This window comes from Bufo gargarizans, chromosome 2 (assembly GCF_014858855.1).
Source record: "Bufo gargarizans isolate SCDJY-AF-19 chromosome 2, ASM1485885v1, whole genome shotgun sequence".
NCBI lineage: Eukaryota > Metazoa > Chordata > Amphibia > Anura > Bufonidae > Bufo > Bufo gargarizans.
In genome coordinates this window covers 114,855,946-114,928,034 of record NC_058081.1, presented here as the reverse complement: position 1 = coordinate 114,928,034, position 72,089 = coordinate 114,855,946, and positions in this window count along the sequence as shown.

Here is a 72,089-nt window from a genome sequence, read left to right as displayed (position 1 = left end):
GACATCTTGAATTTTATTCAAGTGGATTTTTATTGTGTCAGTATCATTCAGATGTCACAAACTTGATCTTTTGCTCAGTGCAATGAGTGCAACTTAATGAGAAATTGGTGTATAGTTATGACTGACACCATTTCTAAAAGCTCAGCACCCAGCTACAGCGGAATACCATAGCGATGTGCATTTATCAATCATTTTCTTATCCTCACAGTTTGGGTCAGAGAGGAATTTTAAAGTGGTTTTCTAGAACCATCTATAGATTAGCTTGGGATGGGCTACCAGTGAGTCATCAGCAGGGGTCCAAATTCTGGAGAATGAAAGAACCGTTGTATTTGCTGGAGGACAGAGACACACCTTGAAGCTCTTGGGCCTCTAAGCTAAATGTGTCCAGGTTTCCTTACCTAGTATTGTACTTACCATTTTTAATATTAGTGTGTTCTCGGGCTCCTGGACCTATTGTCCACTGCTATCTCAGCACCCCTAATATCTACACTTCTATCTACAATATGCTGGAATGAAGCTTAGCTCTTTAGGGAATGGCCACACGGTCAGGTTTCCTAAAGCAAATTTGGAAGTCAAAACCAGGAGTGAATAAAAAAAAAGAGAAGTCGTATCTGCCCTTAATAATTTCTCTCCTTTTATGATCCACCTGTGATTTTGGCTTCCAAAACTGTATCAGGAAACGTGACCGTGTGATGGTACCCTAAAACTTGGTCACACTAAGGGTACAGGAATGGGCAGGTTTCCTATTGCACTTTTGGAACCCAAAAAAAGGAGTGAATTAAAAAAAGAGAAGTCGTATCTGTACTTTCTCTCCTTTTATGATCCACTCTACACATGAGCTAATCAATTCTAAATTAATCGGACTCTTTACAATTTTCACATAAATTCTGTTGTCAAATGAATCAGAAGTTTTGGCAATTTACTTTGGAAAAATTGTGCAAAACGGCGCCTGTTGTCTTACTGTGCAAATTGGAAGGATTCAGGGCAGGGAGGATAAAGATGGAGGATCACATGACCCCAACAGGAGGGAAGCTTATCCTGACTGGCTCTTGGGGCTGACATACAGCCTGCGAGCCAATCAGGGGACAAGATTTTGTCAGGTCCTTGAGAATCTAGGCTAGCAATTTTGAGCTTAGCCTGCCATGTGAGAGGACATGCATTGGATGTGTGTGGCAGACAGCAATTACAGATACAAACCAGCAATCTTAGGGTGTTGTAGGGATAAGTTAGGGAAGTGTTTAGGTAGATTTATCAATAGGTAGAAAAGTCAAGGTTTTAACAGATAGGAAAATCATAGGTCAGGCAGTGTTCTGTGTTTGTGTGTGTTTTATACTGAGGGCAGCTGCTGGCAAGTGGAAAGTATCTGTGCATTGAACTCACTAAAATCCGGTACAAATGTAATTTTTTTTCTGTACATGAACAGCCAGCCTTTAAAAAAATCTCAAGCTTCTACAGTTCATAAATTATTTATAGAAATATTCCCATGCAACCCCAGCACAACAGCATACATTTCACATACATAAAAAACTGTTAGAATTTTGCTACCATTTGAAATTGCACAGTTCAAAGAATGTTGCCTTAACCACCTCAGCCCCCCTAGCTAAACAACCTTAATGACCAGACCAGTTTTTACAATTCTGCGCTACACTACTTTCACGGTTTATTGCTCGGTCATACAACTTACCACCCAAATGAATTTTACCTCATTTTCTTCTCACTAATAGAGCTTTGATTTGGTGATATTTCATTGCTGCTGACATTTTAACTTTTTTTGTTATTAATCGAAAGTTACCGAATTTTTTGCAAAAAAATGACATTTTTTACTTTCAGTTGTAATTTTTTTTAACTATATTTCTATATTCATTTTTCTCAAAATGTATTGTTCTGCATGTCTTTGATAAAAAAAATGTTTTGGTAAAAAAAAAATGGTTTGGGTAAAAGTTATAGCGTTTACAAACTATGGTACAAAAATGTGAATTTCCGCATTTTGAAGCAGCTCTGACTTTCTGAGCACCTGTCATGTTTCCTGAGGTTCTACAATGCCCAGACAGTAGAAAAAAACCACAAATGACACAATTTCGGAAAGTAGACACCATAAGGTATTCGCTGATGGGCATAGTGAGTTCATAGAACTTTTTATTTTTTGTCACAAGTTAGCGGAAAATTATGATTTTTTTTTTCCTTACAAAGTCTCATATTCCACTAACTTGTGACAAAAAATAAAAACTTCCATGAACTCACTATACCCATCACGAAATACCTTGGGGTGTCTTCTTTCCAAAATGGGGTCACTTGTGGGGTAGTTATACTGCCCTGGCATTTTAGGGGCCCTAATGCGTGAGAAGAAGTCTGGAATCCAAATGTGTAAAAAATGCCCTGTGAAATCCTAAAGGTGCTCTTTAGAATTTGGGCCCCTTTGCCCACCTAGGCTGCAAAAAAGTGTCACACATGTGGTATCACCGTACTCAGGAGAAGTAGAGCAATGTGTTTTGGGGTGTATTTTTACATATACCCATGCTGGGTGAGAAAAAGTCAACTTTTCCCATTTTTTTATACAAAGTTGTCATTATAGAGAGATATTTCTCTCACCTAGCATGGGTATATGTAAAAATACACCCCAAAACATATTGCCCAACTGCTCCTGAGTACAGCGATACCACATGTGTGACACTTTTTTGCAGCCTAGGTGTGCAAAGGAGCCCAAATTCCTTTTAGGAGGGCATTTTTAGACATTTGGATTCCAGACTTCTTCTCACGCTTTAGGGCCCCTAAAATGCCAGGGCAGTATAAATACCCCACATGTGACCCCATTTTGGAAAGAAGACACCCAAAGGTATTCCATGAGGGGCATGGCGAGTTCATAGAAGTTTTTTTTTTTTGGCACAAGTTAGCGGAAATTTATTTTTATTTTAATTTTAATTTTTCTCACAAAGTCTCCCTTTCCGCTAACTTGTGACAAAAAGTTCAATCTTTCATGGACTCAATATTCCCCTCAGCGAATACCTTGGGGTGTCTTCTTTCCGAAATGGGGTCACATGTCGGGTATTTATACTGCCCTGGCATTTTAGGGTCCCTAAAGCGTGAGAAGAAGTCTGGAATATAAATGTCTAAAAAATTTTACGCATTTGGATTCCGTGAGGGGTATGGTGAGTTCATTTGAGATTTTATTTTTTGTCACAAGTTAGTGGAATATGAGACTTTGTAAGAAAAAAATAAAAATAAAATCAATTTCTGCTAACTTGTGCCAAAAAAATGAAGCCTTACAGGGGGGTGATCAATGACAGGGGGGTGATCAGGGAGTCTATATGGGGTGATCACCACCCTGTCATTGATCACCCCCCTGTAAGGCTCCATTCAGATGTCTGTATGTGTTTTGCGGATCCGCGGTGTCCGTGTTTTGCGGATCCGATCCATGGATCCGTTGATCCGCAAAACACATACGGACCTCTGAATGGAGCCAGCCTTACAGGGGGGTGATCAATGACAGGGAGGTGATCAGGGAGTCTATATGGGGTGATCACCCCCCTGTAAGGCTCCATTCAGACGTCCGTATGTGTTTTGCGGATCCGATCCATGGATCCGTGGGTCCGCAAAACACATACGGACCTCTGAATGGAGACAGCCTTACAGGAGGGTGATCAATGACAGGGGGGTGATAAGGGAGTCTATATGGGCTATATGTCATTGATCACCCCCTGTAAGGCTCCATTCAGACGTCCATATGTGTTTTGCGGATCTGCGGATCCGTGGATCCGCAAAACACGGACACCGCGGATCCGCAAAACACATATGGATGTCTGAATGGAGCCTTACAGGGGGGTGATCAATGACAGGGGGGTGATCAGGGAGTCTATATGGGGTGATCAGGGGGTTAATAAGGGGTTAATAAGTGACAGGGGGGGTGTAGTGTAGTGGTGTTTGGTGCTACTTTACAGAGCTGCCTGTGTCCTCTGGTGGTCGATCCAAGCAAAAGGGACCACCAGAGGACCAGGTAGCAGGTATATTAGACGCTGTTATCAAAACAGTGTCTAATATAACTTTTAGGGGTTAAAAAAATTGAATCTACAGCCTGCCAGCGAACGATCGCCGCTGGCAGGCTGTAGATCCACTCGCTTACCTGCAGTTCCTGTGAACGTGCGCGCCTGTGTGCTCGCGTTCACAGGAAATCTCGCGTCTCGCGAGATGACGCGCCGACGCGTCAAGGAGGAATGAATCGACCGCCTCCGGAACGCAATACTGCGTTAGGCGGTCCGGAGGCGGTTAATTTAAGGCTACCACGTCCATCTGTGCCCATAACTATGATGTGGTCTATCTCTATGCCAAATACACTTACAGTGGTCTCTCATGAGGCAAGTACGCTATAAATATAGCAGGGTAAATGTAAGATTGCACCGCCAGTGATCTAGCATTTATCAGCTATTCAGTGGATGGGCAAAGCATGTTTGTAGTTGGAATACTACTGAACATAAACTTCTAGAGTAGCCATCATTCCATTTTCCCCCTACAAATTAATAGTACAAGCAGTGATAACACACTTTGTAATATATCTCATCACATAAAAAAGCCTCTTTTTCCACTTTTTAAACTTCTCTCCTCCTCTTAACTCTTGCACTGACCCCCCCCCCCCTCTCAATTCACTGCTAAAATCTGTTTTCAGTGAACAAGAGCTGAGGATGAATGATAAACTCACTGAGAAAATGGAGGAGTTGTTGCAGACAGAGGGAAGCACAGATACACACAGAATTGCTGCTGATGCTGATTCTAGTAAGCGCTCTACTGTCTCACCCCAGTGCTGAATTCATAGCTACACTGCTGTACTTCAACCTGCTGGTGCTTATGAGTGTGTGAAACTTAGACAGAGGAACAGGATCTTTTTACTTATAGAGTATTACTTCTTCTAAAAGACAAAAATGGTCCTAAAGTCCCTAGCAGAGCCGCAGTTTAAAAAAAAAAAATACATATAATATTCCAAAACTTGCTACACCCAACCATGCAACAAACTATACCTTTAGCATTTCTGTACCAATAGAGAAAGCTCCAAGGTTTTTATACAATTCCCCTGCTATATATTCTCTTAAGCAGGGGAAACATTACTATTTATAAACTGTAAATATATTTTCTTATAGACCATGTACATTATCTGTATGGAGATTCTATTCAAATGCTAAGAGCCAGCTAAGTTGTGCGAATTAGTGACAGGTCATTGGTGCAAACTGAAAAGTAAGTTCCTTTGAAAAGGACTGAGTTATAAAATGTATGTGTGCCTCCTAACTGTGCAAATTATGCTTGCTATTTATTTTCTGTTTATTTGGCTGCCTCTGAAAATGTGCTAAGTGGAGGATTGTGACAGTTTCGCTTGCAAAACTTTTCCTTGTTAGAGAAAAAAGTTTTCTTTAGTCGAGGATAATAAACTATTTCCATGGAAACACTTGGAAAGAACAAAAGAGGATCAACTCAGAATGACAGGGAAAGTAACAACCTTAAATAGCGTAGAAAACAAGCTGCCATAGGAAAGTCCATTCATCTGTGCTTTCAAGAATTATCAGAATGAAACAAGGGCCCTTCCAGAAGAGCAGGGGGCTCTACATCACCAAGTAGATATTCTTCAAGTTAGACTCCGTTCTTAAACCGTTATCTTAATTATTTATTATTTGTACAGAACTTGGCTGTCTCTTGACAACTGTGTAAATTTCAGCAATGCCGGGCGAGAGACATGAATAATCTATTTTGTAGCTTGTTAGCTGTGGAAGTAATCACCTTTAGTTGATTTTGTTCTGTCATTTCCAAAAGTAGAATAATATCATCCCTTATCCCTTTTTCTCATGAGGCCAGCATTTAGAAATAGAAGGCATGAAATCAATTTCTTTTGTCCAGCGCAGTACAGATTGCTGAAAGCTTTCTAAAGCAAATAGGAGGTCGTATGCTAAGGCGAAATGCAAACACTATACGGATGGCAAGTGGTCATCGCGCCAAAAAGTGAAATAACTGTATAAAAGAAGGATTATTTTGAGATTATACTGTACATGGTCAATACAAATTTCCTGATGTTGGGTAATTATGGGAAAGGCAGTGCGGTGCAATGGAAGAGATAGGTAAAGTGGAAATATAGTTGTGCTCGCAGGTTTGATGCCTTTAAAAGACCATAAATCGATTTATTTGACAGATGGGTCACATGCTAAAATTTGTGACTTTTTGTATGAAATCTTATAAAAGATGTTGTACATACCTCAGAGGGCATTTCCATTAAGCTTGACAGATGCTAAGGAATACGTGCTATAGAGGCAAAACATGAGCAGCTGCAGAGGGTCCTAGACTGGATTGGTCTAATATTTCCTAGGGGGTTGTAATAATGCTTAAAAGGGTTTTCCAAGATCTTTTGATCAGTTGTTTTGAGAAGGCACCAGCAAGCTCTGCGGCCTTCACATAGCTTACCAATCACAGTACCATACATTGTGTAGCAGCTATGCTTGGTATCGTGCCCTGAGCATAGGTCATCAGTAAAAAAAATCTTGGAAAACCCCTTTAATTCTCATCTCCACAGACACTGCAACGCCGCCAAGCATTAAAATGGTTATTCCATGATATTTGCTCTCCATCTGAGTTGAGCACCTATCAACACCACATCTCCTCTGATACCAAAGGATTGGTGGTCTACATGCAACATCGGTTCGTGCATTCTGTACTGTATATTGTGTTTATCTTTATAGCACTATCCTATACTATTACTTTATCTACCATTTTATTGCAAGGTTAGTGCCATCATTCATTATATTATAGCCTATGATTGAATACACACACATGTCTGGTCAAACAAACACATTGCAACTATATTTCTTATTATTGTGCTATGTCTCTCATATGAATGTGAATCTTAGAACAATTGTGACCTTTGGTATGCACTTATCATTTACCCATTCTCACCCATTATCTCACTGGGTTAACTATTTATACCAAATAGTGTCACTACATCCCTATATCTTGTCCTTTGCATTTAGCTCTATTTAAGGATACAGTACAGACCAAAAGTTTGGACACACCTTCTCATTCAAAGAGTTTTCTTTATTTTCATGACTATGAAAATTGTAGATTCACACTGAAGGCATCAAAACTATGAATTAACACATGTGGAATTATATACATAACAAAAAAGTGTGAAACAACTGAAAATATGTCATATTCTAGGTTCTTCAAAGTAGCCACCTTTTGCTTTGATTACTGCTTTGCACACTCTTGGCATTCTCTTGATGAGCTTCAAGAGGTAGTCACCTGAAATGGTTTTCCCTTCACAGGTGTGCCCTGTCAGGTTTAATAAGTGGGATTTATTGCCTTATAAATGGGGTTGGGACCATCAGTTGTGTTGTGGAGAAGTCAGGTGGATACACAGCTGATAGTCCTACTGAATAGACTGTTAGAATTTGTATTATGGCAAGAAAAAAGCAGCTAAGTAATGAAAAACTAGTGGCCATCATTACTTTAAGAAATGAAGGTCAGTCAGTCCGAAAAATAGGGAAAACTTTGAAAGTGTCCCCAAGCGCAGTCACAAAAACCATCAAGCGCTACAAAGAAACTGGCACACATGAGGACCGTCCCAGGAAAGGAAGAACAAGAGTCACCTCTGCTGCAGAGGATAAGTTCATCCGAGTCACCAGCCTCAGAAATCGCAGGTTAACAGCAGCTCAGATTAGAGACCAGGTCAATGCCACACAGAGTTCTAGCAGCAGACACATCTCTAGAACAACTGTTAATACGAGACTGTGTGAATCAGGCCTTCATGGTAGAATATCTGCTAGGAAACCACTGCTAAAGGACAGGCAACAAGCAGAAGAGACTTGTTTGGGCTAAAGAACACAAGGAATGGACATTAGACCAGTGGAAATCTGTGCTTTGGTCTCATGAGTCCAAATTTGAGATCTTTGGTTCCAACCACCGTGTCTTTGTGCGATGCAGAAAAGGTAAACGGATGGACTCTACATGCCTGGTTCCCACCGTGAAGCATGGAGGAGGAGGTGTGATGGTGTGGGGGTGCTTTGCTGGTGACACTGTTGGGGATTTATTCAAAATTGAAGGCATACTGAACCAGCATGGCTACCACAGCATCTTGCAGCGGCATGCTATTCGATCCGGTTTGCGTTTAGTTGGACCATCATTTATTTTTCAACAGGACAATGACCCCATACACACCTCCAGGCTGTGTAAGGGCTATTTGACCATGAAGGAGAGTGAAGGGGTGCTGCGCCAGATGACCTGGCTTCCACAGTCACCGGACCTGAACCCAATCGAGATGGTTTGGGGTGAGCTGGACCGCAGAGTGAAGGCAAAAGGGCCAACAAGTGCTAAGCATCTCTGGGAACTCCTTCAAGACTGTTGGAAGACCATTTCAGGTGACTACCTCTTGAAGCTCATCAAGAGAATGCCAAGAGTGTGCAAAGCAGTAATCAAAGCAAAAGGTGGCTACTTTGAAGAACCTAGAATATGACATATTTTCAGTTGTTTCACACTTTTTTGTTATGTATATAATTCCATATGTGTTAATTCATAGTTTTGATGCCTTCAGTGTGAATCTACAATTTTCATAGTCATGAAAATAAAGAAAACTCTTTGAATGAGAAGGTGTGTCCAAACTTTTGGTCTGTACTGTATGTATATAGGCAACCATACACATTGGGCAAAGTTTCATTTTACTTGACTACTAGGCTATCTTTGGAAAAGTTATCAACCATACTTTATTTTGTCACTCTGCACTCTGGCATGAGACCCTGATGAACCCTGTATCTCTTATCTACCAGGTGAAACACATTGGGCATAGACATTTAGACATTTATGACTATCTAGGGCATGGGCCACATAACCAGATGTACCCAATTTAGTGGTCATATCATTAGAGTATACTATAACTCTCCACAATTTTAGCCTTTCCTGATTCTACTGTTTTTCACCTGACTGACAATTAGTCAGGGTATACTGACCTTATCTCTAACTAGTGGGGGTGATTCCCTAGGATGGATGTCCGGCTCCAGTAGGGCAGGTTGGAGCGGATCTCTGCCCCACACAGAAGAGTATCCATCCACTTATAACTCTGCACGTTATATACTAGACCCTGGGGCCTACTACACATCCTTGTCCTTATAATGTACAATTACACTCCCTATACTCCTCCAGGTCAGTTTTGCTGTAATTTGAGCCAAATTTATCAAAAGTTGCACACTATTTGATTGAGTGCACCTTTAAGTCTAACATTTATGTCTTGAGATGTTAGTAAGAATGAGACATTTTTTGTGACTTTTCAAAAAAATTGCATCCGATAAATCAGGCTTAAATATGGCTTAAATCAGCTTGGCAGGTTAATTATGCTCACCTCCAGACCCACTTCTCAGAACTGAAGTGAGAGATGTAAAAATGCAAAATGTCACAACCTTTTTGCACAAATAAGCATCAATATGCAAATGTGTGCTATTTTTTTTTTTATCTTAAATTTGGTATTACAGAGCTTCATATCACCCTCATTGACCTCAAAATTGGGTGCTGTTTACATACACCAAACCATAAAGTACTATGTACTGGAAAAATTTGTTGATCCATAAAGACCTGATTCTTCTGTAATATAGACCACCAGACCATATGCTGGATATAGCACTGTCCACTATGGACTAAACACTTTATATGCCACTAATCACTTGAAACCAGATACTACCACTGGCTTTGGAATAATAAATGCTTTCATCTTATTGGTATTTAATTATTTTATTAATCCTTTTCAGCAACACTGTCCCTAGCGTATGAGGGCTTCCATGTCTCTCCCTATTCACAGCTCACAGGACAATGGCGGAGACTGCGTGAGATGAGGGTTTTGTAGGACTGTGACATCACAGAGGATAGCTATCTGTGAATTAGCTAACTGCATGGCATTATGGGTGATCTTGTGTTCCCGGGTTTGTCTCCTTACACTTCGTTTTGATTTGTAACACGTGCAGCTGCCATTTAAAGAAAACCTTATCATTACCACAAAGCGTGAGGATATTCGGATTTGTTGCAAATCAAAGTTTTCCTAAACTTCAGACCAAATTCCGCTTCAAATGCGTCACTTCACACACCACTAGTAACTATCATCACTGCAATGCCGCTGCCCCTTTAAACAGCTGATTGGCTGGGTTGCTGGGAGTCACATTTAATAATTACCTATCTTGATGATAGGCCATCAATATTAAATTCCTAGAAATCCCCTTTAAGATTGAATAATGTAGACCACCAGGTTTGACATTAGAGTAGTCAGCATAGGTTGCAACCTCCTAAATACAAATCAGCTGATATTGGGGCTTTGCATTATTAGAACATGTCATATATGTAACATGGAATCAATTGAAATAGGCTCTCTTCCCCATAGAGGAGAGCCTAGTAGTAGTAGAGGACCTGTCTTGATGACATGCTCAGGTCTATATAGCAGTACTACAATTACTATTGATCTGCAGTGATACCCTCATGTTTCTTAGAGAGTTAACCCTTGTGCTCAGCAGAGCTAACAATCCTACACATGCACGTGGCAGTTCCACTGACTATCATCAATCGGCACACAGATTGAAAGCAGGTGTCCCAGGACAAAGAGTAAGAGCACACACATCCCAATTAGCAGTTAATGGATATCTCAGATAATATAAAGCGTAATTGTAGTGAAGAAGGGTCACAAGTATCTCAAGGTCAGCAGTATGAATAGTTGACTTCATTTACCTAAGCTTCCTGGAAAACTGCTGAAAACCTATGTAAATAAAAGCTGATGACTCCAATAAATTTACTACGGATATTCAACAACCGTAGTATGTTTTATCCATAAATATCCAGGAAGGTTCATATGATGGGTAAGACGTAAGTAGAAAACTCATCAGGGTGTTATGGAATGAGTGTTTTTTCTACTGGCTTTATTAAAGCATTAAAAGGAATTTATGAGGCGTGATCTGGTTATTATGAAATTGTCACTAATGTGTCAATATGTGTCTTCTCTATCAATAACATATTGAAAACAGTGGGCCATTTATACTGCTGAATTAAACCAGGATAATCCAGGTATCATGCATTGCTCTATAGGCCCCTGTCACCAGTGACCACATCCGAAAATGCGTCAAAGAGTAAGGCCCCTTTCACACGGGCGAATTTTCTGCGCGAGTGCAATGCGTGATGTGAACGCATTGCACCCGCACTGAATCCGGACCCATTCATTTCTATGGGGCTGTGCACATGAGCGGTGATTTTCATCGCAGCAAGCTCTATTTTGTGCGTTTTTCACGCAAAGCAGGCCCCATAGAAGTGATAAGGGCTGCGTGAAAATCACAAGCATCCGCAAGCAAGTTCTGATGCGGTGCGATTTCCACGCACGGTTGCTAGGAGACGATCGGGATGGGGACCCGATCATTATTATTTTCCCTTATAACATGGTTATAAGGGAAAATAATATCATTCTTAATACAGAATGCATAGTACTATAGGGCTGGAGGGGTTAAAAAAATAAGAAATAATTTAACTCACCTTAATCCACTTGTTCGCGCAGCCCGGCATCTCTTCTGTCTTCATCTGTGAGGAAAAGGACCTTTGATGACGTCACTGCAATTCATCACATGGTTCGTCACATGATCCATCACCGTGGTAAAAGATCATAGTGATGGACCATGTGATGAGCGCAGTGATTGTCATCAAAGGTACTATTTCTCACAGAACAAGACAGAAGAGATGCCGGCTGCGCGAACAAGTGGATTAAGGTGAGTAAATTATTTTTTAAAATTTTTAACCCCTCCAGCCCTATTGTACTATGCATTCTGTATTCAGAATGCTATTATTTTCCCTTATAACCATGTTATAAGGGGAAATATTACAATCTACACAACCTTAAACCCAAACCTGAAACTTCTGTGAAGAAGTTCGGGTCTGGGTACCAAATTCAGTTTTTTATCACGCGCGTGCAAAACACATTGCACCCACGCAATCAAAACTGACTTCAATTGCGTACCTACCCGCGCGGGTTTGCCGCAATGCATCCGGACCTTACACGCTTGTGTGAAAGAGGCCTAATAGTCAATCTGTCAGGTGATTTCTGCTGCCCTATCAGCGAACAACATATGGGTTTGATAGGAGACGGAGAGAAGCTGAGCTCTGTGATATATTGGTTTATGTGACTTGGAGAATGAGTTCTGAAGAAAAAGAGTAAGGATGGGTTCACATCCCGTTTTTCACATCCTTTAAACATATACAAAAAATGTGGAACCCGTTCACCATAGAGTTCCATTGTGAAAAAAAAAAAGTATAATGTATTTTTTTTACCATTGTAAAAAAAAGTATATATATATATTTCTTTTTTAACTGGACTGTGCAGGATACAAGAACGTGGTGTGCTGCCTTTTTGTATCTTTTTTTGTTTTGTTTTGTAACGTATACATCAAATGGAGGTATAAAACGTGATATGAATCTACCCTAAATCATTCATGACTTGTGGAAGTGCTAATTACCTCAGCCATAAAGTATGATTGACAACCTCCCGTGTACACACTGATACAGGGAAAGCTATAAATCACTGTGTGTAGGTGGAGTAATCAGGACTCTCACTGTCTCTCCTAGGAGTCCTGTACGGATTTTCTTTGCTTTTACTCAGAAAAATTGCTCTAAATTATATAAATATGTATATCACAGAGCTCAGTTTCTCTCCCTCTATCATATCTTGTTTTCTGAGAGGGAAGCATACATCCCCTGGGAGGTGTACTTAAAAAGGTCACCTACAAATTGTAAAATCTCTGAAAAGCAAAGTGTACAACACTCCTATCTCCCATATTAGAAATAAGCTGGACGTATGGACAGGAGGAGGCGCAATCTCACAACCGGTTGTTTAGGAATTTTCTGTTTATTTGTAGACAACGCGTTTCAGGGTACTACTGAACCCTTTATCAAGTCTCGGATTAATCAGCAAAGGGGTCAGTAGTACCCCGAAACGCGTTGTCTACAAATAAACAGAAAATTCCTAAACAACTGGTTCAGCTCAAAAGGTCCAGCATCTACTTATTTCTACTGTCGTACCAGAGTGGTGGGGTGGCTCCCGCCCAAGGTGATTGGACAAACCCAGGCTGCACCAACTGCTGACCATCTTCACATGACCTTCATTGTTGCTGCGCCCAAATTGGTGCAACCACAATAGGTGAGCAAACCATTTCTCACTGTTTGTGGATAATTCAATTATCAAACATATTATGAGTGCCTTTCTCTATCTATTTGCCACTATCTGCTATCTCCTATCATAGACACAACACTTTCAATGAAATTTCCATTATCCTATACACTATGGTCACATCTTATATTGTAAGTAAGATTTGGAGTGTTTTTTCTTACTTAGCCATTGTCAATGTACACATATTCATTGAAAATGTGTGATTCAAGTCAAACATGAAGGCCTAAGGTATGCATATGTTCCAATATGTTGGTAAGACTAGGGGTATACCAGTTAGACTTATTGGTGCAGATATATTAATGTAATGTATTTAATTTGCAGGCAATTACTTCATTTTGGGGTTTGGCTGTGAAGTACTGTATTTTCCATTTTAAAAGACACATCCCCCCCCCCACCCCCCCCCCAAAAGTAGGGGGAAAATAGCAGTGTGTCTTATAAAATGAATACTAGTGAGCGCTTACATTATGGAAGTGCTCATTAGTATCCAGGAGGTCCGGGGAGCAGTGAGTGTGATCTGATATGGTGGTCTGATCTGAGGTCTAATATGGGGGTCTCATCTAATATGGGGGTCTAATCTGAGGTCTGACATGGGGTTTGTGACATGCTGGTCTGATCTGAGGTCGGACATGGTGATTTGATCTGATATGGTGTTCTTATCTGATGTCTGATATGGGGGTTTGATCTGAGGTCTGATATGGGGGGTTCTGATCTGATGTGGGGTCTGATCCCCCCAACAGTAGGGGGAAATGGCAGTGTGTCTTACAAAGTGAATACTAGTGAGCACTTTCATTATGGAAGTGCTCACTAGTATCCAGGAGGCATGGGGAGGAGTGAGTCTGATCTGATATGGGGGTCTGATCTGATGTCTAACATGGGGGTCTGATCTGATATGGGGGTCTAATCTGAGGTCTGAGATGGGGTTTTATGATATAGGGGTCTGATCTGAGGTCTGACATGGTGGTCTGATCTGAGGTCTGATGTGGGGATTTGATCTGATATGGTGTTCTTAATTGATGTCTGATATGGGGGTTTGATCTGAGGTCTGATCTGATCTGGGGGTCTTATCCCCCCAAAAATGGGGAGAAAATGGGAGTGTGTCTTACAAAGTGAATACCAGTGAGCGCTTTCATTTTGGATGTGCTCACTAGTATCCAGGGGACGCAGGGAGGAGTGGGGGTCTGATCTGATATGGGGGTCTAATCTGATATGGGGGTCTAATCTAAAGTCTAACATGGGGTCTGTGTTATGGGGGTCTAATCTGAGGTCTGACATAGGGATTTGATCTGATACGGTGTTCCTATTTGATGTTTGATGTGGGGGTTTGATCTGAGGTCTGATGTGGGAGTCTAATCTGATGTAGGGGTCTGATCTGAGGTCTGATATGGGGGTCTGATCTGTGGTCTGATACGTGGGTGGGATCTGAAGTCTGATAAAGATTGGAGGCCTGTTCTAAGTAAAATATTTTTTTCTTATTTTCCTTTTCTAAAGCCTAGGTGTATCCTATAGATCAAAAAATATGGTATCTTTGTTAATTGTGATTTGCATGATATTTTATAGCGCAATATTGACCTACTATGATACAGAAAGTGCCCTGCAGTTGAACAAACTCCTGCTGCTGTATTGCACAGCTGCTATACCTGGACTGTACTGAAGCGATTTATCGCTAGAGATAATTACTTTTATCTAGATGTAGCTCTTGGAAGTAACAAAGTGGGGGGTACATCTGAATTCAACTGCATGATGTCAATTAACAATGTCTCATTACACAACTCATCCAGAAAGCTGATAAGGTTTTATCTAACAGAAAGGCCAGGTCAGTCAATTGACATGAGAGTATAGATAATCAGTGGACACTGAAAGGCTAACTCAGTTCTAAGAAACCTCCAACATGTCAGCAAAAATGAACAAAAAAGGTGGCTTGGTCGTCAATAAAGGACAGTTGCAATTAGTTAATGATAAGGATAGTAACACCTAGAAATCAATGACAAACTGAGACAACTTGTACAAATTTGCATGCATTAAAATAAATCTATACCTAACAAAAGTTACAAAATAATACACAGCGCATTACCTAATGTGATCCCATACTGGGAAACTAGGTGAATATTGTTCTTAGCTTTTTAGAAAAGAAAGAAGAGGTGTATGCTATTTGTAATCTGTAGATATATATTTCATGCTTTAGCTTTGAAACCAACTTAGTAATTTCAATGTCAAGCTTACAATATTTATTAGATCTTATGCCTACAGCCTGTACAAAGACACATAGAGTTCCTATGATTTTGTATTATGGAGCCATAGGCACTTTGCCCGTGTGGAATGTTACTTCTGTACAGTGTCAGACTGGGGTGTCTAGGGCCCACCAGTAAAATGAATGCTGGTGGTCTAATGTACAGCTGCATGCAAATATTACCTGATCCCCATTCGCAAATCCATAAAAATTTGCCAACAGTCATTTATTTTCAGAAGTAGCCCACTGCCTATCCTGTGCCTCAGACTGCTCTGTCCTGGAGACCTTGTCTCTGTGGTTAAAAGTCATATTAACCACTCAGTGCAACTAATAATCCACAGTGTATACAGATTCTACACAATTATTTATATGATCACATAGGCTGGTTAGGATGCTGTACACTGAATATCTGTATGTAGTACAGTCACTCTTCTGTGCCATGTGCCACTTATGCAAAAGGGGGAGGGATTAGGGGTCCACCGGGCTCGAGGGCCCACCTAGGGATTCACCTACTCCCCTGCATGTGGGTCAGTCCGAGCCTTCCTCTGTACAGCACAGTATACATACATAGAAATAATAGTTATTGTCTGTCTGATGGTCTGTTCTCAGGATAAATCATCAATATCAAATTGGTGGGGCTCCAACACCCAGCATCTTCACCAAATCAGCTGTTTGGGTGACCAACAATGCCAGAAACAATAGAAAGGACGGAGCCAGAAACACAAATCTCCATACACAGTGTGGTGGCCGTGCCAGGGTACTGCAACTCAGCGACTATTCAAGTGACAAAGCCAACAGCTTCCTCTAGATAGGTGATGATAGATTGATAGATAGATGATAGATAGATAGATAATAGATAGATAAGTAGATAGTAGATAGATGTTAGATAGATAGATAGATAGATAGATAGATAGATAATAGACAGCAATAATAATAATAATAATAATTATTATTATTATTTTTTATCGTTATTATGTGTGCTTATATATGTACACACAAACATCATATTGGTAAATTCTCACTGTCAGGGTTTTTAACAACCTTTATGGTTTGTTGTCTGCCTTTCTTGGGAGTTTATTAGACATTTTTAATCAAAAGAATTCTGACCGTGTCAGTTTAGATGCCTCAGGATTGCGCACAACTGACATCACACACCTGCAATAAAATGTTACCTGACGTGCCTCTTCCCTGACTCCATCTCATATGAGCTGCAGTTTGATGTGGGGGGATCAGCACGGTCAGATCTGAGTCCCAGGGCTCCCTGTTCATATGCAGACAAGTCTGTTAAAGAGAATGAAAAAAAAAATGTTCAAAGAAGAGCTAGCTTTTCTCCCACAAGTATGATAGCTGACAAACTTTCTCCACTCCATCCTGTATTTTCTTAGTTGTTTAGTATAGGTTTTGTGCATACTGCATAAAATGGGGATGTGCTGGTGCACACATAAATATGTTTGGAATGATTTTGAGGGTTTTGTGGCAGCCTGCGAGACCTGCGTTCGTGCCAAGGTCCCTCATTCACGGCCATCGGGTGCTCTCCTCCCGTTACCCATTCCTTCCCGTCCTTGGACGCATTTGTCCATGGACTTCATTACGGACCTGCCTCGTTCCCCGGGGAAGACTGTGATTCTGGTGGTAGTGGACCGTTTTAGCAAAATGGCACATTTCATTCTCTTTCCTGGGTTACCCAATGCTAAGACGCTGGTGCAAGCGTTTGTTGATCACATTGTTAAATTCCATGGCATTCCTTCAGACATCGTTTCTGATAGGGGCACACAATTTGTAAGGCCTTCTGTTCTCGCTTGGGGGTTCGGTTGCCGTTCTCTTCTGCTTTTCACCCGCAGTCGAATGGTCAGACCGAACGCATCAATCAGAATCTGGAGACATATCTGTGCTGTTTTGTGGCAGAGAATCAGGAGGATTGGTGTTCTTTTTTGTCCCTTGCTGAGTTTGCTTTAAATAACCGTCGCCAGGAGTCCTCTGATAAGTCACCATTTTTTGGTGCATATGGGTTTCATCCACAGTTTGGGACATTCTCTGGAGAGGGGTCTTCTGGTTTACCTGATGAGGAGAGATTTTCCTCGTCTTTGTCATTTATTTGGCAAAAGATTCAGGGTAATCTGAAAAGGATGAGTGAGAGATATAAGCGTGTGGCGGATAAGAGACGTGTGCCTGGTCCGGACCTGAATGTGGGTGATCTGGTGTGGTTGTCTACAAAGAATATTAAACTGAAGCTTTCCTCCTGGAAGTTGGGTCATAATTTTTTTGGGCCTTACAAGATCTTGTCCGTCATCAATCCTGTTGCCTTCTGTCTTGATCTTCCTCAGACTTGGAAGATCCATAATATTTTTCACAAGTCCCTATTAAAACCTTATGTCCAACCCACTGTACCCTCCATTTTGCTTCCTCCTCTGATTTTTGTTGATGGTAATGTTGAATTTCAGGTCTCTAGGATTGTGAGTTCTCGCATTATCTGCGGTTCCCTTCAGTACCTCGTTCATTGGGAGGGTTATGGTCCTGAGAAGAGGATGTGGGTCCCAGTGGCAGACATTAAGGCCGCTCGTCTCATCAGGGCTTTCCATAGGTCTCATCCTGAGAAGGTGGGCTCTGAGTGTCCGGAGTCCACCCATAGAGGGAGGGGTGCTGTCACCGCCAGTTCTGTGAGAAGGTCTGGCAGATGTTCTTCTCTACCTCTTGTATGATGTTCTTTGTTTTGGTTTCACTTTGTCATCTCCTTTCCTTCTGCCAGGTGTCACTTATTTAGACTGATCATCTCCCTTTATATTCCCTCCCATACTGCCTCACTTTGCGGTTTATACTACTTCCTGGATGAAGTGTTCACTGCTGGAGGCTGCTGCTGCTGTTTGCTCAGATAAGGCTTTTACTTTATTGTGTTTCCTTGCTGGCTTGATTCTAGGTGACCCTGACTCTGTCTGTATTAAGTACAGGGAGCCGGTGGTCGTGTCCCCTCACTATTATAGGGTTTTCAGGTGTCACACAGTCTTAGGTACGTGGGCATGCAATTGTCTACCATTGAGACCCTTGCATGTGCATAGCAGTCAGGGAGAGCTCTTAGGGTTTTATAGGGCTCACCTATATTCTCCTTAGTTTGGGATCAAGCCAGTCGGTCGTTTATTTATAAGTTCCAGCTATCTGCAACTTCATCCGTGATACTTATATTACCATATTGTGACATTAGATTAGAGTTCTCTGTAATTCAAAGGGTGTGGACTCACTGTGCCACTAAATAGATTTGACTTGGTGCTACTCCTGAGGGCATTGTCAAGGTGGTCCCCTGGTTCTCATCATTTTACCCCTGTACAAGGATCTTGAGTTGCAGGGTCACCAGGCCACTACCTTTAGGAGCAGTCTCTACTAAGTGGCTGCTGACCCAGGCAGGTCAAGAGACATCAGTGCATGGCAACAAGGGGACAGGCAGAGATGTGTTCTGAAGGTAAGCTGAGGTCAAGACAGGCAGAGTTCATGAAACACGGGAAAAGAGGCAATAGGTTAGGGCGGGTGGCACAGGATCAATTCAGTTATCAGGCAGAACAACACAGCAGCAGTAAAAGTTCGCTGAAACTTGGCAAACTCAGAATCTTATTGCTCTATATGGAAATGTGCCATTTGTGCCCCAGGGAATGCTATCATAGACTGAAGACAGATTAGCCCATGTATGCAGGGCCAAGGAGACCGTGAGCGCATGCTTTACTGGGGGCGCACACAAGAAAGAGGAGGAGAAAGGAGGCTGGGGTGGCTTTGAGTGGCATGGACTACAGCACAGTGGAGGAGCGAGTACTCCAGCAGCCATGACTGCCAGGAGAGGAGAGATACTGAAGGACATTGACCACTGGCATTACACCCTGTAAGAAGTTATCATATTATGTTAATAAATAAGACTAGTTCTGCATATCAAAGACCTCAGGTAGTCCATTAAAGCTTTCTAGAATCAGTTATGGTTGCCCTAATGGTCAATGATCTTTCACAAAACTTTTGATTTGTCATGTTTTCATAGGTATGGTTCTGAGACCCCACCAATCGCTGGAACAAGGAGAGAGAAGGGCTTGCATAGCGTTTTCTCTCTCCTAACTGCAGGAGACAGAAGCAAGACAGACTCATGGACTTTCTATTGATACCATCTCCTGCACTGAGGAGAGAGAGCACGCTATGTGAGCACTTCTCTCTGGCTTTTTCTTTATACATTCCAACCCCTGGAATGCCCTCAGTATATTTTACCCCCCCCCCCCCACACACACACACAATTCCCCCTGGATATCAAATAGCCCCCCAGTATAAATAATGGCTCCATAGTGTCCCCCAGTTTGAACAATTATCACATAGTGCCCCCCCAATTTGAATAATTGCCCAAATAGTGCCCCTTTAGTATAAATTATTTTCACTTAGTGCACCTCAGTATATATTTTTTCGCCCCCAGCCCTTTGTTAAGACAGATCCATTAAAAATAAATAAATATCTATGTATATATATACATATATATATACACAATACAGACCAAAAGTTTGGACACACCTTCTCATTCAAAGAGTTTTCTTTATTTTCATGACTATGAAAATTGTAGATTCACACTGAAGGCATCAAAACTATGAATTAACACATGTGGAATTATAGGAATTATATACTTATCAAAAAAAGTATGAAACAACTGAAAATATGTCATATTCTAGGTTCTTCAAAGTAGCCACCTTTTGCTTTGATTACTGCTTTGCACACTCTTGGCATTCTCTTGATGAGCTTCAAGAGGTAGTCACCTGAAATGGCTTTCACTTCACAGGTGTGCCCTGTCAGGTTTAATAGGTGGGATTTCTTGCCTTATAAATGGGGTTGGGACCATCAGTTGCGTTGTGGAGAAGTCAGGTGGATACACAGCTGATAGTCCTACTGAATAGACTGTTAGAATTTGTATTATAGCAAGAAAAAAGCAGCTAAGTAAAGAAAAACGAGGGGCCATCATTACTTTAAGAAATGAAGGACCGCCCCAGGAAAGGACCGCCGCAGGAAAGGAAGACCAAGAGTCACCTCTGCTGTGGAGGATAAGTTCATCCGAGTCACCAGCCTCAGAAATCGCAGGTTAACAGCAGCTCATATTAGAGACCAGGTCAATGCCACACAGAGTTCTAGCAGCAGACACATCTCTAGAATAACTGTTAAGAGGAGACTGTGTGAATCAGGCCTTCATGGTAGAATATCTGCTAGGAAACCACTGCTAAGGACAAGCAACAAGCAGAAGAGACTTGTTTTGGCTAAAGAACACAAGGAATGGACATTAGACCAGTGGAAATCTGTACTTTGGTCTGATGAGTCCAAATTTGAGATCTTTGGTTCCAACCACCGTGTCTTTGTGCGACGCATGAAAAGGTGAACGGATGGACTCTACATGCCTGGTTCCCACCGTGAAGCATGGAGGAGTAGGTGTGATGGTGTGGGGGTGCTTTGCTGGTGACACTGTTGGGGATTTATTCAAAATTGAAGGCATACTAAACCAGCATGGCTACCACAGCATCTTGCAGCGGCATGCTATTCCATCCGGTTTGCGTTTAGTTGGACCATCATTTATTTTTCAACAGGACAATGACCCCAAACACACCTCCAGGCTGTGTAAGGGCTATTTGACCATGAAGGAGAGTGATGGGGTGTTGCGCCAGATGACCTGGCCTCCACAGTCACCGGACCTGAACCCGATAGTTTGGGGTGAGCTGGACCGCAGAGTGAAGGCAAAAGGGCCAACAAGTGTTAAGCATCTCTGGGAACTCCTTCAAGACTGTTGGAAGACCATTTCAGGTGACTACCTCTTGAAGCTCACCAAGAGAATGCCAAGAGTGTGCAAAGCAGTAATCAAAGCAAAAGGTGGCTACTTTGAAGAACCTAGAATATGACATATTTTCAGTTGTTTCATACTTTTTTGTATATAATTCCACAAGTGTTAATTCAAAGTTTTGATGCCTTCAGTGTGAATCTACAATTTTCATAATCATGAAAATAAAGAAAACTCTTTGAATGAGAAGGTGTGTCCAAACTTTTGGTCTGTACTGTATATATATATATATATATATATATATATATTTATTTTTTTTATTTTTTTTTGCACACGATGGAATACTCGCAGTAAAGAGTAACACACAGTAAGGAGGCAGAAGGATCTGCACTCCCAGTGTTCCCACATGATGCATAGCCATACAATACATAGCACAGACTAAAATAAACTGCAAAATATTGCATGAAGAACAAACCATTTGCAGGTATAACCTGCACTGTGGTACTGCACACCCCATGGTGCTGCATATCTGAGGGTAATACCTCTGTTAACTCGTAGAGTCATTCTGGCATTTGCTGCTATGGCTGGATGAGGTTGAGTCCACTGTATCATGGCCACCATGTGGAGACCCAGCCTTAAGCCCCATTTTTTCAAACTTTGCTATTTATTCAGTTCTGTCAATCTCTGATTTCCCCAAATAGGAGGTAGACGTACTCAATTCTGATTAGTCGCAACTTGGAAATTCACTTCCTCTCAACAGATCAGTATCAAATTGATGAAAAATATGTTGTCTGTTACATAATAGCTAGCACAGGAGATGATTACCACCTCTGGGTAAAAATGCTAAAAGAATACTGTTTAGGTATCTGTAGGTATAATGGGGACCCATGGGTCTATTACATTAAACATACACTGCAGATGCAGTGTGAAATGTCCCTAAGGAGAAAACTACACATAGTTGTTGTTTCATCGCCATTAGGTATGCTATTGTACTAGACATAACTGTATAATTTTTTTTTTTAATTTTAACAAAGTGTTTTAATTTTTCTGAAAGAAATAATGAATGTAAATGCAAACACACTTTTATTTTTCCTTTATTTTCACCCGGTATCTTTCTTGTATTTTCAATCTCCTCCTGCACACAGTCCATTTAAATAAGGAGATAGGGTTCCATCTTCTCGATCAGCCTTCAATGTTTGACTTGCCAATAATAACACCTGGGATGAAATTGTACGCTTGCTGTACTAATTTAGTAATTATTGACAGGGTGAAAAGTAAGAAAGAATGGCAAACACATGAAACCACCTAGAAGAAATGAAAGGAGAGAAAATCGTCTTATTGAAGGATGGTTTAGTACTGAAGGTACTTTAATGCCTTGTTATCGTCAAAGGCTCCTTTTTCCATCTCTGCTTCTCATTTATAATTTATTCTTTGAAATAGTCCCAAATATTTTTGTACAGTAGAGAATATTTGAGTAGTCTTAATAGGGAGAAAGAAGGTAAAGAATGTTTGTGGATTTTTGGAGTCCAGAGAGGATACGTTTAAAAGAAATCATTTCAGGCCTTCCTGTGATATTTAGGAATCTGAGTTTTAGTCAAATATATAGATAAATGTCCTTTATATTTATTTTTCTAATATAAATGTAAAAATGATGTTTCCTAGAATATTTTAATTCAGGTACAGTTTAGGAATGAGCGAATCGATTTGTTCATTTGAAGGATGCCCCTCTATAGACGATTCCCCACTGTGCCAGCAAATTAACATGGCTACATACCTCGTAAAACCATGATAATCTCGCGCATGTGACATTACTGTGAGTATTGGTTCATGTGCAGATGATGTGCCTACAAAAGTGTATGGGAGATTGTGCACGCACTACTAAATTCATTGATGCAGCTTTGTAGGTATACCATCCGCGCCGATACAGTAACGATGCAGCTCCGCAGCCATGCTCATCTGCCAGCAGAGGGAATGTGTACAGCTGTGGGGATACTCCCGGAAAAGTGTAAATTTGTGCAGATAGATGAAGTGATTTGTATGAATCAATTCACTCATCCCTAGTATAGTTATATTTTATATATTATTTATGGAGCAATCCGATAATTAAGTGTACTTGCACGGCAAGACCACTTACTGTTATCTCACATATATATTCTTATTATTATAGCCAAATTTACCACCCTAACTCCTCCCACAGTTTTTACACTACATAGACAGTAATATACTGAAACGTGCGAATGGTTCCGAATTGGTGTGCTATTACTTTGTGGAACATTTCGCCAAAATATTGGCATTTTTGTGTCGAAATTGGTCCCATAGGAATGAATGTCGGAATGTTCAATACTAGGGTGGGATCTGACAAAAGCTAGAGTGTGAGATGAAAAATCAGGATATGATTTCTAAACTGCCACCACTCCCTCATTTTTATGCCCACCAACACAAATCTTATATCAAAACGTTCAGCTATCCCTGCTGCCACTAAAAATTACCATGGCTAAGCCATAGTCCTGATAGTTTTCACAATATGACCATTTGTTAGCAACTCACGCCTTTTGACATTCATTTAAACTGCTCTCTAGCCACCTCAAATTTGAAGGGCAATTTCTAAACTGCAACTGTGCTTTCATTTTTAGAAACATGCTATACATCAAAATGTAGGTCTGGGTCTTGTGATTCTCACAATATAAAGCTCTTCGCTGTAGGATCGATCAATTTTAAACTACAACCGTATTAAGATGGCAACCGCCAGTGAAGTGAGCAAGTTGGAGCAGTTTGTTTTTAACTGCTCTTCTCTGCCCTTGCTGTAGAGTGAGTTGCCATAAGAACCCAGGTGTGTGAGTAGCCACCAGAGTGACAAAAGCTAGAGTGTGAGCTGAAAAATCAGGACATGATTTCTAAACTGCCACCACTCCCTCATTTTCAAGCCCACCTACACAAATCGGCTGCTAATGTTTTTATAAATGTATATTTTAATGTAACTGTGAAGCACTTTGGGCAACAACATTGCGATTAAATTGAAATGCATTTCTCACTCTATTAAGCTTGCTATGTGAACTCTTTTTAAATTTGATCAATTGGTTAGTGTTTACTATCTTTACTCACTCCAAACACTCCACACAGTTTCTCTGCCCAGTCCAACCTTTCCACAGTTTCTCCAGCCACTCCAACCACACAACAGCTACTTTAGCCATTCCACCCAGTTACTCCGCCCACTCCAGTTATAGACTACTGGTGGAAGCAAGAACACGTCGCACAATTTCCCCAGAAATCGTAGCTTTTCTAGTTAGCATTGTTGTCTTGCAGTGTTTTGGTCAACATTTTTTGTGTTCTTGAGTGGGTTTTCTTTCACTTTCTAAAAAAATGATTGATCAGCTTATTATGAAAGTGGTGGGGCACACTCTATGGCAGTGTCAGACTGGGGTGCCATAGGGTCTACCAGTAAAATTCATTCTAGGGGCCCAATGGTAAGGTAAAAGAGGAGAGAATATTTAAAAGAAGAAAAACTGCTACAAGAGGACATAGTTTTAAATTAGAGGGGCAAAGGTTTAAAAGTAATATCAGGAAGTATTACTTTACTGAGAGAGTAGTGGATGCATGGAATAGCCTTCCTGCAGAAGTGGTAGCTGCAAATACAGTGAAGGAGTTTAAGCATGCATGGGATAGGCATAAGGCCATCCTTCATATAAGATAGGGCCAAGGCCTATTCTGAAGACTTACTTGAGATGGTTTGTCTCTGACAACCAGTAGGAGTCGTCTTCGTTTTTGTCTTTGGCAGAGTTTGCCATAAATAATCGCAGACAAGAGTCCACTCGGAAGTCGCCTATTTTTCGGGGTATATGGGTTTCACCCGCAGTTTGGCACATTTTCTAGTTCATATACTTCTGGTATCCCTGAGGAGGAACGTTTTTCGTCATCATTGTCATCTATATGGTGGAAAATTCAAGATAACTTGAATGAATATGGGCAACAAGTATAAACGTGTGGCTGACAGGAAACGTATGAATGGTCCGGACCTAAGTGTGGGTGATTTTGTGTGGCTGTCCTAAGGCCTTGAAAATTCATAATGTGTTTCATTAATCTTTGTTGAAGAGATATGTTGAACATTTGGAGCCGTCTTCCTTGGCACCCGCTCCTGTCATTGTGGACGGTAGTTTGTAATTTCAGATCGCCAAGATAATTGACTCGCGAGTTCTCTCAGAGGAGAGAATGTGAATGACGTGAATGACATAAATGCCAGTTTATTAGTGAAAGCTTTTCATAGGTCTCACCCAGATAAAATCAGTCCTGGGTGCCCGGAGGTCACCCCTAGAAGGGAGGGGGGGGGTACTGTCATGGACGTACCAAGACATACGGACGTCCCAGGCAGCAAGAGTGAGTGGCAGGAAATCTGTGAGACTGGCAACACGTGGTCTGATCTGACAGGTTTTCCTTGTGGATCAATAGGTGTCTGTGTTTTTGTAATGGCCACACCCCTTGCCTCCAGGTGTTGCTAATGTGGTCATTTAACCTTCCTTATTTATAGTTGCTTCTTCCACAATGCTGTGCGGTTTATAACTTCTGTGCCTGTGGATTGTTTGTGGTTGGATCTCGGCTGAGTTCCAGGTGCTTCCATAGCCTCTTTGAAGTTAAGTCTTTCCTTTCCCATTAGAATTTTGTTTGGGTTCTGTTCTGTGTGTTGCTTTCCCTTATTGTCTGTATTAGGCCTGAAGTAAACTCGTCCCTGCCATTAGTACCAGGGTCCTATAGGGCTAGATAGGACTCTAGGTATTCCTGCGTATGAACTGACCTACCTTTGGGATCTGTTCTTACTGGTAGACAGGATTTTGGTTAGGGTTTTCACTAGGAGGTGTGTCCATCTGCCTTCACTAGTTTCCAGGCCTGATTCCCTGTTCCCCCCTATGCTTGGTTTGGTGTTTCCTTCCTACACTGAAGCGTGACACTACTGTGCCATGTGCAACTTGTGCAGCAGTTGGGGGACTAGAGTCCCACCTTCCTAAGGGATCCACCAGAGGATTCACCTGCTCCCCTGTGGGTCAGTCCGAGCCTCCTCTATTGTACTTTGGAGGGGGTGGAAATTAGGCAGGCAGAGGCAGGGAAATTATTTGCAGCAAACATGAAACTTTGCAATAAAAAGTTTGTTTCTTCATTCTACAGGAGGGCATAATACTTTAAAGCATTGCATAACACATATAGTCATTCACATAGTCCATATACTTGGTGGAGCTAACATATCGATCAAGGTGTTGGCTCCTCTTTGACGGGGCAGCACAAACCATAACCCACTAATCAACAGTGTGAAGGACGGAGCATGTAAGGCGTGGTGCACTCAATGGGAAATAAATCTAAAGAGTAAAAGTTTGCAGTAAATCAATGTGCCTCTTTACTGGAGGAACTCAAGTGTAAAACAATGTACCGTAGGCAAGGCACTATGCTGGCAACAAGGATGACAACAATGCATTCTGGAACAAGATGGTTCTGTGCTGAAGAAAGACTTGAGAAAACTGTCCCTCACATTCTTAGAAGAATACACTATACACCTATTGCCAGTCATAGTCTTTGGACTCACTAGCTGTGTTCCTGGTTTTTGCTCCTGTGCTTCATTGAATTGCTCAAGCTTCTGGCCCAATTTGTCTTTTGGGCACTCTCTGTTTCTTGTTTGGCACTGTGTAGCCCATCTGGTTCTGATTCACTTACATAAGACTCTGGTATTGTGTTTGTCTATTTTTGATTGTTGTCTGTCGACCAGTTGTGGTCTAGCTATCTAAGACTTATACTGTAAGTAGGTAGGGAAAACTGGCTGCGTTCTAGCTCACTGTCCTTGTCTGTCCCTACCTACAGTCATTACATTGTGGCAGAGTATTACTGTCTTAGTATCTTCTGGTCACTCGTGCAGTCTGGCAGAGACTCTCTTATCTGCAGACAACTAGGGGCTCTGACTCTACTTTATACTGTTTCTAACTGATCTAGAACCTTTTAGTGGGAGGGGTGAAACTTGAGAATCACAGTCTAACGAAAACAAAGTTGCAGCTAAAGGCTGCCATAGACTTGCATTGGGCCTCAATACAAGTCAATTGTCATGACCAAGCAGTTTTCAGTTGTAAATCACAGTCTGATAGAGTTAATGCAGATGGTCAAAGGGTCACTGTATCTGGCTTTTCAATACAAAACTCAGCTCTGCATAGTCCCTTATGACAGTAGTTGAAGATTACTAGCTTCTTCGTGCACACACTGTAAATTCCCTGTAAAAGTCTCTCAGTGTGAACAACATCTCCTACCAACCGTCAGTGAAAAATCGCATTGCATCTGCACCTACTTCTGGACGCAATGCAGTTTTTCACTGAAGCCCCATTCACTTCTATGGGGCCAGGTCTGTGATGCCCATGGCCGGGCCCAGCGCCTGGGGGATCCCTTGTCCCTTGGAAGGTTTCTACGAAATATGTCCCCCTTATAGAGCAAGTAAACGTGACGACAGTTGCAGTTAAGCAATGAGGACATGGAGTCCCCTTTGTAGATGGTAATGTTTGTACCCAGTGTAGGAAGGCCAGAGTGGTGTTAAATAGGCCACGAATATCCCTGGAGATGTTGTGTAGCACTTTTGTCACAGGAATACTGGTGGATCCCAGACGAGGTCCACAGAGGCAGTGCAAAAGGGTATGAAGAACTTGGATAGTGTAGAAATAAAGTTGAGTCCAGTAAACGTTGAACAGTTGCTTTTACTTTGCATAAACTGGCAATCTATACAGTTTCCAGACTTTATCTTGGTTTCCAACAGGTTTCAGCAGGCAAATACTCACGCTGCAAACAAACTCCTCTATGCTCCTTAGTGTAGCTCTCTCAGCTCTGCTATGTTAGCAATAGTAGTCTGTGTCTTACTGTAGGCAATCCTAGGAACTTCTTGTCCTGGCATTCAGTAACTCAAGCTTCGGCTCAGCTTGGGTGAAGGCAATGCAAGCCCAGTAGAGGACATGCAACCATATAGTTCCTTTTTGCAGGCAGAAACTGCAGGCCCAGCAGAGCAGACAGTACCCTGTTGGCCTGTACACAACCTCTCCCTTAGGAGGGTAGACTAGACTGACTCTGCAGGCTCGTCCAGGAGAGATGAGAACCTGCTGCATTCCCCTTACAGGGGCTAAACTAGATTAACTCCTACTAACTAAACTCCTCCTCTCCTTCTCACTCTAGAGGGAGGGAGAGAGAGAATAGACAATCCCATCCATTCCCTGCCATTAGCACTGCCAAGAGTTGCTGCCACCTTGTGGTAACCAGGCACATTACATGAAACACAACAGTTACATGGAATAAATATGCACATTATTAGAAGATGACATGCAATACATTGGATGACAGATATTAGCACATAGGAAATGATAGCAAGGTGTCAAAAGGAGTGGTAATGGCACTCTGGGTCATTATACATGCTGCGTTTTTCATGCAACGCAGAACTGATGCGTGAAAAAAATGCTAATGTACACAGACCCATTTAAATGAATGGGTCAGGATTCAGTGCGGGTGCTATGCGTTCATGTCACGCATTCCACCCGAGCGAAAAACTTGCTTGTGTGAAAGGGGCTTTACTCTATTACATGCTTTATGCAGATGGTACTGCATTTTTAACATGTGAGGTTTCCTTCTGTCGGTGGGTTTCCAACACCCGACACTCCCCACTAATCAACTGTCACAAGCAGCCTCCTGAGCCTGAAGCAGAATACTCTGTCCACTGTGTATTGACCACGCTGGGGTACTCCAGCTCAGCTCCCATTCAAGTGCTGCAGTAGGCCAGCACCAAAACAGCTGATCGCTTTTGATGCCTGTATTTGACCCCCACCAATCTGATATTGATGACCTGTAGAAAGGTCATCAGTATCTTAGTCCTCGAAAACCTATTTAAAGATTTACATATAATACGTTTATCAACATGAGCGGCAGCTAGTCATCGTCTGTCTCTACAGAATTAAATAATCTTGAAACAGTGAGCAAAATGTATCAACCACGAGGGTATGGCCACAAGGTCAGGCTTCTGATGAAGTTGTGGAAGTCAAAACCAGAAGTGAATTAAAAAAAGAGAAGTCATATCTGTTCTTTATAATTATTCTTTCTATATTTTCCTTTTTTTATTCTTTTTTTACAAATTTTTCAACAATTAGCAAAATTGGTTACAAATGAAAGCCAATGTTGTTTAGAATAAAGGGGGCCAATGCAAAATGAAAGAAAAAAATCATGGGAAAAGCCTGACATATACTTCCTCTATTTTTATGATCCTCTCCTGATTTTGGCTTCCAAATCAGAAAACCGAAACGTGTGGCCGTAGGCAAAGAGTTTTTTCCTGAGAAAGTAGCCAGCTTCACCACAGAGATGTTTAGGGGAAAAGCTATGGAAACCTGAACCCTTTCATGACCAGCTGATTTTCAGTTTTTTTGTTTTTTACTCACAGCCCTCCCAAAGCCATAACTTTTTTATTTTTATGTTTACATATCTGTATGAGGGCTTGTTTTTGCAGGACAAAATGCCCTTTCTAATGGCACTATTGACAGTAGCATACAATGTGGTGGGAAGCAGGAAAAAAATTATAAATGTGGTGAAATTTGAAAAAAAAAAAAATTCTAGAACAGTGTTTTTGGGTTCTGTTTTTTAGGCATTCCCTATATCATAAAACTGACCAGTTACTTTCATTCTCCAGGTCATTACGAATCTAGCAATACCACATTGTACATTTTTTGATCTCCTCAAACCATTGTCATATTTAACACCAAAGCATAGCGTAACATATTTCAGCTAGATTGATTAAGGACATTGAGATGAAGCAAGATATTAATACACATAATTGTAGATGTTGCTCATTGATGATTAATTTATTTTGCTCACTTATATAATGCAGACATATTCCGCAGCTTTACAGACATTAGCATCACGCTGTCCCCCAATGGGGCTAACAATCAGTCTTTAGGAGAATGAGAGGAAATTGATGCAAATACAGGGAGAACATACAGACTCCATGCAGATGTCTCCCCTGGTCCAAATCAAACCTAGGACCCCAGTGCTGCAAGGCACCAGTGCTAACCACTGAGCCACCGTGCTGCCCGTCTTTTATACAATGTATCAATGTATATAGTAGTACAGTGTGCCCTCTTTAATGAGACTACAGCTTTTTCTGCACAGAGCTACCCATCTACAGCACAAGTGTCCATTATGTTTGGCTCTGGATGTGTCGTAACAAAGATAACTTTTTAATAATCCAAAAAGTATCTCCTTTGTCTGTTAGTTTGCCGTACATAAGCTACGGATGCACTCTCTGTTTATCTGCTTTGTGCCCTGCATCTTTTGGATCCCTGCACTTACGCTGAACTCTAATTAAAGGGAAAGGATTTCAAATCTGCAAACTGCCCCTTGCAGCCCGCTGTCTATCAGACAGCTTCAGTGCAACACATTCTTAACAAGTTGTACATCCCAATGACAGTAAAAGAAGAGCTTAGTGCTGATGCGTCTATCTCATCTCTGCAGACTCAGTCAAGGGATTTTTACATGAAAAAATGCTGAATATTCATTATAGAAATATAGAGAATCCCTCGGAACGTGCAGGGCAAGATTCTGCCGTTCAGCGTTCCTACCTCATACTTATTCTACAGAAACTGCTACAACTTGTGGTGTTCACAGACCTCAGCCAGCAGTTCCGCGCATTTGTTTAAGACATTTCCCTCAAGCTTTCATTAGTCAACATTCTGTATCAAGAAGACGGTTTAAAGAAGGAAGCTAAAGCATCCTGGAGGAATTGTCTAAAGCGAAAACTGGCGATGAAGATATATATATAGCAAAAAAAAAAATAGATCCCTTAGAGATTCAGTAGAGCTAGGCAGACTTTCTTCTTGAGGTATGATCACAACTGAAAAGGATCTCTTATCGAGGGAAGCTTTTACCTTCCGTGGAGAGATGGCTTTATACAATATCATGCTGGTATAATGCTCTGACTTAAAAACAGACAATTTATCTTAAGGACACCATGACAAGATACAATTATATAGTAAATGAGACTGTGCTGTGCTATAATGTACCAGGATTTAATGCTACAGAATATACAGAATATATACATATTTTGAAATGCTAACTTGACACTTTAAAGGTCAACTCATTAAATGTTCTGTTTCAGATGTAGATTTGCAGTTTAAGTGGTTGTCTCATGATGACAACCTCTGTTCACATACCCTATTAGAACATATGGACATCAGAAAGGGACCACCACTTGGGACAACCGTCTATGACCATGGAGGAAAACTATTTACAAAGAGCAGGTATTGCTATGGTGGACCTAGCTTGTAAATATATGGGCGGCCATTCATTTGACCAGTATGTAACACTACCTTTAGCCACAATATGATTGGTTGCAACTTCTCCAGGTGATAACATAGGACAATCCTGTTTAATTAAATAATATTTGAATTACTAAAAACAATATTTATAGCAATTTTTCTGATGACTTCCCCAAATCAAATTGTTTAAAGGAGGGTGGCCAATATTTCTAATTCTGCACATGTGCTGGGAAAAGGGCATTAAGGCAGTTAATATTGCACTGCACTGCGCATGTGCTGGTTGCCAATGCCTTGCGCAGCATTAGTCACAGGAAGGTTTTTGATGGATGAAACTGGTCACATGAGCCTCCATCAACAGCCATTTTGGGACCAGAGGCACCTGGACTTTAAGTAACAGTGCTGTAAACAAGGGCATACTGTAAACTTAAAGTGGCTCTGTCATCTGGTCCAACCCTACCCTACCAGACATATAGTCTGGTAGGGTTGAATGACGCTGATTAAAACGATACCTGTCTGGCCTCTTTAGACAACTAATTAATGCGGCTAGATTTTTAATTCCTCGCCATTGGCTCTCGCCGGATACCCCTTCTATTGAATTAATTAATACACCATTTTGATACCTGATTGGCCTTTTGAAACGTGAACCAGAGGTGAATCTCTCCAGCAAAATGGACTCTATCCTGAAAATACCAGTACCATTTGCATTATGAAGCAATGACTTAATATTATCTTGTGATCTATTATGTATCATACCACTGTTAACTTGTTAGTTAATTTACTTATTTACAGGAGGTCTGTCATCATCCTCCTTTGTCCATACTTTATTATGTACTCCTGCTTTTACAAATAAAACTTTTGAAACTATAAAAAAAAAAGAAGATACCTGTCTTATGTCTGTTGGTGGTATCGTTGCGGAGAACAATTATGGAAATTAACTATTCAAGCACCAGAGGACGGGCTTACGTGGTTCAAGCACCGCTCGGGCAATTCCCCTGGGGTTCCATAATGACACCCCTCTGCTTTTTATTACGGCCCCCTGCCTTTAGATTGACAGTACTAGACCTCACTGATGTCCAGAATGGCGCGTGCACACAACATCTTCTGCTTCATCCAGACGAGCGAAGATGTTGTGCACCCACGTTGTTCTGGTCACCCTAGAAAATCTGAAAGTGTGCCCATGTTGTTGGCAGGTCCAAATTGACAAAAGGAGGAGCAACACAAGTAGGCAGGGGCCAACACACATAGGCAGGGACAACAGCAGTAGGTGGAGTCAGCAGTTCCATAGTGCAGCACAAAATACCACCCCAGCAGAACCAAATACCACAGTACAGCACATAATACTGCTACTCCTGCTGCAGTATTCAACTGTGTCACCGTCCTAAGGCACAGCTTTAGATTTGAAATCAGTGTGGTTGCTGGCCAGGTGCATAAGTACCTGATGCTTCTAGCATTTATTAATGATGAGAGCATCAGATCATTATGTAACTTGCCAGCAGCTGTAAGAAAGGCTCAAATAGTCCTCCAAGTATCAGCCTACTGGGAAATTTCCCTGTAAGGTCTATGGCCAGTCCGTTCCTGGTTGGAAATAAGGATTAAAATATCGTACATCATGACAGATGGTTTAATTACGGTCTATCACTACCTGCCTTTATGTTTGGTTCCCAGAACATATGCAGAGTTAAAGTTATAGTAGCCAATCTCTTTCTTTCATGCAAAAAATAAAAAATAAAAACATAAAATGACATAATTGCTAGATATGAGAGAAGTATTTGAAAATTCGATTCCACTGCTTAGACGAATTTTACTAAAAAAAATTGCTTTGTGATGAATTACCTTGTCACGAAGCACGTTTCTTTGTAAGTAGTGGGTGCAAAGACAGGGAGCAGCAATTGCGCCGCCCCCATCGTTGTACCCCTCAGATGCCACATTCATATATTATCACAGCATCTGATATACATAATACCGTGTAAAATAAAATAAAAAATCATACTTACCTCATCCATTTGCTCACAATGGGCCGGCCGTCACCATCTTACTTGAAGAGCTGGGACGAAATCTTGCGTGGACCAAGATGACATCATCACTCCGGTCGGTGTGGTGACATTGTGCATGGGATTTTGGCCGAGATCTTCAAGCAAGATGGCAACAGCCGGCCCGTCGTGAGCAAATGGAGAAGTTATGTATGATTTTTTTTTGTTTGTTTGTTTTTTGCTCTATTTCAGGTTAAATCGATTTGCTGCCACGAAGCACAAGGAAATTTGGCAAATTGAATCTATCCTCAAATTTGGATCTAAGTCCATTTAGTGGACTTTAATTCGCTCAAGACTAGTAATTACATTTCAAGTGTAGTCTGTACACACATGGCCTTGATGTAGCAGTGAGTGGTGAAAACTTTTATAACCCTGTCATTTAAAAAAAGTTCTCACCACTCCTACTGTCCAGTATAAGTGTGGAGTAATTTGGAATCAGATAGTCTTTTCACTCTATTGCAGGTAGTATACATTCCTAGTGTTTTGTGGAGGTCTCCATCCTTCTTGTGTATCCCTCATTAGGATACATAGAGAATTGTTCAGTGATCACTAGCAGTACTACACTACTTCTTCCTCCTCTGCTCTTCAAAACTCCTGGGACTCAACACAGTCTCAGGTCTTTGATTTGATAAAATTCATCATATTGTAATGGAGCTACTTACTCTAAAATAAGCCAATGTGTTAGACTAAATAGGGATAGAGATTAATAACACTTGAAAGGGCATCTGTCCGCAGATTTGTACCTATGACACTGGCTGACCTGTTACATATGCGCTTGGCAGCTGAAGTCCTCTGTGTTGGTCCCATCTTCATATGTGCCCACACTGCTGAGAAAAATGATGTTTTAATATATGCTAAAGAGACTTTAGGAGCAACAGGGGCGTTACCATTACACCTAGAGGCTCTGCTCTCTTTCCAACTGCACAGCACAAGGATTAAATAGAGGAAAAGGCTATATCCAAACTACTTCACATCTAGACACATTCTAAATGAGCAGTGAAACCTCCTAAACCCTTTAATTTGCTGTATAAAGAGCTCTTGGACAATTACTTTATATCTTGTATCATTACATGCATTTGCATATTGACTACGTACTGTAGTAAATAAACCATTTGCACATAGTCTCAGTAACTGCCTCGTATAACTAAGAGCATACTGTATAGTGTTTGCAAGCAATATGTTTACTCCTCTGTTATTATTTCCTAGATGAAGCTATTTTATTTGCATTCCATCACACCAAACTCTGCTTCTTTTTGCTTCATGTTCTTCTTCTAATGGACTGCTGGTTTTGACAGTTCCTCCTTGTTTGCCAGAGTTGTGTCAGCTTCTGGAGCACAGACACTCAATCTGCATTCTGTTGCAGGCTCCAAGGGATATGCAGATGAGTTCTTGAATGGCTTGTCACCGCCGCAGACTGAGGAAAAGAACAGGATGCGTTTGGAAGTTCAGTCTGCGGATAACTGTGCACACAGAATACCTGAACAAAATTATAGAAACTAATTCTCCCAACATATTAAATATGTACATCAGTATGGGAGAAGTTTGAAAAGTTTTGGAAATCAGCTAAATTTAAGCACTGAACAGAATACCCATGGAAGTTACAATTATAAATCTGCTCTCAATGCCATTAGGGTAGCATTAAAGAGGGGATACATATTTAATTTTTATTTATTTATTTAGGACTTGTATTTTTGAAGAATAAGAGTGTTTATCTATATAATTCTTGCTAAAAAAAATCACCTCACTCCATATGCAGTGGTTCCCCTGCAAATGTTTTTCTTTTAATGTAAAATTGTAATATGTATGGTTCAAAAAGAATGAGAATTATGCATTTTCTATATAAAAGGAAGATATAGTATAGTAGGCCATTATTACCAGCCACTAGTTGGGGCTGAATCCCTCTCCCTATACGGAGGAGTTAGAACATTTAAGAGACAGTGTTTGGATAGTGATAGTAAAAATAGTGAAAGAAGAAAGACACAAGATTTAGTGTAGAGACAATGGTTGCCTGGACATTGATGAGTGTAGGTCAAGAGGAGATTTGAGCAAAAGCTCTGTGGAGATAACCTGCCTAATAAGAAGCTTCTAGACGCAATGGGAAACATTGTCCAGCAAGTAAAAAGCTTCTGGCTCCAGAAAAGCTTAAAAAAAGGCATAATCCAGCTATGGCCTTTATGATACATGCTGCAGCCGAAAACTGTAGTAAACTGAGTATGGCAAACTGTGAAAAAGGTGGAGAGCCTAGTCTGATGTTGGAGTCCACCCCATGGTTGCAAAGTGACAAAGTGTTGCACCCCTATTTCTGGATGCTTAGGCTAAAGTCAGATAGAATAGTGCAGTGTGAGGGAAATAGCTTTAAAGATGCATCATGGCCTATCAACTGTTACTGCAGCTGTGTACTCTGTAAGAGCTGTGGAAACTGTACATTGTGTAAGAACTGCCAGTGCATGCATGCTAAGAACTAGAGATGAGGGAATCAAATCCCATGAAGTGGAATTCAATCCGAATTTCTGGATAAATTTGATTCACCTCGAAGCCGAATTTCCTCGTGCTTCGTGACAGCGAATATCGATTTAACCTGAAATAGTGTAAAAAAACGACGAGCTCACGACGAGCTGCCAGCCTCCATCTTGATTAAAGATCTCGGGCAAAATCCAGTGCGTGGTGACGTAATCTCACGCCATGCAAGATTTTGCTCCAAATCTTCAAACAAGATGGCGGCGGCCGGCCCTTCGCAAGCAAATGGAGGTGGTAAGTTTGATTAAAAAACTTTTTTATTGTTAATTTTATACAGTTTTTACACTCAGATGCTGCAATCATGTATGTACGTGGCATCTTAGGGGTACAATGACGAGGGCGGCGCCATCGCAGCTCCCTGTCATTACACCCGGTACTTACAAAAAAAATGCACTTCGTGACGAAGAAATTCGTCACAAAGCACATTTTTTTGTAAAATTCAGCGAATCAGCCGAATCGAACTTTTCAATTACTCGCTCATCTCTACTGAGAACCATAACTGATATGCTTAAACTTGATTCTTAAGTAAAGAACTGTTCTACTGCAAAACTGCCTCATCATTGTCTCCACTGTTCGTATGTGACCCACCTTACAACATATCTTGGATATGTAATGATGAGTCTAATAGTCATCAAAATTAAATTGGTGCCACTTATAAATTGGAAATGTCGGCAATACATATATTGGAATATGAGGGAAGCTGCAGAGGCACATCAACCATTCAGAATGAGAGTGACTGCTTACTATAAATGAAACATATTGTATATAGCATGTGCACCATAAGTTTAGTGCACCTAGCTGATTGTCTATTGGCCATGCCCATCCTATTAGAACAGGGGTGCTACCTAGCTTCATTTCGGTACACTATAATAAATATTGAAACCTTGTAAAGTTTATGTGCAATTACAATACTAAGCACCCTCCTTTTGTGTTGTAATTGTCAATAGTCATCAGTATTGTTTGCTTGTGCCTCCTATATCTTGTAACCTTATGGCTAGTCTCCATCCTGCTGGGAACCGTTTTTACTTCCCTCCCGACATCCCTCATTCATGTATAGCACTGTCAAGAATTTACCGCAACCTGGTGTACTTGTATTGCGCAACAATGGCGCTGGCTCAGAAGTTGAGCTAGCGGCATCAACAGCGCGTGTCTAATGTAACATACCTCTCCGATGCTGCCTGTTTAACCACCTAGATGCCACGGTAAACAGTATCTGTAACATCTAAGTGGCTCCCTCTGTTATTTTACCCTCCCTCTCTCCCATGATGCAATTAAAGGGTGCTAAAATGTGGTAGACATTGGCCTAACAATGGGTTCAAACTCTGCCATGTGAATACATCTATTCGGTCCTGGAGTGACACCTAGTAGTATAATTCTGAAAAGCATATGTACTACAGAAGTACTGGTGTGTATTATATTAGTGATCAGGTGATCTCATAGTTACCTCCTCTATTAGGACAAAAAAAATGGTGAAAACAGTAATAAAATCTTTTTTTTTAAATTAAGAAGAAAAAAACTGTTTCACAATGTTTAATAATGTCAATAAAGTAAAGAATAAAGTACACATAATTGTTATCACCATGTCCACATTGACCTAAACTATGAAACAAACAATCATGTCATTTAACCTGCACACAGTTACAATATTTTTTCATTGAAAATGTGTTTTTTGGGGGGCAAAAGTAGTAAAACATAAACTGAAAACTGCATGGATTCTGCATCATTGTAAAATGATCATATTATTTATACCATATGGTGAATGCAATAAAAACTAAATCCAAAAAGAAAACCTCAAAAATTACAGAATCACAGTTTTTTTTCCAACCCCCCATCAAAAAGTTAAATAAAAGTTTTTCAATTCTTTATATGTACAGCAAAGTAAGCCGAAAAAACATGTAAGTCATCCTACAAAATCAAGTCCTCATAAGACTACGTCAACAGAAAAATTAAATAGAGTTATGGCTCTCAGAAGTCTGGGATGAATAAAATAAAAAAAAATGCTGCTACAAGAAGGCCAAAACTGGCTGTGATTATAAAAGAACTGCATGATAGTAGTACAAGAAGAGCTGAGAACATAGACAAAAGAATGAATTGGGCTTCATAATTATTAAAAAATATAAGTTATGCATCACCAGGTACATAGGGACATATATACAGTAAGAATGCAATGACATGAAAGATTCTTCCATCAGACAGGTGACTTATAGAAGACATTTATTGTCATATGGGGGGATGAGGGTAGGGGGGGGGGGGGGTCTGTTTAGTAGGTTCAGCCAAACTGTGTAACCCAATCTTATAGGGTTTCCAAAACTGCATACCTAGAATTCGATCTTCAGTGTATGTAGAACCCTTAGCAAACTTCTTATATGTGTGTGATATGAGCACCGGAGATCCATATGACACTTAAAGAGGTTGTGCCAAGTTTTTGAAGTTATGCTTTATCCACAGGATAAAGGATAACTGATTGCTGAACACTGTAACATCCATGATCCTAAGAACGGGGGTCCTGTTCCCTTGATCTGAGCATGTGCCACTCCATTCATTCTTTATGAGAGTGACGGATATAGGCAAAAACTGTACTTGGCTGTCTTTGGTGCTCCCAAATGGAACAAATGGAACAACATCCGATATTCACCCCAACCAAGGGATAATTACTTGTCCAAGTAATTGATTAAGCCTATGGCAGCTATCATATATATAGAACCTACACAGAAAAATGCCAGACCGCTTATACTATTCAAATTCTTTATTACAAAAATCACAATATGTTTGCATGATTAAATACAGACATGATTAAAACAAAGTGCAGGAGATAAAAAACGACATCACTGGATGAGATTTACAGCGGATCCAAGTCCATTTATATTCAACATGATTCTCATTCATTAAAGTGCATATGCAACAAAATGACAAATAAATATATAGTAAACATTTGGACATTTACCCATGCTGTTTCTCCTCCAGGATGGCGCTAACCCCGTTAGCATGGGTAAATGTCCAAATGTTTACTATATATTTATTTGTCATTTTGTTGCATATGCACTTTAATGAATGAGAATCATGTTGAATATAAATGGACTTGGATCCGCTGTAGATCTCCTCCAGTGATGTTGTTTTTTATCTCCTGCACTTTGTTTTAATCATGTCTGTATTTAATCATGCAAACATATTGTGATTTTTGTAATAAAGAATTTGAATAGTATAGGCGGTCTGGCATTTTTCTGTGTAGGTTCTATATGGAACAAATGGAGCAGCAGGACGCATACTCAACCTGGTGCTCCATTAGTTTGGGAAATGGGATCATAGGGGAAATGGGATCCTCATTCTCAGGATCATAGGGGTTCCAGTGATCGGACTCCCAGCTATCAGTTAGTTATCCACCATCCTGTAGATAGGGCATAACAACTAACCTTGGCACAACTTTAATTGGCTATCCCTTTTCTGAAATTCCAAGGAAGTACTCTGTCTCATTTTTTAAAAATTTGTCTAATGCTCTATTAGGTATTCTTAGTTAATACAATCAGAATTGCCATCAATTAGCCAGAGAAGAGTGGTAAAAATTGGTCTCTGTGGTGGACCCAGCACACCCAGGCATTACTCTGACAGTCCATTGACTGCAATGGGCATAATATGATGCTTCATTTCCCATGTAGTAAAGCTGTAGAGGAACTGAATACAGATTACAGCTAGTTGATAGTTCTAACTAACTCTCATATGAGGGACGCTAAAAATAAAAACAAAAAAGACTTTATTTACAAATACTGAATTAAAAACTTGGGAGAAATTTGCCGCACAATAACAATTATCAAGCAGTGGTTGAAATGCTAAGTGCGGGTGATAAAGCAAGGTAAACCCACAGAACACCAATTGGCAAAGGCACATAAAGTTACAAAGTGTGCAATTGCCACCACTGATAAAAATTTGATCATACTCTGGGGTATAGTTCACACCCCTATGTGCTAGAAATATCCTATTGTAACCCAGTTGAACTTACTCTGTAATCTTTAAACCACAGTGTGAAACAGGCACCGTGAAGACACCACTCTTGCTGTGTAATATTACAGCTAGAGCTTAGTTGGAGCACACTGGGCGTCAGCCAAGGCTTAAGCACACTATCCCTGCCGCTAAATAATCATTACAGTTGGTTCCTGCCTATGCTATACACTCATTATGTACTGGATCACCACGTTTCTTTTTGCAATCATCAAGAGTCCTACAGTGGAAGCATGGAGTACTTTAAACATAAATCAAAGCAGCATCGCACTACCCCTCCCCCCAAGGCAGCGCTCCAAAACCAAGGGCATTTAAATCCATAACCGCTCCCATCGCTGACAAGGCCACGTCCACCCCACGTCACGTGATCGGAGCCTAATAAAAAACGCTCCGAGGCGATTCTACTGTACACGGATGCTGGCGCTGTAAGTGGGGGACCTGCTGAAGACCTGGCCCCTTGTAAATCTAGGAATCAAACAGCATGTTGGTGCAGTTGCGACAGAGGCGCAAGTGCTGGCCTTTAGGAATACCTCATTTGAAGGTTACTGGATCACAGCTTTGCCATTCAAGTAAGCTGTTTGTTGCTGTTTTTTTCCCGAAAGAGCCTAGTACCAATCACGTCTCTAGGATCCTTATAAATTGGGAGATCCAAAAACGTAATGGTGGAATTGTGGATCTCTGAGGTGAAGTAGAGACCCCAATCATTGAGGAGTTGAAAAAATGAGTCTAAGCTATTCTTGTCTCCTTGCAACATGATCAGTACGTCATCAATGTACCTTAACCAAAGTACAATTGAAGCAAATTCCCCAAATTTTACTCAAAATACCTAATCACACTCCCAGCCCCCCAAGTAAAAGTTTGCGTGCGTGGGGGCACAAGGGCTCCCCATCGCCATGCCCTTTACTTGGTGGTAATTTTTTTTGTTGAACATGAAGTTATTATGTTCTAGAATTAATTTCAGCAGCTGTAATACCAATTCATTGTGTGGCCATAGCTGCATCCCCCTTTGCTGTAAAAAGGAGGACACCACAGCACAACCTTTTTCATGATGAATTGAATTGTACAGCGCCTCAACATCCAGACTCGCTAAAAGAACATCCATTTCAACCTGAAGAGCGTCCACTCTTTTATTCACCTCCATCGAGTCCCTGACATTTGATGGAAATGATAAAACAAAAGGCCTCAGAACCTGGTCTACATAGGTACTTATCAGATGTGTTAGACTATCCGTACCTGAGACTATGGGTCTGCCCTTAAGCAGCTCGAGGCCCTTGTGGATTTTGGGGAGGCCATAGAAGCAGGCCATTTTAGGATGAGGAGGTGACAAAAATTCATTTTCGGTTTATTGCTAATAAGCCTGGATGCTGAGCCTGTGATAGTATAGCACTAAGTTCCCTTCGATCTGAGATAGATGAATTGGAGGGTAAGATAGTGTAACAACTTTAGTCATTCAGAATGTTGAAAAATACATCTTCGTGTATTGATCATGGTCTAAAATGACCAAATTGCCACCTTTATCTGATGATTTAATTACAATACACGGATCGGTTTCCAAAGCTCGCAGACCTTCCCTCTCAGGTTTCGATAAATTATTGCACCCAAATTGTAGCCCCTCAAGCCTACTTAACTGTTCCACTACAATCCTAAGGAACATATCAATCGGGGTGTTGTGGACTGGGGTCTCAAATTTATAAAAAGGGCCTTTACTCAATCCCCTATTACCCTCGTCCCAGAGTTCTGCCAAGATTTGTACATCTGGCAAATCACAACTCTCTATACCCAGCCTCTCACATTGCAACCTGTTGTGCATGGCAAATAATTTTTTCCATTTTAATTTGCGCACAAACAGATGCAAATCTTTTACCCATTCAAGGAGCCAAAAAGTTATGATTGGTACAAAGGACAATTCTTTGCCTAACACTCTCAGCTTATTGGGAGTGAGGGCTCTTTTAGAGAGATTAATTTCTCATCACACGGTGGTTTACACATTGTTGCCTGTGCAGGAGGGACTACTTTCTGTGTCTCAGTAAATAGTCGCTGACTGGAGGACCCCTGCCTAAAAAATGCCTCCCTCTAATTGGCCAAAATTTGTGCATATTTACTCCTTAGGGAATACAGTATGTGGTTGTATGTTTATTTAATTAGCTAATATTAGACAGGTAATATGAAGCAAAGTGTATGTGAGGCTTTATCTTATCGGGAGTATAGTATTGTCATCTGTCAACTAACATGTTGTAATGGATTACGTACTGGTTGTGGTACTCATGTTACCTTATGTGCCATTCTCCATATAATTCCTCAGACCCCCCCCCCCCCCCTTTTTTGACCTTTTATGATCAACATCATTCCACATCTGGTGCTCACTTTGTCCCCCTTTGATAATATACAATGGTCCTCCTAAGCAAAGCTTGTACATCCGCCGTTCCAAGATTTACAAGGGGCCAGGTCCCCCACTTACAGTGCCAGCGTCCGTGTACAGTAAAATCGCCTTGGAGCATTTCATTAGGCTTTGATCACGTGACGTGGGGTGTGAGTGGCCTTGTCGGCGATGGGAGGGGTTATGGATTTAAATGCCCTTGGTTTTGGCGGCCGCTTCACAGTCACACTAGTGCCGGAGCTCTGCCTCCATGCATGCAGGGGGTAGTGCGATGCTGCTTTGATTTATGTTTAAAGAAAGTACTCCATGCTTCCACTGTAGGGCTCTTGATGATTGCGAAAAGAAACGCATTGAGCCAGTACATAATGAGTGTATAGCATAGGCAGGAACCAACTGTAATGATTACAGGGAGTGCAGAATTATTAGGCAAATGAGTATTTTGACCACATCATCCTCTTTATGCATGTTGTCTTACTCCAAGCTGTATAGGCTCGAAAGCCTACTACCAATTAAGCATATTAGGTGATGTGCATCTCTGTAATGAGAAGGGGTGTGGTCTAATGACATCAACACCCTATATCAGGTGTGCATAATTATTAGGCAACTTCCTTTCCTTTGGCAAAATGGGTCAAAAGAAGGACTTGACAGGCTCAGAAAAGTCAAAAATAGTGAGATATCTTGCAGAGGGATGCAGCACTCTTAAAATTGCAAAGCTTCTGAAGCGTGATCATCGAACAATCAAGCGTTTCATTCAAAATAGTCAACAGGGTCGCAAGAAGCGTGTGGAAAAACCAAGGCGCAAAATAACTGCCCATGAACTGAGAAAAGTCAAGCGTGCAGCTGCCAAGATGCCACTTGCCACCAGTTTGGCCATATTTCAGAGCTGCAACATCACTGGAGTGCCCAAAAGCACAAGGTGTGCAATACTCAGAGACATGGCCAAGGTAAGAAAGGCTGAAAGACGACCACCACTGAACAAGACACACAAGCTGAAACGTCAAGACTGGGCCAAGAAATATCTCAAGACTGATTTTTCTAAGGTTTTATGGACTGATGAAATGAGAGTGAGTCTTGATGGGCCAGATGGATGGGCCCGTGGCTGGATTGGTAAAGGGCAGAGAGCTCCAGTCTGACTCAGACGCCAGCAAGGTGGAGGTGGAGTACTGGTTTGGGCTGGTATCATCAAAGATGAGCTTGTGGGGCCTTTTTGGGTTGAGGATGGAGTCAAGCTCAACTCCCAGTCCTACTGCCAGTTTCTGGAAGACACCTTCTTCAAGCAGTGGTACAGGAAGAAGTCTGCATCCTTCAAGAAAAACATGATTTTCATGCAGGACAATGCTCCATCACAGACGTCCAAGTACTCCACAGCGTGGCTGGCAAGAAAGGGTATAAAAAAAGAAAATCTAATGACATGGCCTCCTTGTTCACCTGATCTGAACCCCATTGAGAACCTGTGGTCCATCATCAAATGTGAGATTTACAAGGAGGGAAAACAGTACACCTCCCTGAACAGTGTCTTGGAGGCCGTGGTTGCTGCTGCACTCAATGTTGATGGTGAACAGATCAAAACACTGACAGAATCCATGGATGGCAGGCTTTTGAGTGTCCTTGCAAAGAAAGGTGGCTATATTGGTCACTGATTTGTTTTTGTTTTGTTTTTGAATGTCAGAAATGTATATTTGTGAATGTTGAGATGTTATATTGGTTTCACTGGTAAAAATAAATAATTGAAATGGGTTGTTTTTTGTTAAGTTGCCTAATAATTATGCACAGTAATAGTCACCTGCACACACAGATATCCCCCTAAAATAGCTAAAACTAAAAACAAACTAAAAACTACTTCCAAAAATATTCAGCTTTGATATTAATGAGTTTTTTGGGTTCATTGAGAACATGGTTGTTGTTCAATAATAAAATTAATCCTCAAAAATACAACTTGCCTAATAATTCTGCACTCCCTGTATTTAGTGGCAGGGATAGTGTGTTTAACCCTTAGCTGATGCCCAGTGTGCTCCAACTAAGCTCCAGCTGTATTATTACACAGCAAGAGTGGTGTCTTCGCGGTGCATGTTTCACACTGTGGTTTAAAGGGTTTCTATCATGGGAAAAATCGTTATGTAGCTGACTGACATTAGCGATGTGCTAATGTCAGCAGTACATAACAGTATGTTTGTTAACTCTCTGCCTGCCGCCGTTCTCTTAAAAACAGACTTTTATAAAATGCTAATGAAGCCTCTAGGTGCTATGAGGGCATTGCTGCAGCACTTAGAGGCTCGGTCTACTCGCCTTTTGGCACGCCCACATCCACTTGATTGACATTTTTCTTCTCCGCATCATCCTCATAATCCCGTACCTGTGCGGTCCAGTTTAGTAGTCGGTGCAAGCGCTGTGGGTTAAGGGACGCTCCAGTCAAAATTAGGCATTCACCTGACAGAAAAGAACTTGTGATTATGTGGCTGCAGGTACATTAGGCGGTCACTGGCTAAAAATTTTACTGTAGGCCAGTGCAGGCCCCAAAAATAAGGCATTCACCTGACAGAAAAGGCCTTTTATGTGGCTGTATATACATAAGACAAGGACCATTCTTTGTTCTGGGTGATGGCGGATATGTGTGGGCTGGCATGAGGAAATTCAATTACGTGTGGTCGTCACAGGTGTTGAACAGTGATGAGCGGCAGGGGCAAGATTCGAATTTGTGATATTTCACGAATATTTGGGCAAATATTTGTCATATATTTGCAAATTCGAGAATTCGTGATCTCCAGTCATTGTTTCCTTCGCGAAAATCGTAAATCCGAAAATTTGTGATACGAAAATTTGCGGTCAACACTACTACTATAGTCAAAGATATTGCAGCCTTCTCATTGGCCCACAAGAAAGAAGCATGGAGGGATCATTGGTAATAATAAAAGAAAATCTAGAATATTCGCGATTATGAAGATATAGCACTATAGTTTAGATATAAGTGCCAATATTCGCGATAAACACTAGTGTTGAATTCCTCAGAGATCCATGTCTCATTCATTTTTAGAAATGTGAGGTAGTCCACACTGTCGTGAGCTAGGCGAGTGTGCTTATCGGTCACGAGCCCCCCTGCTGCTCTGAACGTCCTTTCGGACAGGACCCTCAACGAGGGGCAAGCCAAGAGTTCCATGGCAAATTGTGCCAGCTCTGGCCACAGGTCAAGCCTTTACACCCAGTAGTCCAGGGGTTCCTCGCTTCTCAGAGCGTCCACATCGGCCGTTAACCCAATGTAGTCGGACACCTGTCGGTCTAGGCGTTCCCTAAGGCTGAATCCGGAGGGCGGCTGTCGACGGGTTGGTTACAAGAATGATCTCATATCCGAAGTGACTGACATATCTTCAAACCGCCCTCTTCTTGCAGGCACGCACCTGTTTTACTGTGTGTGGAAATACCTCTGCCAGCGCCTTGCAACAGTAGAATGCAGCATCTCTCGTAGCAAGGCCTGAAATGCTGCATTCTGACAGCACTCTGTCATGCTGGTAACATGTCCGCCATTTTGTATTTGTACCGGGGGGCCTAAGTACGTTGCCACCCAGTACTGGTCCTTTCCCTTTATGCTTTTTATACGGGGGTCCCTCTTCAAACACTGGAGCATGAAGGGTCCCATTTGCACTAAACTGGAAGCGGTGGAGCGCCCTGGCTCCTGCTCATTGCCCAGGAGAATGTCGTCCTCGGTTTCCTCTTCCCAGCCACGGACAACACCAGGGTTTCCCGAAAAGTTTAAAGTCCCCCTCAAAGCCTGCTCTTCTTGCTCCTCCTCCTCCCCCCAGCCACCATCCTTCTCTGACTCCTCTAATGACTCCTGCTGACTTATCTCAGATGGAGTAGCCACCTCTCGAAATTCATCCAGCATTGCGACTTCCTCATCTTTCAGCTCCTGCTCTTCGATGACTTGATCAATGACATGACGCAATACACGCTCCAGAAAAAATGTGTAAGGTACGATGTCACTGATGGGTGCGACTGACCAGTTTGGTGATTTCATCAAATGGATGCAGAAGTCTGGATGCGTCGCACATGAGCAGCCACTGGCGCTGTGAAAAGAAACCAAGCTCCCCAGAACCTGTCCTGCTGCAGAGTTCGTACAGGTAGTCATTAACGGCACTTTGCTGCTGGAGCATCCTGTCAAGCATATAGCTAGAGATATATTGCCGCTGAACGTGGCCATATATAGCTCTGGGATGCCCTTCTGGGAGAAATATTTCCTTCCGGGGACCTTCCATTGTGGTGTGCCAATGGCCATAAATTTTCTAAAGACCTCCGAGTCCACCAGTTTATATGGCAGTAGTTGGCGGGCTAGCTGTTCCGACAAGCCTGCAGTCAGCCGTTGTGCAAGAGGGTTATTCGGCGCAATCAACTTTTTACACTCGAACATTTGGGCCACGGAAGCCTGCCTTCTGCCAGATGAACGTGACTACGGCACGGTGGAAGGTGGACTGGAGGACAAATGGGAGGAAAGAGGAGAAGGAGAAGAGGCAGGACATGGAGCACTAGGAGTGTGACTTTGTGGGTTCTGACAGCGTTGCTCCCACTGGGCTCAGTGATGGGAGGCCAGGTGCCTTCTTAAGGTGGCTGTCCGTAGGTGAGTGTTGGGCTTACCGTGACTTATGCGTTGACAACACAGGCTGCAGATGGCAACACTATTGTCAGCTGCTGATACGTTAAAAAAAAAGCCCACACTGCTGAGTCATGTGCCGCCGTCCTGGGAGCAACAGAAGTGACCGTGCATAGTGGATGTCTCGCTCCAGATACATTTGCAGTCTGCTTTTTGCCGGGGGGGGGACCACCCTCCTTGGGCTGATCTGGGTTCTGTCGTCAGACCACTGGGTGGCGGCCATAGCTACCTCCTCTTCCTCATCCGATGCCAAGAATGGCTGCACATCAGTATTGTCTGGGAATGGATGGGAAAATAATTCCTCTGACGAGTGGAGGGGCTATGGTGATGATGGTGGTGGTGTTTTTGGGGGTGCACACAGCAGAGAGTGAGGAGGGTGCTAATACAGAGGATGAGGAGGGTGCAGAAGTGGAAGGCTGAGTGAGCCACTTAACCAACTCTGGTGCGTACTTTGATGTAATTGCACGCACCTTCTCCAACTTCCCACTTATAGGCTCTGGCCTGGTGCACCTGCCCGACCCCTACCACCCTGCGGAATGGCCTGCCTCATTTTATTTTGGGACAACTGTTATATCACACCAGTTGCAATTAGTTATTCCACTTGCGTTTGTCCCTCTGTATAGCTGCGGTATTTCAACAGAACCGCACACAAATGCTGCACAATACAAATGCGCTATAAAGAAATTAAATTATAGGTATATCACACCCCTGCCTCAATCATTTTTTGGGGGGGGCAACTGGTATATCACACCAGTTGTAATTAGTGGTTCAATAGCGTTTGTTCCTCTCTATTTCCTGCGGTATTTCATCAAAACCGCACACAAATGCTGCACAATACTGTCACGGCCATGGCTATGACCGTGACTCCTTAACCGCAGGCGGTTGCCTGCGGTTTAGTTTGGTTGTTCAACCACAGATGAGGGCCGCTGATTTGTGGCCTCACTTGTGGTTGCCGCGAGCAACTAGTTGTGTTGTGTATGTGTCAACAGAGCAGCCTGAGCGGTGCTAGGAAGCTTGCTGCAGTGGCATGCGGTTAAACCTGACTACCTCTATGTTAGGTGTGTGTGTTTGGTGTGCACTGTGTTTTATGTATTGTGTGCACTTCCCCTTTAAGTTGCTGTTTTCCCTTCCCTGGTGGTGGAAGGGTTAACTCCCTTTCTGTGTGTGTGAGACACTGGGTGTGTCTGGGTGGGTGTGGCCACTTAGGCCTATAAAGCCTCTGTGTTTGGCATGTCTCAGTGGGTTGCTTCAGCCATGCTTAGCTGGAGCAGCCTCCTGTGCATTACATATGCCAGTGGGGGCCACCCTTGTGGTCATAAACTATCTGTGACTCTTAAGTTTATGTTGATGTCCATTTGATGTTTTCCTTTGTTATGCAATGCACCTATGGATCTGAGTTCCTGTGTGTTTGTGTGTGTGCTGTGTCCATTTGTGTTTGGGTGTGGACACTTGCTGTCTTGCACGGGATCCAGTCTGAGTGTCTGTGGCAGATAGGTGTGGAAGTGCTTTTCAGCCTCCTGCCATATCCATAGGCTGTTTATGTTCCTTTCCCTGCAGCTTGGCCAGTGAGACTCCTGTTCCTTTGTGTCCAGAAGGAACAGGTCGTCTTACCCTGCTCTTTGTTCCAGGGCAATCCTGAGGGCTAGTAGGGACCCCAAGGTATACGGTGTATGAGTCCTCCCACCTTCAGGGTTGACTCATATGGATAGGAGTCAGGGTCAGTTTAGGGACGCGATAGGAGGTGACCTGCTTCCTAATACTGTCGTCCTGGTCAAGCAGCGCGTAACATCTTCTGGCATCGCACGGCTGAGGGTTTTCCCCATCCTCAGCCGTGACAAATACAAATGCACTATATACAGGAAGTATATTGTAGGTATATCACACCCCTTGTCTCAATCCCTTTTTTTGAGGGGCAACTGGTATATCACACCAGTTGCAATTAGTTGTTCCAATAGCGTGTGTCCCTCTGTATAGCTACAGTATCGCAGCAGAACCGCACACAACTGCTGCACAATACAAATGCACTATATAGAAATTATAAGTATATCACACCCCTGCCTCAATCCGTTTTTTAGGGGGGCAACTGGAATATCACACCAGTTGCAATTAGTTGTTCCAATGTTGTTTGTCCCTCTGAATAGATGCGGTATCTCAGCAGAACCGCACACTTCTGCTGCACAATACAAATGCACTATATAGAAATTATATTATAGGTATATCACAACCCTGCCTCAATCATTTTTTTTTGGGGGGGGCAACTGGTATATCACACCAGTTACAATTAGTTGTTCCAATAGAGTTTGTTTCTCTGTGTAGCTGCGGTATCTCAGCAGAAGCACACACATATGCTGCACAATTCAAATTTACTATATAGAAATTATATTATAGGTATATCACACCCCTGCCTCAATCAGTTTTTTTGGGGGGCAACTGGTGTGATATACCAGTTGCCCCCCCCCCCCCCCCCCAAAAAAAAAACTGATTGAGGCAGGGGTGTCATATACCTATAATATAATTTCTATATAGGGAATTTGTATTGTGCAGCATTTGTGTGCGGTTCTGCTGAGATTAGTTGTTCCAATACCGTTTGTCCCTCTGTATAGCTGCAGTATCTCAGCAGAACCACACACACATGCTGCACAATACAAATGCACTATATAGAAAGTATATTATAGGTATATCACACCCCTGCCTCAATCATTTTTTTTGGGGAGCAACTTGTATATCACACCAGTTGCAATTAGTTGTTCCAATAGCATTTGCCCCTCTGTATAGCTGCGGGATCTCAGCAGAACCGCAAACAAATGCTGCATAATACAAATGCACTATATTGAAATTATATTATAGGTATATCACACCCCTTGCCCCAATCAATTTTTTTGGGGGGCAGCTGGTATATAACACCAATTGCAATTAGTTGTTCCAATAGCGTTTGTCCCTCTGTATAGCTTCGGTATCTCAGCAGAACCGCACACAAATGCTGCACAATGCAAATGCACTATATAGAAAGTATATTATAGGTATATCACACCCCTCCTTCAAACAGTTTTTTTGGGGGGGCGACTGGTATATTACCCCAGTTGCAATTAGTTGTTCTAATACCGTTTGTCCCTCTGTATAGGTGCAGAATCGCAGCAGAACCGCACACATCTGCTGAACAATACAAATGCACTATAATATACTTTCTATGTTATTATAAGTATATTACACCCCTCAGTATGTCACACCTATTGATAGCACACCTTTGCCAGTCCTTAAAAGGACTTTTGTGGCCCTATTAGCTAGCGTTTGTTCTCTCTAACAGTCTGTCCCTGCTCCACACAGCAACCTCTCCCTACACTGGCAAATGACTGAATGTAAAATGGTGGCCAGATCGGGCAAAGTTATAGGGTAGAGGGTGTGTCCATGTGCTGAAACGTCTCAATTGGCTGTCCTGTCCCACCTGGTGGATGTGTCATGGGTCAAATTTCAGCACAATGCAAAAGAATATGGCGCTGGCGGACTTCGCCATATGTCCGCTTGTTCGGTGTACTGCAAACAAGCAAAGTTCGCCGTGAAACGACCGCCGGGCGAACCACAAGGTCATCTCTAGTCAGGACCAGTAATTTAAAGCACGACTTGGATGTGCTTAATTGAGAATATACTTTTAATGTGGCTCACTTGCTGACAAATATTCCAGCTGAATATGATCACGTATCAGAATTGACAAACAAGTATCTTTCATATGATGCAAACTGAAATGAATTCTCTTCTGTCCGCTGCATGTCATTACTAGAGAGCATTTTACTCAGAAACCCTATGGCGTTTTATTATGCAATGTAATGTCTTCCACGACTGGACCTTTGCGAAGTCACAGCTTTATCCTCTCGTTTGAAGAAGTACTTTTTCACAAAACCCAGTCAGGTTTCTAAAGACGAGCTTCACTTCTATAACATGAAACACTTTACAGTTTTGTAAATACGTTCTTCCCTCCCTATCCGTTAAAATGTGTCAAAGCCCCTCAAGTTCTGCTGGAGAATGAAAATAAAAAGGATTGCCCTTTCTCTTTCACCTTTTTGGCAACTCTGCAAGAATTCCTTTGTCAAAAGAAAGCAGAAGTTGCAAAATCATTATGAAAAGGAAGAAAGACGAAGAATGGCAAGTTCATATAAATATTTGTAATCAAACAATGGCGCTTACAGAATGACATAAGAACCCACCTACTGTTTGGTGTCCTGGTGTTTTATTGGTGAAAGAAAATTCATTATTGGATGTGGCATTGCTGGATTTTAAAACAAAATTGGACATTGTTTTTTTTTTTTCTATTAATTTCCTTTATAACACATAGCAACAAAGGGACTGGGAAAAATGGCACCGCAGGTGGTGGAAAGTAAGAAGAAGGGGAAAAAAAGGGCATTCTATTACAAATAAAAATAAAGTATTTTTACATTTTAAGGGAAAATGAGGCTCGCTCGTGCAGTGGTTCTTGCAGAGCCAGCCATTGATCTTTTTAACAGACGACATAAAAACATACAATCTATAGAAAGACAACTTCAGCAAATTGATCAATGCAGGACAAATCATTTCTAACCTTTCCCCTTATGAAGAGTGCATTTTCCTTTCTTTTTTTTTTTAAAGTAGACATCAAATTATCGGTTTCAAGTGTGTTTTGCAGGTAGCGGTATTGAAAATAGAGCAATTCATCAGCATGCAAGAACACAATATTTTCACTCGCAGATATGAGGGATTTGTGAGGTCTTTATCAATTTGGTTAATTTTGCTTTTCCTGATTATTTGGAAGCGATTGTGTAACTGAATTCCTCCAGGTATAATCAGTAAAGAAAGAGTTGTTTGGAAAAAGTTCTACTGGAGCGCTTGATACCTGTATATTCATATATATGTCATATGAATCCTACAATAGACACATGTGTGCCCAGACCATTCGAAGTGCAAACGATCATACATTATCAAAAAATCTTTATTTATATAATAATTAAAAAAACATATTTAGAGGTCCACATTGCACGATGTGAGTTGTATAACATGTATAAAAGAGGGACCACTGGAAAAGGCTAGCAATGAAGCTCTACATATCTGAGCGGGCAAACGCCATAATAGCGTGTTGTTACATAATAGCGTGTTGGCATTCCCATTTGAACATGTGCATAGCACATGCAGTAGCCATCTTTAATGTTGGCACTTTACATATTTGATTCATAGACGCCTGCCATGCGCTGTAAGTATTGCGATATATGGGGAGACGTACTTTTGCATGGCAAATGGGAGTATAGGTCTAGTGGTCACATGGCAGTGCGGGCGGGATAGAACAAGGCATTCTATTATTGTGGCATCCTCTACACCAGGCCACGCTCTGCACTCAGATTAATCGCTCAGGTGATTTGCAGACTTTTTTGATTTATGAAGGTATATAGACACTGCCCCTCACTTCCCCTGATGAAGCCTTCAGGCAAAACACATTGGGTAAGTGAGGGACACTGGTATGGCAGGGATGTGTTGGGTATGTACATGGTACACGATTAAATTGTATTGTTAGGCTTTTGTTCTTATTATTGCTTTGATCATACTAATTGTCCTTTGTGTAATACATAATGTACCAACACGCTATTATGGCACTTGCCAGCTATCTATGTGGCCCTGATAGGTCGGATTTTTAGGTATTCATATATATGAACCTATTAGTCTGTCTTCTTCTTCTTCTGTGATACAACTAGCATAAAATGAAAAAAGGAGACCTAAAAAACTTAATGCGATTGAGCTGAGATTTACTAAGTATAAACTACTGGTGGTCAATGATCACAAAACCAATGTAGCGCATCCTTTTCTTTGGGTTCTGAAGAGGGTATGTGTTGAGACAGGGTCACATTAATACTGGTGATGATGAGAGGTCAATGGCAAATGAGCTACTGGCGTGCATGAATGAAGTAGGATTCAAGTGGATAGTTTATTATGGTCTGGGCGATCACTGCAAGGCTCATGCAGAACCAATTTGAGATACCAAGGCTGTCTGTAAGATACAGCAGCTTTTCGTATACAGCCATCCTGGCATGCATCTGTCTGGCTTGACTGTCCAGAACCCCCTCTATATGTGTGGGTGGCCTCCTCTGACCACTGTCAACACCAGCAATATATACTACAGAAACTACTCATTGAACTCTTTACAAGCTTCTTGAAGTTCCACTATCCCTTTTCAAAGTTTGTTAATTGCACAAATGGTGCAAGCCTTCATCTAGCGGGAATGGTCAGGGGTGCACCACCGGTGAGGCTAGGTGAGGCAATTGCCTCCAGCAGCACCAGGTAGGGGCAAGAGGTTGGCAGCAGAAAGGCCATGGGCAAGAAGTGCTTTCATTGTGGAACAGCTCATTTCTACATATTCAACTGCATTGCTGTACTCAGGACAGCAATAAAGTTAAATGCTGCAACGGGGCATGGGATCGATGTCTCCCTGTCCCACCGTTTCCTCTAATAGGCTTTAATCCTAGCTCCTGTAGCCTATGAGAGGCTGGTGTCATCATTATCGTGCTGCCTGAACAGGGCGTTTCAGTTTTCGCCTCAGGCAGAAGAAAGGCTAGGTGAACCCTGGAAATTGTGAACACTTCAACAACACCCAATACAACAGCCCTCTAAGACAGAAGACGAAAAACAGTGCTGCCTGACAAAAAACATCAAAAGTGATGCCACAAAAAAAGAGGTCTGTGGAGCATCAAAGTCTTGGAACTTTGATCACTACATGTAATACCCTCCAGCATTGCCATATTGTAAATTTATACTGTATCTTAACGCCATCTAGGTGTGCTGATTCAACATTCACTGGCACATGTATGCAGAAGTAAAGGGGCAGGCAGGAAGACAGTGAGGATGCCTGGCCCTGTCACTAAATGGGAAAGTGAAGAGGCTAAAGGGGAAAGGCATTGCTGAAATGGTGCTCTGAAAGGTTAGGTCTGCCCCTCGGTGCTACAAACACCTCATTAGCATATACAATAAAACAGGTTTCTCTACAAGAGGGCTACTGATTTCAAACACAGAAGGATCATTTAACTCAGCATGATCAACTCTAACAATCATGCTAACCAGTGGCGCAGCTAGAAATGACTGGGCCCCACACCATATTTTTGAATGGGGCCCCCCTCCCCCAGTAATTTTTTCGCAACCCCTTCTTTTCATGCCGCCTCCATTCCTGTGGCTAGCAAAGATCGCTCTCTTAGACCAGGCCCACCAGCTGTTCCATCCGTTTTATGCGCTGTCTATACTGTCACTGTATATAATTTCATTGTGTAATACTGTTGAGGGGGCCCTGACAAAATCTTTTAGTCCTCCTCCTCCTTGATGCGCCCCCTTCTGGGTCAGGGCCCCAAAGCAGACGCTTCCCCTGCTTCCCCTGCTTCCCCTATAGCTACGCCCCTGATGCTAACATATGTTTACATTAAATTTATGACATCAAAATAAGAAGAAAGGTGGGAACCACAACATGAAATGATACTAAAAGGGATGTCCTAAAAATAAAAATGTTTCCAATGTTCAACAATGTTCGAATTTACAAAGTCTGACGCAGGGCCATGGGCAGATGTGCTGCAACAAGAAAGGATTTTTTCAAGGATCAGTTGACATGAGCCTTTGAGCTCATTTGTTTGTACTATTTAGATTGGGTAATGATCAGTAATATACATTACAATGAATGCCAGTCTGCCTCTCTAAAAGGCCTTTAAGGGGGCTTTCTGGGAAAAGTTACTTTTTATCCAATGCCTGCATCCTAAAACAGAAAATGGATACCTGCCACCGCTACTCCAGTCCTCCATGTTGCCTCCTGTGTGTCCATGTTCCGATCCATTAGTATTCATCCAGTTCTGCATGGGCATGGTCACATGTTCTGTTACAGCCAATAACTGGCTTCAGCGGTGACGTGGCCACAAATGTCACATCACTGCTGAAGCCAGTCATTGGCTACAGTGGAACATATGAACATGCAGCGCCAGATGTAAACACTCCAGGGTCCTGACCATGGACACACAGGAGGCAGTATGGAAGACTGCTGTGGTGAGTAGCAGGTAAGTATCAATCTTCTGTTTCAGGAGGCAGGCTGCAGGCATTAGATAAACAGCCTTGCAGTCTACACATTTACCATCTCCTGCTATGGAGAGTGAATGCATGTGCATGGCCAGTTCAGGTACCAAAGCCCACTTGTGTGTCCCAGCACTCACATCTATCCAGTCACACTTTAATAGCTTTCTGCTTCACGTTCTATAGAAGTGAACTATGTTCCATTGTCAGCCAACTTTGGCTACTTTCACATCTGCATTTTTGCTGGATCCGTCATGGATCAGCAAAAACACTTCCGTCATGGGGGCATCTGTTATGAACGGATCCGGTTGTATTATGTCTAAAATAGCCACGTCTCTAAAAACCATTATAAGTCCATGGGGGATGGAACCATTTTCTTTTGTGTCAGAGAAAACAGATCCGTCACCATTGACCTACATTGTGAGTCATTGATCAGTATCCCAGGACGCGCTCAAAAATACTGCTTGCCGCACTTTTGTGTATGTCATGGGAAGGCAATGAAACTAGGGGTGCACCGAAATTTCGGCGGCCGAAAATATCGGCCGAGAATGCACCTAGTCTGTTTCTGCCGATATTTTTACATATCGGCCGGAAATAGCGGGGAGGGACTGGGAGGAGGAGCTGGGGGCCGGTGCGTTCACTGTGCTCCGGCCCCCAGCTCCAGTAGTTATAAAATGTTGTACAATTAATAAGCATTCTATTCATGAGGCCCCCTCTGCAGTATTACATTCAATACAGCCACATCCTACTCACAGGGCTGTGCTGGCCGGCCGGGCAGACGAGCGGCAGCGTCACGACTGACGTCACATGCCTGCGCCGCCTCCTTCATTCAGAAAGTAGGCACATGACGTCAGTTGTGACGCTGCCGCTCCTCTGCCCGGCCGGCCAGCATTAAGATGACAGCCCTGTGAGTATGATGTGGCTGTAATGAATGTAATACTGCAGAGGGGGGCCAAATGAATAGAATGCTTATTAATTGTACAACATTTTATAACTACTGGAGCTGGGGGCCGGAGCACAGTGAACGCACCGGCCCCCAGCTCCTCCTCCCAGTCCCTCCCCGCTATTTTCTATTAATCTATTAATTGTACAATGGGGGCTGTGGATGGCACTGTTATGGGGTGGGGGTCTGTGGATGGCACTGTTATGGGGTGGGTGGGGGTCTGTGGATGGCACTGTTATGGGGTGGGTGGGGGTCTGTGGGTGGCACTGTTATGGGGTGGGTGGGGGTCTGTGGATGGCACTGTTATGAGGTGGGGGGGTCTGTGGATGGCACTGTTATGGGGTGGGTGGGGGTCTGTGGATGGCACTGTTATGGGGTGGGTGGGGGTCTGTGGATGGCACTGTTATGAGGTGGGGGGTCTGTGGATGGCACTGTTATGAGGTGGGGGGGTCTGTGGATGGCACTGTTATGGGGTGGGGGTCTTTTAAAAGTATTTGGGCAAAAAGGCAGTTTCGGTTTCGGTTTCGGTCAAGGGGTATCCTGAATTTTCGGTTTCGGTTTCGGACCAGAATTTTCATTTCGGTGCACCCCTAAATGAAACAAAATGGAATACATTCTGGCGCACTCCGTTCCCTTCAGTTCAGTTTTGTACCCCATTGTCAATGAATAGGGACAAAACGGAAGCGTTTTCCTACGCAATTGAGATCCTATGACGGATCTCAATAGCGGAAAGGGAAAGCGCAGGTGTGGAAGTAGCCTTTATCGTTTTTAATCAACAGGTCGGGTCAAATCAGTTAAACAGCTCCTTCAAACTCCCTGGTCATTCCCATGCATTTCTCATGCATCTTTTACGTCCTTGTAAGTTTCAGAGACAGATCTTCTAGACTACACTGCCCTCCTCTTTCACGGTGCTTTGTCATCAATCTGTGTTCGCAATTGGGAGCTACATTTTCACATGAACTTTTCTTTATCTTTTATCATAAATCCAATGCAAACATCCTACAAAGTCATTCCGAGATTCCCAACTTCATTTATATGTGTACCGAAATCAGGAAGACTCGGTACTGACTGTCCCTTTGTAACTCACACAAGTGACATTTCTTTCGGATTTCAGACCGGAATTTTCTCTTTCACATCCTATCTCAACATCTGCTGAGAAAAACAGAATTTTTAGTTAGCTGCCTGCTTGAAGAAAGGCACCTCCAACAGAAAGTCTCTCAAAACCTGAGGTTTAAAAGGGACTGACAGATGAAAGGAGCCAAGCTATCACACTTTCCTTTAGAAGAATGCATGGTAACAACTTTATAACCCCAAAAGTCAGTTTTTTCACTTACTAAAGAAACAGATTGTTTTATTTTTCAACTCAGATCCATTTTCATGTCCAGTTCGTTATAAATGTCTCTTTTTGTCTTCTGGAGTGGCTTATTCTGTGAAAAGAAAAAATAATTCTATATTGAATGTCAATAATGCACAGAAGACTTGGGGAAAATGTGTTAAACATACTAAGAAGTATAGAAGCACTAACAAGATCAGCAACACATTAAAACCAAGAAAATGTGAAAATTTCTCAAAATGACCATGCACAATAATTGTAAGATCTTTTAGCCAGTACAACATGAAATCTTGTGATTATGCAGTCCTCATCTTTTCTCGTGAAATTTTAATATTCATATCTAGAAGGCACAGGGCTGTTCATTTGATAGCACTTAAGTGGGGCTGAGCTGTGCCTAGGTCATGTGAACAATGAACACAACATCATATGGCTCAGGCAAAGCTACGAGCCATTGAGGAAGTTCTACTGGAGGGTGACTGCATGAATGTTCTTCTGTAAGTGGCCAGGTCCCCAATATTGTGTTGTTCTACATAAATGTCAACCAATCTGACGTTCATTCAGAGGGGTCATACCTTTATGTTTCTTCAGCTCCCCACCATCTTCTTGCAGTCCCCCTACCTCAGCTTATAACTGAGGAAGCTGAAAATAAAGGCATGAATTTACCACCATATATGTCTTAGCAGTAAAATCTGTCGTTTGTCATAGTAGTCTGGGCCAGTAGGTCAAGAAAAGGAGAGAGAATGTCTACAGCGAAAGAGTCCTTTTTCTGCACAATAATCGCCAATATGATCTTCAGAGCACCTGTGTAGAACTGGTATCTACTACTATAGGGTCACTGTATTGTGGTCTCAGGCAGTAACTATTTTTGTACCTTCCACTATTTAAAAAAAAAAAAATCTAAGAAAACAAGCACAAGAACAAAACATCCTGCATGATCTGATAATAAATATGCGGATGTGCATGGCTACATTTATAAATCACAGAAAATAATGCACTAAAACAGTAGATGCAAACACAATATATGACTAAGCCCTCACTCTGATAATAAAATCTGAGACTCTTACCCAATGTATTTTGATCAAAGCAGATCTGTGCCCACCTACCCAGCGCCACGGTGGTCTCAGGTCAGGCAAGTCCTACCTATGCCGTTGTGCATCTATGTTCATTAGAGCAGACATATAGTTCAGGAGAGCAGACATATAGTGTGTTGCTCTTAGTTACCTCTGTGTCCATCAGCAACCAATGAGAGGAGGAGCACACACACCTATATGTACTTCATTAATGAAGGTCGTCTACTAGATAGCACATAAATGCTACTCCCAGAATAGAAGCGCATGACCTGACCTGAGACCACCTTGACGCTGGGTAGGTGGGCACAGATGTGTTCTCATCAAAATACTGTATATTGTCTAAGAGTCTCAGATTTCATCATTAGAGTGAGGGCTTAGTCCATATATTATGTTTTCATCTACTGTTTTAGTGCATTATTTTCTCGACTTTATTTTCCCAAAAATATGGCACTAACCAGATAGGCATGCTTATAACTACATACTCAGCTGCAACTTTGCATTTTTTTGGACTACACTGCTGCTAGTAACTACAGCTTGTAATATTCTTACATTCAATAAATACATCCAGGCCCCTCTTGAATTCCTTTATTGTACTCACCATCACCACCTCCTCAGGCAGAGAGTTCCATAGTCTCACTGCTCTTACCGTAAAGATCCTCTTCTATGTTTGTGTACAAACCTTCTTTCCTCCAGACGCAGAGGATGTCCCCTCGTCACAGTCACAGTCCTGGGGATAAATAGATGATGGGAGAGATCTCTGTACTTACCCCTGATATATTTATACATCGGTATTAGATTGTCCAACAGCCATCTTTTTTCTAGGCTAAATAACCCTCATTTTCATCATCTTTCTGGGTACTAAAGTTCAACTATTCCATTTAGTTACCTGCCCCGAACTTGCTCAAACTTAGCTATGTCTTACTTGTGGACTAGTGCCCAAAATTATACACAAAACTTTATGTGCTGTCTGATTAATGATTTGTAAAGTGGTAGAACTATGGTGAACCCCATATTTGCATTGACTGCAGCTACCTGACACTGGTTACTACAGCTAAGTTTACTGTCAACTAAAATTCCTAAGCTCTTTGCAATGTCAATTTTATCCAGTGTTTTCTGACTTTGTAGGGCACATTCCTCCTCTGGATACTGCTATTAAGAAATGCAGTTGCCAAGAAGTTGTGAGCTTGGTCTACAACAATGTCTTGGTAGGTGGTACATGCCAAGGTTGCATCCTCGTAAATGCTCAAGATTTCCAAGAAGAACACTGCCCAGGGCATCACACTGTCTCCACTGGTTTGTTTTCTTCTCGCAAAGCATCCTGGTGTTAGATCTTTCCCAGAAATATGACGCACACACACCCAGCTATCCAAATTAAAAATATCTGATTTATTTGACCAAAACCATCTTCTTATATTGTTCAATAATCTATGTGGGCATTCAATGTTATTTGCTTTACCTGTCAATGGTTATGGCTGATGGGTGTATATAATCCTCTATAATATTCTAAGATAAATTACCAGTTTTTGAACCCAGATAAGACATTGTGATATTGGTTTTAAATTAGAGATGAGGTTAAACATCTGTGCAATCATAGAGATCCTATTTTTAAACAATGGTAAATTTGATATTTGATGTCTGAGTTTTCTCTAAAAGCCCAACTATAGCTGACCTGATTAAAAATGTGAAGCGAGATGATGCCCTGTGAATTATGCAAAGTGCATATGAAATAAATGTCATTCTGCAGTACATGTTGACATCTTTGTAAACTTTGTCATTTTTACACCTATACTTGTTGGGTACAGGGGCACGTTATGAATTCTGCATACCAATGAAGTAACAATAAAAAAATCTGCCTGAAAGTTAAGCAATGAAAGATAAGGTTACGGAATAAAAGGAGGTGGAAGGAAAATATTGGTGGGCTGCCTGGTGCTGCTGGGGGAATTCTACATGTGTACGTCCTTTTACTACTTATTTAAGGGAACCTGTCAGATTAAATATGGTGTCAGAGCTGCAGGCAGCATGCTATTGAGCAGGAGGAGCTGGGCAGATTCGTCTATACCGTATTTTTCACCCTATAAGACGCATCGGCCCATAAGACACACCTAGGTTTTAGAGGAGAACAATAAGGGAAAAAAAAAATCATTACACCTCAGGTCAGACCAGCAATTAGACCCCCAAAGTTAATCAGACCTCAGCTTACAGCCCCAATCAGACCCCCAATGTCAATCAGAGCTCAGATCAGACCCTCAATGCCTCAGATCAACCCACCAACCTTCAGCCATCTATCAGCCCCCATATGTCAGCCATCTATCAGCCCCCATATGTCAGCCATCTATCAGCCCCCATATGTCAGCCATCAGCCCCCATATGTCAGCCATCAGCCCCCATATGTCAACCGGAAGCCCCCATATGTCAACCAGAAGCCCCCATATGTCAGCCAGCAGCCCTCATATGTCAGCCAGCAGCCCCTATATGTCAGCCATCAGCCCCCATATGTCAGCCATTAGCCACTATATGTCAGCCATCAGCCCCCATATGTCAGCCATCAGCCCCAATATGTCAACCAGCAGCCCCCATATGTCAGCCATTAGCCCCTATATATCAGCCATCAGCCCCATATATTCAGCCATCAGCCCCATATATCAGCCCCTATATGTCAGCCATAAGTCCCCATATGTCAGCCATCAGCCCCTATGTGTCAGCCATCAGCCCCCATATGTCAGCCATCAGCCCCTATATGTCATCCATCAGCCCCATATATCAACCCCTATATATCAGCCATCAGCCCCCAGTGCAAAAAAAAAAAAAAACTCACTTACCTCTCCTGCTCCTGGATGCCACCGCTCCTCATCATCACGATCCTCTTCAGCCGATAGCCGAGCAGAGGACCAGGAAGCTGTTAGTACAGAGCCTTCACCGATTCCTGGTCCTCCAGTACTAATGAAGCGCTTCCATAATGGAAGCGCTTCATTAGTATTGGCCCCATAAGACCAGGGGGGAAAAACGCCACTTTGTGGGGGGGAATGCGGTACTTTGGTAGGAAAAGATTCAGTAAAACTTATATTTTATACCTCTGCTCCTTCTATGCTTGGAGTCCAATAGGAGGTCCTCCGAGTGACTTTTAGCTAGTTATAAATGCACACTGTAAATCACTGATTAGGACCACCCACTGGACTCCTAAGCAGTTATAGAAGGGGATATAAACAAATAGAATACCAGTTAAACTTTATCTCATCACACAAAATTACATATCAGTCTGCTCTGCTTTTCCGCATGGTCAACAGGCTCCCTTTAAGTGCCACTCCACCACACTGATCCATACTGCAAGTCAAAGGATCATTTGGATTTATGTTCTGGGTTAAATTTTTAGCTAAAATCCTTTGATGTATTATTTAGTGTTGCTATAGGTACATTCACATGTGTATCATAAAATACCCACATTTTCTGCTATTTACATACATCTATTTTTTGCTCTCACCCTGATCTCAAGGGAGTACCACTCCTCGGACTGCTACTTGTCAGCTGTAAGGAGCATCCCAAGCTGAACCTTAACAGGAGAAATGAAGCATTACCCATAGAAATGAATGAGATGTGCATTTAATGCACTCGTGTGCTGGGTCTTCATCTGTTTTAGCTAATAGATGCCCTGAATGTGGGACATTACACAATTCATTTTGAATTCCCTGCCCCAAATACTTTAACCCTTGATCCAAACTCTGCAAAGCATACACCAACCTAAACATTTCTCTTTGCCGAGCTTGTACTTTACTACGGCTACAGATGCAAATATTGTAGTATACAAGCCTTGCTGTTTTCATTGCAAAAACTAAAAGGTTTCACAAGACATCTAGACTGCACTTTTACAGTGAAATTGAATTAATGTGAACAGTGTCCCTGAGGTGTCCCTGTTTGCTAGTAACCCTAATGTTAAGTCCCCATTCATATGGCTGTGGTGCCCATATTGCGCACAGTAATGTCATGGCAGCCATATGGTCATGTGAATGGGGCCTAAGTCCTGTTATAAACACCTCGTATTATTTCAAGCCATTTCAAACCACTTCCTAGGCTTCTACTGTTCAAGAGCTCCTGCACCGTTCACTTCTCATGGCACACCTAGTTTAATCATTCCTACATTGGGGGCTGATCGTCGATAAGAAGTTGTATGCTATGCATCTCACTACACAGATCATATAGAGTCATTCTAGCATGTTAACTCTCAGCATTTTCTGGTCTTGGCGTGTGCCATTTTAAAGTATTCTGTGGACTCTTGCCAACACTGAATCCTTATCCGTTTGTTTGCCTTTAAAAAGTGTAACCTTTACAGAAGGGAATTTAGACAATCCTCATCTCTGCTGTTCTTTTTCTCCCTCTCCTGTAGAAACCGATTTCATTTCCCCATCTGGTCCCCAAGAATTTTCTCAGGGAAAAAAAACAAACCTTTTTTTCTGGGCTATCATCCAGGCAATGTCACAATTCACAGCTGTAGGGTTTGATCCAAGTACTTCAAGCTGGCAGCAAGGTAGAGCCAAGAGAGATTAAGAGCTTCTTTATATAATAAATCTTCAGATGGACAAAGCTAGTGATGACAGAGGAAAAGTGAGAAGCAGAAAGACATACTCAAGTGGAAACAAGTAGAAAAGTTTCTTACGCTGACACCAAATATAAGGGCACAATGGGTGTGCATGGGGCTTGTAAGTGCTAACCTGCGTACTCTGCTAAGTGTTGGTTTAGATTATAATTTTAGCATTTACAACCAGGCATTGCATACAAAATCTGTTCCGCATTAGCATGCTAATACTGTATATATCCAGATAATCTGTAGCGCTAATGTAAGTGCCTGAGCAATGTTCATCTTTTGATGCCAACATTACACAGCCATTTAAAACCAATTTAAGTTTTCTGGCTTTTTGTAAAGTAAGCTTTGTCATCTTACAACAAAAAAAAGTTATATAACCTTCTAATATATTTTATGCCTCAGTCCCATATCACTTTTAACATTTTGGCAAGCATGAAAGGAATTGAATGAAAATGTTTACAGTGTATTGAAAATATTTCTCCCTTGAGATGGAAATCTGATTGAATCAGATATGAGCAGGACAATTTTTCTGGGTACAGTACTGACCGCAAGGATAGAGTTATAGAGGAAGCCATGCATAACTTATCAGCACGTTTGCCTTGTAGCACTATTATCCTTAGTCTAAATCCAATCAAGACAATATTTGTAGTATGGTCTCTCCATATTTGTATGGAGTTCCTTCAGGCCATATGGTTTCTCCTCCATGCCCACTCCCCAAAAATAAAACATTTTGTTTTCTATGAAATCTCTTCTAATTGCAACAGAAATCACAACAACCAGGATTTCTCTTTGGGCAATAGAGGCAGACATCCCCTTACTAGTCTAATTTGACTTAGTATTTTATCTTCGCTGTATTGGAAGTCTGGTGAGCTTCTGCTTACACAGAGCAGCCATGTTGAAGAGGGAGAGCTGCAGGGAGGAGGGATTAAGAGCAGCAGCGCTAACCAATGATGAGGGAGGGGGGCGTGCCTCAGACTACCTCATACTTGCTGTTTTCAGTATAGCTAAAATGAAGTGACAAGTCACAACTTTAAAGCTGAGAAACAAGAAGCCAAACAGCAAGACCTGAAGAAAATAAATAGCACATATTCATCCTTTACAGGTACTGACTCCCATATCATTTTTGATCTCCTGACAGGACGGTAACTTTAAGTAACTCTTAGGATTTTGTATGATAATATTAGTCCATCCTGTGTTTGGTTGTGTTCTGTCTCATTTTCTTTTAACTTTCTAGAGCCGTAATACGGAAGTAATAGAAGTTTATTGAAAAGTCTTCTGTTTGCCCCTGATTTTACATGGAGAGATGCAGAATCTAATAGAAAATATTCTTGAATGCTCCACTGGATGGCATATTACAGAAGTATTCTTCCCTAGAAATTCTGCTTCTAAAGGAAAAAAAATCTCCATAAATCCACCCTAGGACACGTGCACCACTACCCTACCACCGTAGTGCCGACTGACATACACTGCTATCCTTAGGATAGGCCAATAGTTCATCAGTATCTGATCAATGGGAATCCGACACCCAGGACCACCACCCTTCATCTGTTTGAGAAGGCAATGGCACTCGCAGTAGCCCGGCGGCTTCCTCTTGCTTCCCACACACAGTGCCGTACATTGTATAGAGGCTCTGCTTGGAATTGAGGTTAGACCCATTCACTTATATGGGGCTGAGCTGCACCTAGGCCACGTGACCGATGAATGTGTCGTCAATAACCTAGGAAAATCTGAGAAAAGGCTGTGGTGCTAATGGGGGTCCCAGGTATCAGACCCCTACTGTTCAGATACTGATGACTTATCCTGAATAGGTCATCAGTTGTAAAGTCTTGGGGTATCAGACTCCCGCCATTCAGATACTGATGACCTATCCAGGAAAGCCCCTTTAATGTGTCCCAAAAAAGTAGAAACTGGGCTCCATAAATATGATGTATGACCTAAAGGACATATTTGTCAATGCATATATGCTAGAAAATTACCATAAATGTTTTAATAATTTTATAACTCTATATGGCAAGGCGATAAAAAAAACGCAAAGCCTCTTGCAATTAACCCACTCATCTCAATATCCTGAGACAGATATGAAAGGTATGCTACGTTGTCAACCCTTCTCCAACTTTTACCATTTATTATATATCCACTTACTTATATATACTATATTATTTCATAAGATATCCACAAATTGACATTTTGTGATCAGGCCAGCCAGTCACAAGTTCACAAGACTGCTTTATTATGACAGGTCCACATATGTACATCCTCTTATACATTCTGTAAAGTTAATATGAAGAGGGCAAAGGAAACTCCACTCATGGATCTCTTCTTTTCCATTTACAATGACAGCCCCATAGAAGCCACAACGCCAAAAAGCATCTGAAATGTGTTAAATCCACATTTTCAAATTTATTAGAAACAGCCTAAATAATTAAATGAATTGACTGAATGGTGGTTTTTGAAATCAGAGGTGGGGTCAGAGGTCGGAGCCTTACATACCACAGCTTTGTATAGATCCTGTGATTGACAAGTGGAGGAAACAGGTTAAGATATTTCACGTGGGAATCACAGCTTGTAAGAAGGGAAGACAAGAGGGAATTTTACACTTCAGGGTAAAAAGTTAATTTTGTTTTCATAAGACATGTTATTCCTCGTACTTTGCACAGTTCAGATCCTTTATTTGGTTTAACAGCTGTCAGTTATCTCTTAAAAGAATAACAATGTTCCATGATAACCTTTCTTCAATAAATGTGATGCTTCTCTCATTGAATATTTAAAGCTCTGAGTTAGGGCTTACTCACACTTGCCTATTTTTTCCTTGACATTGCCAATATATTTAAAGGGATTCTCCAGGATTGATTTAAAATTGCCACCAGAAACCTATCCTAGAATTTGTGCTGCCTAGAGGGGGTGAGGGGCTGGGGCCCCAATACACACTACTCTGCTCTCCAATAGATAGTAATGATGTGATCCTGACTATGCTATGCCACCCTGGCTGAGCAGCCTGACAGGAACACTCACCAATATGTAGTATATACAAGTGCCAAAGCGTACTGTGTAGTGAGGCCCCGCTACCTCCCCCACCTCCCTCCAGGTAGCTCTGCAAGTGGAGGCAACTAGTACTGCTCATATTCTAGGACGGGTTGCTGATGGTCATTTTAAATAATTCCCAGAGAACCCTTTTAGTTGTTTCCTCTATTGTATTATTATTTTTTTTATTCCACATGATGTGGAATGAATGACAGAAAAATTGAGCAAATATGCACATGTGAACTATGCAAAAAAAAAAAAAAGACCATGTGTTTTTAAAAAATCAATCATTAACGTCTATGGCCTTTAAATGGTACCATATGGATCCATTGGAACATGAAATATATAGAAAAAAATGCCATCTGCACAGACAAATGTGTATAAAAGTGAAAATAGGAATAAAACCATTTTAATGAATTGGCACCATTTTCTCAATGATAATAAAAAACTCAATTCTAAAGATCTGTAAGTGTGAATGAGCCCTAATAATAATGGACAGGCAGGGCACTGAATTACTCTTTGAAAAATGGATAAAAAACGGATCACAAATGGTGCTGATGCTGATGCAGTATATGGTCAAATACAGATACATATGCATTTTAAGAACTCTCCACAGACTGAAGTGACAAATATTCACCTGCAAAATGAATAACAGTAGTGCATACTGGTTTTAAAAATTGTGACTGTTTTTTATATGCTCATGTCAGTAACCCCATACTGTAACATAACTCAGATTGAGTACTGATGCACAATGCTATCATATATGAACAGCCTTATCCCTTAGGTACCCACTTATTAAGGCTTTATACAAAGTCCAAATGGTGTATAGACCTATACTGTACCTACACATGGCTCTGATATCATACCACAAAAAAATTGCGGTGTACAAGGTATTTTTCCCTAAAACCTTATTGTAGTCTTGTGTTTGTGTCTATAAAGATAGATAGATAGATAGACATAAAAAATGACAAAGTACAGTATATAGAGTATAGAGCTGCAAGAAGTGTTCACTAAGTGGATTTCCACAATAGATTTACATTATATAGTTTCAGGGACTAACTATAGTTTTACATTGTACCGAAAAGGCATCACCATATACCCCAAATCAAAGACATTTTGAGGGCTGTTTATTAAGACCGGCAATTTATATGCCAGTCTTAATCTCCATGCTCTGGCAGGAGATGCGCCAAAGTTATGTAGAGGCACAGCCATGTGACATGGTTTAATCTATGCCAGCTCCCTTGCCGGGGTAGTTTAAGACCATTTTCCAAGCCACAAACTGGCGTAGAAAATGGTAAATGAGACCGGCTAGACCACCTGCCTTCTTCCCCGCCCACATCACTTCCCCTTTTTCCACCACCTTGGAAAAGTGGCGTGAGCAGGGAAAAGTCCTGATTTTGCAGCAAAACCCCAACGCAACAAAATCAGCATCTTAAGTAGGCCAAAAAGTGTTGTATATGTCTCAACAAATTTACTCCTTTGTGTATAGATTACACCTCTTGTCTATATATGTCAAACAAAGAATTCTTAGGAAAAATGTATTTAAAAGGTTCAAAAAGCACAATTCAGCCCTATTTTCTTCAATGGCTTGCTCATTTCTTTCCGCATGTTACCATTATATATTATGGCCATCTCTATTGCCCCTTAGAGTTGTTTTTCATCAGGCAGTACTTCTAACTCAATGTACTTATTTAAAAATGAGAGAATAAAAAAAAAAAAAAAGGAATAGAAGACCCTGTCTGAGGTTTTGACCTTGGAAAACGTAATCTAAACCTTGCTGGAAAGACTCCATGTAAACTTGCACAACAAAATAGAAAGCAGGTGTTTGAGCAGAGTTCAAACAGTCTTTTCATTGAGCACTGTATCAGTCAATGGACTTGCATGGCTCCTGGATGCATATCTATAAAAATGTACAATGTATGGAAACACCTGGGGACATTACTCCCATCTTGTGTTTTCTGGGAAGGTCAAAGTTGAGAATAACCTGCTGTTAACCATTACCCTGCAGGGATTGATGAAAATCTTACAATAACTTGTCTCATAAAGATAGGGAAATACCAAAAGAGATTAATAACTGGTTACAGGCAAGCAATTTATTCAATTGTTGGGTTGCATTTCAATTAACATTTCACTATTTATTTCAATGAGGACTTGATTACACTTAGGAGATCATATAAAGAGTGGATGAGGAACTGAGATGATTGACCTACAGTTCACATCATCTCTGGTCTTAACCAAGTAAAATGAGTTGGAAATAAAGCTTAGACAACTATATAATATCAAAGAGTTACATATCTGGTGATTAGGTAGGTATATGATGATTTTGTGTAAAGGAGGGCAAATAGGATCTATGTTCATGATTACTGTATATTGTATATGTGAAGGGATGCATTGTTATTAGCGTTGAGCAAAGTAGTGTTTTCAAGTTCAGCATACAGGTTTAGGTTATCTAAGAATCTCGCTATGGATTCCGCTACCACAGACCATAACGGGATTCTATGACGGCATGTACCACGGAAGCCTATAAGATGCATTCGGTACTGCATTATGGCCAGCATAGACTTCTATTATGATGGAGTGCAGTACGGAATGCCTCTTATAGACTTCCGTGGTGCATGCCGTCATAGGATTCCGTTATGGTCTGTGGTAGCGGAATCCATAATAGAATTCTTAGAGAACCTGAACCTGTACGCTGAACTTGAAAACACAACTTCGCTCAACACTGTTATGCTACAGATATCGCAGAACTGGTCGATATGGCAAGGTTCATGTTGCTATACTACAGTTTTATCTATTTTGTCTTGTATTAAAAGAAAAGAGTTTTACTTTTATGCCTTACATCACTGGGATACTTCAATCTACTATATGGAGAGCTAATGAGTCCTTTTGTTCCAGGCCTCCCACCATTTATCAAGAACACAGTATTCAAATGCTCCTAAATAGTTATAGCAAAGACATTCTACTATTACTACACAGTAGTACTAGTATACTACACATATTGTACAGTATTTGTACTATAGTAATATGAAATGTTTCAATAGATTTATAGGGACACCAAACTTTATTTTAAATGGGAGACCCTGTCCTATTAAAACATTATATTAAACCTTGTAGAAGCACTAAGTGCTGCAAACATCATAAGATTTTTCATTTTTTTTAGATATTTGCTTGAAAAGTTGCATTTATGTTATACATTTTGCCTATAAAATGTCTGCTACTGGAAATTGTCTAATGGCAAATCTACTTGTACCATTCTTACCTATAAAGAGCTATCCAAGGACTTTTGGTGGCAGTCGGTCGTAGTTCAGATAGCATTTTCACAAGGGTGTCTGCTCATTCATACAGTACATGAAGCACATTTTAGTTGAGAAATGTAACATTTATATTTCCAGTGTAGAAGTTTCTGAAGACAAATGTCACACATATCTTACAGCAGTAAGTAGGAGCAGAAGATGACCTCTATTTCCAAGAATCTACAAAGCGTAGAATCTCCCTCGCCCCACTGTGTTCAAGCTTGTTAACGGCACATTGGATAGCCATTGTGGGAGAAGGTGTGTCTAGTAAAAGATGGCTGACCTCCATAGCTTTGTCTGGATTGGGCTTTTGTTTGAGAAGTCTAATTTAATGATGAGTCTTCATATCTACAAAGTTGGTTCCCTTTTTCTTGTTCACTGCTGGATATAAAGATTATTCGTATTTGTTTTTTTTTTTTGCCATCATCCGATATTCGCCATTGTCAACTATTGGTCTGCTTCCCTGTAGAGGTCCATAGTATCAATTCAATTGGGGTCTGAAAAGTCAAAACTTCATTTGTTCTCGATGCTTCTCATCATCTTTAAATATCCATGAAGAACAGTGATAGCCGTTTCTTATAAGGCTCTGCTTTATAAAGGACCCTTGTGATGTATATGTAATGCATTAAATAAGTTATACCCTGGCATTGTTGTGTTATGTCTTTTGCTCTCATCTCCGTTGATACTTTTGGCAGTTTTCCATCTTGATCAAAGTCAGTTTTGAATATATTCGCCCCATTACATGAAAAATATATGCTAGAGGTCTGAGGTAGTCCTTGAACCTCCGAACAATATAACACCATGCACACCTTTTTCTCTATCTTTTTTACCCTTGGCAGAATGATGGTACGTCTTATGAGGAACCAGTCAGGCTTTTGTGCAAGTTTCACTGATTAAAGAATGATTTCCCGCATAGTATGGTGTTCAATGCTGATCTAAAATATCCAGTGGCAACAAAAAATCTTTTAATAAAACTTCTGATTAGTTGAAGCATTGTCATTTTTATCCTTTCTTAATTTTATTTTATTTTTTGAGAAGAAGTGAGGGCTAATAGAAGAGTTTGCTAATGTCTTTGAGGTTTGATTCATGAACTAATTTGCATTTCTTAGGTCTGAATCAACTGGATACATATTCTGTTCCGAGAATTTAAACATAGATGACAGCAATAACTTAAGAATAATTTGTTAAGAATAATTAAATTAAGAATATTTGTTGTTGAATCTACATCAACATATATGTAGCTAGAAAGGTCATGAATATCAGATTTGAAGATGTCCAACTCCCAGCACCCCTGCTGATCAGCTGTTGAAAGAGGCTGCAGTGCTCTGTGAGCGCATAGGCCTCTTCCTAGTCCAGTGGTGTCACGTTCCTCGGTCACATGGACTAGGCACAGTTCAGTCCCATTGAAGTTAAGGGTCTGAGCTGCAGTACCAAGCATAGCCGCTATACAATGTACGATTGGTAAGCTCTGAGGAGATTGCAATGCTCATCGGAGCTCTAGTGAATGCAGCAGCCACTTCAAACAGCTGATGAGTGGGGTGCTGGGAGTTGGACCCCCGCTGATCTGATATTGATAACCTATCCTGAGGATAGATGCTAATTTATAAATGCTTTACATGATTTCACTTCAGAAGTTTAAAGAGACCTTGTCATGTTTGAAAACCCCAAAATAGCACAAGACACTCATTATAAAAAGATTCTAAATCTGTAATTTGTATTCCCCTGCTTTTCATTGCTTGCTGATGAAGAAGTCCTAGAAGTCCTCTCCATCATACTGTGCAAGCTCAGGTATCCTTTCTATACATTAGTTTGAAGCACACAGCCCTTTGCGGGCACAAGGCTGGGAAATCCAAGTGAGCAAGTGAATGCAATCAGAATCTTTTAAGCTATTTACTAACTACTGTATATTATGATGGGGTCACAGGTGACATGGTCTCTTTAAATAGGAAACTACAATTCCTTCATTCAGTATTTTATTTATTTTTAAAAGACCACTGAAGTAGATTTACTAATCAAAATGAATCAGTATTAGAACTTAATTTAGAGTTGTATCTGTACTTTCAATACATAGCATATTGTAGTATCCATTCTCAGTATTGTAAGCTTTGTCATATGAATGTTGTTCAGATAGAAGTAACTCATATACAAGAAAACAAGAAAAAGAATTGTGGTGCATCTTCCAAAAAAATGCCATCAATCCTTTTCAGAATAAATGAATGAAAAAGTAACATGACAGAGGTTTATGATGGATGCATTCTAAATAATTGTGCACTTCCATTAACAAATGAGTCCTATCTGCCATCTGTTCTTGACCCTGATTCACTACCTACAGTATCTTCTCACCATTTTTAATCAGATTAGGTTGGAGTGTTTTAGTGACTGTATTACCATAAATATACATCCGTATGGGGATCAGTGACCACCTTCTGCTATTGTGAAGAATAATTTCATTCAGTGGAGATGAGTCTCAGATGTTCAAAATGGAATGATAAATATAGTAGAATGACCGGTGACTAGAGATGAGCAAATCAATTTCAAACTATTTGGCCACATTTTTGAGTGAGAAAGAGAAAAAAAGAAAATGTGAGCAATCAATAGAATAAGTCCTGGAATACCTCAAAGTGTCCTACACTCATTTTTAAGCCAATTAAAGCACTTTTGATTTGGGTAGAATCGATTCGGTTAAGAATCAGATCAGTCGACAGATTCAGCCCAGTTGGACCCAAATAGAATTTTTAGCAATTTA